General features: G+C 41.1%; 2 protein-coding genes and 1 long non-coding RNA gene across 4 annotated transcripts; 2 read left to right on the plus strand and 1 right to left on the minus strand.

The window, feature by feature from the left end:
• On the minus strand, positions 11,354-22,642 carry LOC108637395. Its single transcript, XR_001919019.1, has 4 exons — positions 22,493-22,642; positions 20,567-20,638; positions 18,363-18,588; positions 11,354-11,378 (listed from the first exon to the last, which is right to left on the minus strand). It is a non-coding gene; the product is annotated as an uncharacterized LOC108637395 (long non-coding RNA).
• Positions 25,509-46,197, plus strand: PRNP (prion protein). Of its 2 annotated transcripts, XM_005688157.3 has the most exons (3): positions 25,509-25,624; positions 28,056-28,153; positions 42,142-46,197. In XM_005688157.3, the coding sequence occupies exon 3, from the start codon at positions 42,152-42,154 to the stop codon at positions 42,920-42,922; it is 771 nt and encodes a 256-aa protein (XP_005688214.2). In that variant the 5' UTR covers positions 25,509-25,624; positions 28,056-28,153; positions 42,142-42,151; the 3' UTR covers positions 42,923-46,197.
• PRND (prion protein 2 (dublet)) lies at positions 66,807-71,213 on the plus strand. Its single transcript, XM_005688158.3, has 2 exons — positions 66,807-66,881; positions 68,571-71,213. Exon 2 carries the CDS (start codon positions 68,582-68,584, stop codon positions 69,116-69,118), a length of 537 nt encoding a protein of 178 aa, XP_005688215.2. The 5' UTR covers positions 66,807-66,881; positions 68,571-68,581; the 3' UTR covers positions 69,119-71,213.

Here is a 72,089-nt window from a genome sequence, read left to right on the forward strand (position 1 = left end):
GGTGTACCCCTGATGCATCTCCACCCCACCCCAGTGGTAGAATGGGGAGGGACAGTAGTGGAATACCTGTGGTAAGAGACAGGTTAACTCTGGCCAGGGAAGGAAGGTTAGGTGGAAAACCTGTCTCCACCCCCATCTAGAGCAGGGAGGGATGCCTCCAGTAGAAAGACGGTGTGGTCGCTATTTTTCTCTCTTACAGATGGGAGCTAACCATTTCAGCCTCACTCCTTTGAAAAACTGGGATAGGTTTGATCCCCAGAGCCTAATGAAGACATGCTTGATCTTCCTATGTCATACTACATGGCCACGGTATCCACTGGAGGATAGCGAATGGTGGTTGGTTGGAGGGTCTCTTAATTATAATATTGTTTTACAATTAAACTGGTTCTGTAGAGAACAAGGAAATGGGTAGAAGTAGCATATGTGTTGCCATTTTTCTCTCTGTGAGACATGTCAGATTTATGTCCTAAGGGTATATGTTAGGGTATGAAATTTTCAGCTCCCTATTCTGCCTTATGACCTTATTTGGAAGGATGTGATGTATATCCTGGGACAGGCGCTAACTCCTGAATCAACAACTTGAGTTTTATGGAAAGCTGTTGCCCATGGAGATGAATGGCTTGGCAAGGAATCATTAGGGAAGAGGGAGGATGAGACAGCTGACCTCTCCACTGGGGATCAGGCAGTCCCAACTATAGAACCAGATTGGGACTAAAACATGGCTAAAGGATAATGGGATAAGAGTCATTTTGTCAGATGCGTTCTTGAAGGACTCAGGCAATGATGCTAAATTGGCAAACATAGAACAGGAAGAGAAGGAAGCTTCTGGTAAATTCCTAGATAGACTGAGAGAAGCCCTTTGCAGATTCACTGAGATTGATCCTGAAAGTGAAGAGGGAAGGGTAATCTTAAAAGATAGATTTCTTATTCAGTCAGCTCCAGATATCCGCTGTAAGCTACTAAAACATGTGTATGGACCAAATCAGTCTTTAGATAATCTGTTGTAACTGGCTCAGTCAGTCTATTATGGCAGGGAATATGAGGGAAGAAAGAAAGGCAGAGAAAGACCAAGATACTGGCAGAAGCCCTTGTAATGGCTGTCAGGACTGTTCTTAAACAGCCTGAGAAAAATTCCAGGAGAGACCCAGGTGAATGGGGATGGGCTTGCTATTACTGTGGAAAGGAGGAGTGCCTCAAGCAGGATTGCCCTCAGGCATCTAAGGGGTCCCCAGCTCCATGTCTTGTCTTGCAAGGGACCACAATGGAGGAGAGACTGCCCCCAGAGGCATAGGTCCCAGTGGTGGGACTCTCAAGACAACCAGGACTGAATGTACCCGGGGGTCCCCACGCAAACTCCCGCCCTAATTACAGCTGAGGAACACCAGGTATTAGTAACTGTGGGTGGCCAATCTGTCAATTTCCTTGTGGACACCAGGGCAAGTTACTCTGTGCTTACTGAAGCCCCTGGTCCACTTTCTCCCCAATCCGCTTCCATAATGGGACTGTCTGGACGAGCCAAACATTAATATTTCAGTCATCCTCTAAGCTGCAAGTGGGACTCTGTGCTATTTTTACAGAGTGCCAGATTGTGCCAGAGTCTCCCTCACCCCTTTTGGGGAGGGATATACTGAGCAAGGTCCATGCCTCTGTTTGATGAATATGGAGCCCTTCCTTTCTCTCCCTTTAATTAAACAAAATGTAAATCCTAAAGTGTGAGCTGATGGAAAATCTGTGGGTCGAGCACAAAATGCTATTCCTGTAGTTGTGAAGCTGAAAAACCCACTCATATTTCCACATCAAAAGCAGTATCCACTGAAACCCGAGGTTAAAGAAAGGTTAAAGCCCATCATCAAGATTTTAAAGGAGCAGGGGCTATTAATTCCCTGTAACACTCCATGCAACACTCCTATTTTTGGTATAAAGAAGTCAAATTATAAGTGGTGACTAGTTCAAGATTTACAAATAATAAATGAAGCTGTATACCCTGTACACCCCATGGTGCCTATTGTATAAAATTACTGAACAAGCGAAATATTTTTCAGCATGCTTTCTAGAGTTAAACCTATACTATGTCATCCCCTACCTATGACCTTCTGACAATTGAGAGGATTTGGGGGAATCATAGGCTACTGCCTTATTTGGCTTCTGGGTTATGGGGAACTTGCCTGGCCTATATATGAACTTACAACTGAAACTCAACAAGCCCAAACTGACAAACTGGTTCAGACTCCAGATACTCAAAAGGCTTTTAAAGCTCTTCAGATTGCTCTCCTGCCAGCTCCTGCTTTGAGCTTGCCCACAGGGTCAGAATTCAATTTGTTTGTCACTGAAAGAAAAGGTATGGTCTTCGGAGTTTTGACACAACCCCGAGGGCCTTACTAGCTATATATAGGATACCTGAAAAACTTAAATCCTGCCACTTTCCTTCCTGACAAGGAAAATGAAACACCTGATAACAATTGTTCCCAATTTCTAACTTTAAACTATACAGCTTGGGAAGACCTGATGGATACCCCATTAGATAATCCTGATATGGAAATATTTGCAGTTCTTTGTTTGGGATGGGAAACTTAAAGTAAGTTACACTATGATGTAGCTGGATAGATCTTAAAAGCAAAGTCTCTCCCCCAGGGAATGAGTGCTCAGGTAGTGGAGCTTATGTCTCTGACCCGAGCTCTAGAGTTAATCAAAAGGCAGCAAGTCAATATCTATACTGATTCTAAGTATGCTTATTTGACTTTACATGTTCATGCTGCAATACGGAAAGAAAGAAAGTTTAAAATGGCAACAGGAGAACCTATTAAGCATTTCAAAAGATTGAGAGACTTTTAACTGCTATAAATTGTCCTACAGAAGTAGCTGTTGTGCACTGCAAAGGGCACAGCAGGGACAGGAATAAGTAGCCGAGGGTAATCAGCTGGCTGACTGTCAAGCCAGAAAACCAGCACTTTAAGAAACCCCTTCACTGCAGACACCTTTGATCTAGACAGGTCCTGTGGAATAGGAAAAACATTACAATGAGGAAGAATTAGAGAGATATGAGAAAATAGGAGCAAAGATTATTGATAAAGGATGCTTATAGTCCAAGGATGGATGATGAATAATTACTGAAAATTCTCAATGGGAAATTCTTAAGAGTCTACACCAGAGTTTTCATTCAGGTGTTGAGAGCACTTACCAGATGGCTTCTCATTTCTTTGAAGGAAAAATGGAATGAAAACTTTAGAGAACATTATCAAAAGATGTGAGATATATCAGAAAAATAACCCAAAGGCTGAAAAGTTAGCAAAATCTGGGTTACAACGAAGTGGAAAATATCCTGGAGAGGACTGGGAAATTGATTTTACTCATATGCCAAAGGCAAATGGATATTCTTGGTTACAAGTTTGGGTGGATACATTTACTGGACAGATTGAGGTTTTTTCCTGTCATAGTGAACAGCCTAAGCAGGTTATAAGGATTTTAATCCATGAAATTACTCCCAGGTTTGGGCTGCCATGGAGCCTTCAGATCGACAATGGCTTTGCCTTTAAAGCTACTGTAACTCAGGGGGTGTCAATAGCTCTAGGAATAGACTGTCACTTACACTGTTCCTGGAGACCCCAATCCTCAGGGAAGGTTGAAAAAGCTAATGACATTATTAAGAGACATCTGTGCAAATTAACTCAAGAGAGGCATGACAATTGGTGTAAAGTTCTACCCATAGCTTTAATGAGGGCTCAAATTGTCCCCCAAAATGAGGGACTGTCCCTCTTTGAGTGCATTTATAGAAGACCCTTCTTACCCACAGACATTGTTATAGACCCTGAAGCCTTGGAATTAATTAACTATGTAACTCAGCACTCAGCTTTTCAACAGGCATTAAAGGAACTCTGTGATGTGACCCATGACCCAGCCTCTAAGTCAAGAAAGACACTGTCTGAGCCAGGAACTGAGGTCCTGATGAAAATATTGGGATCTCGGGGGCAATCCCTCGAGCCCCTCTGGGAAGGCCCTTACCAGGTTATTCTTTCTTTTCCCATAGCTGTCAAAGTGCCAGATATTGATCGTTTTACACCACACTTGATTTGAGAGTTGGCATCCTGACCAGAACTAAATGATGTCACTTTATGTCTTTATTCTCTACACTCTTACTTTGTACTTTTCAGATTGGCCTGATAATCTATGTGAGCTTGCTTCTGCTAACTCCAAATATCCAGCATCTGCCATTTAACCCTCAAGACAATGCCTTCCTGTCCTGGGATCACTTCTATGCTGCATTTCACAGTCTAATTACTGGGTCTCTGGAGCACTCCCTTCTTATTCAGTGGAAGGCTTCCATGGTGGGCATCTCCACTTGAAGGAAAGGACTTTCTCCAAGTCTGCAAATCTTTCTACAAGGACAATCATATGTGATGCCTCTTCTTAATATGATGATATCTAACAATCCTAAGATGGACTGGTGCAACACTTTGTACCTTAACTATGGGCACTGTGAGACTTTTAACTTTGCTGATTGTTCTGTTTTTGCTGTTTGCTCCCTGCATCTGTAAGTGTGTGGCTGGATTTGTTTCTAGCTGCATGAAGGATTTTAAGTGACAAATGGTTGCTCAAACTCCTGCCACTGTGGCAGCTTCCTCCAACTGCTACTTGGGGCCCCTGGATCAGAGACCCTCAATATGAGGGTTAGGAGAATATGTTGCCTCACCAATTTAGGGACGATGCCCCTTATCAGCTTGGAAGCAGTTACAGAATGAGAACAGTGCTCCTTTCCCTAGGAAACATAATTCTCCTAAAAGAAAAGGGAGGAAAAAGAGGGTAACAGGCAGAAAGGCTCAGTTCAGTTCAGTTCAGTTCAGTCACTCAATTGTGTCTGACTCTGCAACCCCATGAATTGCAGCACACCAGGCCTCCCTGTCCACCATCAACTCCCGGAGTTCACTCAAACTCATGTTCTTCGAGTTGGTGACACCATCCAGCCACCTCATCCTCTGTTGTCCCCTTCTCCTCCTGCCCCCAATCCCTCCCAGCATCAGAGGCTTTTCCAATGAGTCACCTCTTCGCATGAGGTGGCCAAAGTATTGGAGTTTCAGCTTCACCATCAGTCCTTCCAATGAACACCCAGGACCGATCTCCTTTAGAACGGACTGCTTGGATCTCCTTGCAGTCCAAGGGACTCTCAAGAGTCATAGTCTGCAAATGTCAGACATTTTTTATCTCTCTCTCAAGTGGCAGGAGGAAACAAACTACAAGCATCAGATTTCTTTTCCCTTCTCTATACAAAATTAAAAATGCTTTCTCTTAAAATTCTATGTTGCCATGATGACACCTGGTTCCACCTGAACTTAACTTTTCTCAAATCTCAAAGCCAGCCAATGCATTTTTCTTACAGAAATGTTTTTCTTAAGCTATGTTAATGAACTATGTATTTAACCCCTAGACTCCCTGTTTCTTCAAGTCGGTTTCACCTAAGACGCAGAACCGATAATGACTCAACAAACCAGTATGTTTTACTCATACAACTGTTCTCTTAATCTATGTTAATGAGACTATGTATTTGACTGGAAACCTGCCTTTCTTCATGCCAATCGTTTTATGGCCCAGGAAGATTCACCTTGTGCCAATGTTATCTCAAAATGCATATTGTGGCTGAGTGGCCTGTAGCCACTCTCTAAATTTTGATACATTTCCTTTCTCTAATTAGTAGCCTGCTGATATGTATATAACTTACTCCTGAAGACTAGCAGGGGGGCACTCTTCCTGCCCCCTTCTCTTTTCCTCTGGAGGCCAAGAACTCTGGTGTCTTTCATCGCTCAGCAACAACCTTTCAATAGGAGGATATTGATATTTCTCCAAGGAAAACTATAGCTTTTGACTATACGGACCTTTGTTGGCAAAGTGATGTCTCTGCTTTTTAATATGCTGTCTAGGTTTGTCATAGCTTTTGTCCCAAGGAACATCTTTTTTTTAATTTAATGATGGCATTTTTAATGTTGTTATGCTTTGGCCTAGCTGTTGCATTCTTTCTGGAGCTATTAGTAATTGCCCTCTGCTCTTCGTCAGTAGCTTATTGGACACTTTCTGACCTGACGGGCTCATCTTCCAGTGTCATATATTTTTGCCTTTTCATAACATTTATGGGGTTTTGGCAGCAAGAATACTAGAGGAAATTCCCATTTCCTCCTTCAGTGGACCATGTTTTGCCAGAATACTTCAAATGACCTGTCCATTTTGGGTGGCCCTGCATGGCATGGCTAATAGCTTAATTGACTTATGCAAGACCCATTGCCACGACAGCGCTGTGATCCATGAAGGGACAGGAAGCTCTTAGAATTACCTTCTTTTTAATGCATTCTATTTATTCCCCTCAGCTAGATTCTAAGTGTAATTTGTCTTTTTATTCATTGATATATTTCACAGATGTAGAAGAGTTCCTTTTGTTTCTAAAAGATTCAAAATATTTCTTTATATATAAAGGATATTCATGATTTTGTAATAATTTTCACAAACTGACATAATAATTTTACTGTAGACTACTTTTAATTCAAAGAAATGTCCATCAATTATTTTCTTATGATCACCTCAACTTTGTATCTATGGTAACCCCAGAAAAGTTCAAAACTTTACCTCAGCATTTCCTATTATATTTCTTCCTTGTGTATAAGGCAATAATATGTGAACCCAGCCAACTACACAAACTGTTCAGTCATCCAAGTACTTATCAGGTGCCTGATACCACAGTAGGCATGAAGGGATACGACATATGTGCATCACACAGGGACAAACTAAATATTTTTGATATACATTGAAGGAATAGTTAGGGAAATATTGATATAAAGGAAATGGTAAATGTGATGAAGTTTATAGAAGACTATGCATTGAGGAACCAGAGATCAAATTGCCAACATCCGCTGGATCATGGAAAAAGCAAGAGAGTTCCAGAGAAACATGTATTTCTGCTTTACTGACTATGCCAAAGCCTTTGACTGTGTGGATCACAATAAACTCTGGGAAATTCTGACAGAGATGGGAATACCAGACCTGCCTCTTGAGAAATCTGTATGCAGGTCAGGAAGCAACAGGTAGAACTGGACATGGAACAACAGACTGGTTTCAAGTAGGAAAAGGAGTACGTCAAGGCTGTATATTGTCACCCTGTTTATTTAACTTCTATGCAGAGTACATCATGAGAAACTCTGGACTGGAAGAAACACAAGCTGGAATCAAGATTGCCAGGAGAAATATCAATAATCTCAGCTATGCAGATGACACCACCCTTATGGTAGAAAGTGAAGAGGAACTCAAAACCCTCTTGATGAAAGTGAAAGTGGAGAGTGAAAAAGTTGGCTTAAAGCTCAGCATTCAGAAAATGAAGATCATGGCATCCGGTCCCATCACTTCATGGGAAATAGATGGGGAAACAGTGGAAACAGTGTCAGATTTTATTTTTTTGGGCTCCAAAATCACTGCAGATGGTAACTGCAGCCATGAAATTAAAAGACACTTACTCCTTGGAAGGAAAGTTATGACCAACCTAGATAGCATATTCAAAAGCAGAGACATTACTTTGCCAACTAAGGTCCATCTAGTCAAGGCTATGGTTTTTCCTGTGGTCATGTATGGATGTGAGAGTTGGACTGTGAAGAAGGCTGAGTGCCTAACAATTGATGCTTTTGAACTGTGGTGTTGGAGAAGACTCCTGAGAGTCCCTTGGACTCCAAGGAGATCCAACCAGTCCATTCTGAAGGAGATCAGCCCTGGGATTTCTTTGGAAGGAATGATGCTAAAGCTGAAACTCCAGTACTTTGGCCACCTCATGCGAAGAGTTGACTCACTGGAAGACTCTGATGCTGGGAGGGATTGGGGGCAGGAGGAGAAGGGGACGATCGAGGATGAGATGGCTGGATGGCATCACTGACTCGATGGACGTGAGTCTGAGTGAATTCCGGAAGTTGTTGATGGACAGGGAGGCCTGGCATGCTGCAATTCATGGGGTTGCAAAGAGTCAGACAAGACTGAGCGACTGAACTGAACTGATGCATTGTCAAATATAGATGTCAATTTCTATAAGTTTAAGATATAAAAATGGAGAACAAAGGGCTACAGTGAGAAGAAAGATATAAACATTAAAATCATCTAGCAAATGTTAAATCACAATTAAAAAATACCTTCTGTGCACTAAAGCACTAAACTTATTTTTCTTAAAGCCCTTGAAATTAAAGGCTACAAGCCAGATCTTTCAAAGGGTAAACAAAATTGATAAACCTTAAGTCAGACTCATCAAGGAAAAAAAGAAAGATGGAAGAGAGCCCAGTGAATAAAATCAGAATTGAAAAAGGAGAAGGTACAACAGATATGACAGAAACACAGTGGACTGCAATTAACTATACCCCAATCACATGAAAACCCTAGAAGAAATGGACAAATTTTTAGAAATATACAATCTCCAAAGACTAAACCAGTCAGACATAGAAAATATGAACAGACCAATTACCAGTAATGAAATTAATCAGTAATTTTAACACTCCCCCCAAAATAAAAGTCTAGGACAAGATGGTTTCACAGGTGAATTCTATCAATTTAAAAAACAGTTAGCACCTATATTTCTGAAACTATTCCAAAAAATTACAGTGGAAGGAACACTTCCAAACACAATCTAAATGCCACCATCACTTTGATATTAAAATCAGAAACATGCCACAAAAACAAATAAATTACAGTCCAATAACACTGATGAACATAGACACAGAAACCACCACAAAATACTTGCAAACCAAGTCCAACAATACATTAAAAACACCAGACACCATGGTCAAGTGGGATTTATCTTAGGGATGCAAGGATTTTTCAATATCTACAAATCAATCATTGTGATACACTACATTAACAAATTTGAAAAATGAAAGCAACCTGATTATCTCAATAGGTAAGATAAAAAAATGTTTTTAAAAAATTCAATCCCCACATACGATTTAAAAAAACCCTAAAAAGTGGACATAAGGGGAACCTATCTAAATATGATAAGGATCATATACAACAAACTCACAGCAAAAATCATTCTCAATGGTGAAAATTTAAAGGCATTTCCTCTAAGATCAGAAAAAAGACATTGATGTTCATTCTCACCATTTTTATTTAGCATAGTTTGGAAAATTCTAGTCATGGCAATCAGAGAAAAATTAATAAAAAGAATGCAAATTTAAAAAGAGTAAGTAAAACAATCACTGTTTGTAGATGACACGATACTATACATGTGTGTGTACTAGGTCACTTTAGTTATGTCTGACTCTTTTTGATCCTATGGACTGTATCCCAGCAGTCTCCCCTGTTCATGGGATTCTCCAAGCAGGAACACTGGAGTGAGCTGCTGAAATCTTCTGCAAGGGATGGTCATGACCTAGGGACTGAACTCACCTCTCTTACATCTCCTGCACTGGCAGGTGTGTTCTTTACCACTAGCACCACCTGGGAAGACAAATACTATACACACAAAGTACTAAAGACAATTCCAGAAAACTAAAATAGCTAATCAGTGAATTCAGTAAAGTATCAGGATATGGAATTAATACACAGATTTCTCTTGTATTCTGATACATGAAAAGTAAAAGATCCATAAAAAATTAAGGTAACAATTCTATTTACCATCATATAAAGAATAAAATACCTAGGAATAAACTTACCTAATGAGGCAAAAGACTTATACTCAAAAAATGATAAGATACTGATAAAAGAAATCAAAGATGATACAAATGGAGAAATATAACAAGTTTTTGAGTTGGAAGAATCAATGCTGTTAAAATGACTGTACTACCCAAAGCAATCTACAGATTCAATGCAATCCCTGTCAAATCACCAGTAACATTTATCCCACAACTACAATAAAATATTTTTTATACTTTGTATTGAAACAAAAAGAACCCAAAGAGCCACATCAATCTTGAGAGAGAAAAAAGGAGCTGAAGGAATCAAGCTTCCTGACTTCAAATTATGCTACAAAAGAAGAGTCATCAAAACTATATGATTCTGGCACAAAAACAGACGTATAGATCAATGAAACAGGATGAGACCCCATAAATAAACTCACATTCTTATGGCCAATTAACCTATCACAAAGAAGGCAAGAATATACAATGGAGAAAAGACAGTATTTTCAATAAGTTGTGCTGGGAAAACTTGACAACTATATGCAAAAGAACAAAATTAGAATATTCTCTAATATCATGAGCAAAAATAAAGTCAAAATGGATCAAATACTTAAGTATAAGGCTAGACAGTTGAAAAATCTTAGAGTAAAACACAGGTAGAACATAAATTGCAGCAATATCTATATTTAGATATGTATCCTGGGGAAATGAAAATAAAAAGAAAAATAGGCAAATGAGACTGAATGAAACTTAAAATCATTTGCAAAGCAAAGGAAGCCATAAACAAAGTGAAAAGACAAACCAGAGAATGCTAGAAAATATTTTCAAATCAAATGATTGATAAGAGATTAATTTCCAACATATAAAAAAGGGCACATGTAGCTCAATAGAAAACAAAACAACACAATCAAAAACAGAGTCTTCAGTTCAGTTCAGTTCAGTCATTCAGTAGTGTCCAACTCTGCAACCCCATGAACTGCAGCACTCCAGACTTCCCTGTACATCACCAACTCCCGGAGTTCATTCAAACTCATGTCCATCGAGTCAGTGATGCCATCCAGCCATCTCATCCTCGGTCGTCCCCTTCTCCTCCTGCCCTCAATCCCTCCCAGCATCAAAGTCTTTTCCAATGAGTCAACTCTTCGCATGAGGTGGCCAAAGTACTGGAGTTTCAGCTTCAACATCAGTCCTACCAATGAACACCCAGGACTGATCTCCTTTAGGATGGACTGGGTGGATCTCCTTGCAGTCCAAGGGACTCTCAAGAGTCTTCTCCAACACCACAGTTCAAAAGCATCAATTGTTAGGCACTCAGCTTTCTTTATAGTCCAACTCTCACATCCATACATGACTACTGGAAAACCATAGCCTTGACTAGATGGACCTTAGTTGGCAAAGTAATGTCTCTGCTTTTTAATATGCTGTCTAGGTTGGTCATAACTTTTCTTCCAAGGAGTAAGCGTCTTTTAATTTCATGGCTGCAATCACCATCTGCAGTGATTTTGGAGCCCAAAGAAATAAAGTCTCTCACTGTTTCCATTGTTTCTCCATCCATTTGCCATGAAGTGATAGGCCCAGCTGCCATGATCTTAGTTTTCTAAATGTTAGGCTTTAAGCCAACCTTTTCACTTTCCTCGTTCACTTTCATCAAGAGGCTCTTTAGTTCTTCTTCACTTTCTACCATAAGGGTGGTGTCATCTGCATATATGAGGTTACTGATTTTTCTCCCGGCAATCTTGATTCCAGCTTGTGCTTCTTCCAGCCCAGTGAAGAATAGCAAGGATAAGAAAGTCTTCCTCAGTAATCAATGCAAAGAAATAGAGGAAAACAACAGAATGGGAAAGACTAGAGATCTCTTTAAGAAAATTAGAGATACCAAGGGAATATTTCATGCAAAGATGAGATTGATAAAGGACAGATATGGTATGGACCTAACAGAAGCAGAAGATATTAAGAAGAGGTGGCAAGAATATACAGAAGAACTGTACGAAAAAGATCTTCATGACCCAGATAATCACAATGGTGTGATCACTCACCTAGAGCCAGACATCCTGGAATGTGAAGTCAAGTGGGCCTTAGGAAGCATCCCTACCAACAAAGCTAGTGTGCCGGGAGCCAGCACAAGGAGTCTCGCCCATGGCAAAGGGCATGAGGTTAAGGGGTCCAACAGGCAAAGGTGAGTCTGGCCTTAAGGGAGCCTCGCTTGATTTTTTTCGAGCATCTACTCCCAAAACCAGACTGCCTGTTTTATTGTACTGTGCTTTTCACTCTTCTGACATAACAGGGGGCTATCCTCGACCACCTTTCTCTGGAAAGAGTTAACTTAGAGCTCCAGTTAACAGTCTCTTGCATATAAAAGGAGTGTCTCAGCTCAAACCCCTCTGATGTCTCTCTAACTTGTCTGACAGTTAGAGACTTTTACAACTTGTGATTGTTTACGGCCCCCCAACCGTGATAGGCACAAAGCTTAAAGCATCTTAAAGATATACAGCCTTTTCTAAAAAGCTAAGAATTATACTCGTGATGGGTTTCACTGTTGAATCAATGACTGCTGTCAGGCCTCCATATTCTTTATCTTTTAGGCACCTGGAGGATATTAATCAATGTAATTGGGATATAGAAAAAGGAATATAGTAGTTTTGATGTTAGCAATGCTAGACTTTTGAGTTAGTGAACTTTCTCTTTGTTATAAATCACTGTACTCCTCTTTCCTTGTTATAAATTGTTGTGTCCTTGCTATATAAGAATGTAACCTTAATTAGTGCTCTCTGAGAGTGGCACTAGACTTTGGAAAGAAAAACACTTTTAAGGAAAATAAGTTTTCTAGTTGACAGACCCTTATCAGAAAAGGACCATAAAATGCTAATAGGCCTCCTGGCCAGAAGATGATGTAAATCACCTAAGACTTGGGTATACAGCTAGGTATGCAGAGAGAAAGCCTGGTCTCGATGAGAGTCAGGGCTGCTGACACTGCATAATTTTGTATTATCCATTGATCTCTATGTACAACCAAAAGTATAAAAAGCTTTTCTGGACGATAAAGGATGGGCCAGTTCCTGGAAAGACTGGTTCCCCCATGTCTTCTTTTCTTTCTTACTCTATTTTCTGGCTGATTCCCATCTGGGACATAGAGGCTAGCCATGTCTACTTATTTGCCTGGGCTTCTAAGACCCACGCAAGAGGTAGCCCAAGGCAGGGCACCCTCCACTATTCAAGTGGGCGCCTGTGGCCCTATGTAGATGGTTCAAGTCCCTTGTCTCGGGGCTTTACTGGCTTTCTATGTAAACCAAGGAATACAGCCTCTTTCCTCCCCTAAATTTCCTACTGCACTATTCTTTCCTAACCTCTTTATATTTCTAATTAAATAGTCCTTCCCCAGATGCCGACTCTATCCCTGCTTCGAATTCTCTGGATCCACCGGGGCTGGACCCTGGCACTAGTGGAGGTGATGGAATTCCAGTTGAGCTATTTCAAATCCTAAAAGATGATGCTGTGAAAGTGCTGGACTCAATATGTCAGCAAATTTGGAAAACTCAGCAGTGGCCACAGGACTGGAAAAGGTCAGTTTTCATTCCAGTCCGAATGAAAGGCAATGCCAAAAACAGACTGATGATCTAAATAAACATTCCTCAAAAGAAGACATACAGATGGCCACTAAAGATATGTAAAGATACGGAATATCACTAATTATTCAGTTCAGTTCAGTTGCTCAGTCATGGTCAACTCTTTGCAACCCCGTGGACGGCATCAAGCCAGGCTTCCCTGTCCATAACCAACTCTTGGAGCTTGCACAACCTCATGTCTGTCGAGTCAGTGATGCCATCCAACCATCTCATCCTCTGTCGTCCCCTTCTCCTCCAGCCTTCAATCTTTCCCAGCATCAGGGTCTCTTCCAATAAGTCAGTTCTTTGCATCAGGTTGCCGAAGTACTGGAGCTAGATCTTCAGCATCAGACTTTCTAATGAATATTCAGAGTTGATTTCCTTTAGGATTGACTAGTTTGATCTTGCAGTCCAAGGAACTCTCAAGAGTCTTCTCCAATACCACAGTTCAAAAGCATCCATTCTTTGACACTCAGCTTTCTTTACAGCGCAACTCTCACATCCATACTTGACTACTGGAAAAACCATAACTTTGACTATATGTAGCTTTATCAGCAAAGTGTGTCTCTGCTTTTTAATATGCTGCCTAGTTTGGTCATATATTTTCTTTCAAGGAGCAGGCGTCTTTTAATTTCATGGCTGCAGTTACATAGTGCAGTGATTTCAGAGCCCAAGAAACTGAAGTCTGTCACTATTTCCATTGTTTCTTGATATAGTTGCCATGAAATGATGGGGCCAACTGCCATGATCTTTGTTTTTTGAATATTAAGTTTCTAGCCAGCCTTTTCTCTCTCCTCTTTTACCTTCATCAAGAGGCTCCTTAGTTCCTCTTTGCTTTTTGCCATAAGGGGGTGTCACCTGCATATATGAGGTTATTGATTTTTCTCCCAGCCAAAGTATAGCTTTGGCTATACAGACCTTTGATGGCAAAGTGATATCTCTGCTTTTCAATATGCTGTCTAGGTTCATCATAGTTTTCCTTCCATGGAATAACACTTTTTTTAAATTTAGTGGTTGCATTTTAATGTTGTTATCCTTTGGCACAGTTGTTTCATTCTTTCTGGAGCTATTAGTAATTGCCCTCTGCTCTTCTCCAGTAGCATAATGGACACTTTCTGACCTGAGGGGCCCATCTTCCAGTCTCACATGTTTTTGCCTTTTCATAATGTTTACGGGGTTTTAGCAGCAAGAATCGGAGAAGGCAATGGCAATCCACCCCAGTATTCTTGCCTGGAAAATCCCATGGATGGGGGAGCCTGGTGGGCTACAGTCCATGGGGTCACTAAGAGTCAGACACGACTGAGCAACTTCACTTTCACTTTTCACTTTCATGCATTAGAGAAGGAAATGGCAATCCACTCCAGTGTTCTTGCCTTGAGAATCCTAGAGACAGAGGAGCCTGGTGGGCTGCCATCGATGGGGTTGTACAGAGTCGGACATGACTAAAGCAACTTAGCAGCAGCAGCAGCAAGCAGCAACAATACTGGAGTGGTTTACAGTTTCCTCTATCAGTGGGTCACATTTTGCCAAAACACTTCAAATAATCAGAGCCATTCTGGGTGGCTCTGCATGGTATGGCTAATAGCTTCATTGATTTATATAAGACCCATTGCCACAACAAGTCTGTGATCCATAAAGGGGCAGGAAGCTCTTAGAATTACCTTCTTTTTAATGCATTCTATTTATTCCCCATTCCCCTCAGCTAGATTCTAAGTGTCATTTGTCTTTTTTGCTCATTGATATATTTCACATATGTAGAGGAGTGCCTTTTATTTCTAAAATATTCATCTATGTTTCTTTATATTTAAAGGATATTGATGATTTTTAAAAAATTTTTCACAATTCAGAAGGGGATATAATTATTTCACTGTAGAATAATTTTGTTAAAAGAAATGCCTGCCAACTTTTCTCTTTATGATCTCCTCTGCTTTCTGTGTATGGTAACACTGGAAAAGTTCAAAAATTTACCTTAGCATTTCCTATTATATTTCTTCCTTGTGTATAAGTCAATAATATGTGAACCCAGCCAACGTCATCCAAGTACTTATAGGGTGCCTGATACCACAGTAGGCATGATGGGGTACAACACATGAGCATCACACAGGGGCATGCTACGTATTTCTGATACACATTAAAGGAATATATATGAAAAATATTTATATAAAGGAAATGGTAAATCTGATGAAGTTTATAGAAGGTTATGTACTGTCAATTATTGATGTCAGTTTCTATGAGTCAAACATATAAAAATGTAGAACAGAGGGCTACAGTGAGAAGAAATATATAAACATTAAACCATCTAGTAAATGTTATGTGGCAAATAAAAAAAATACTTTCTGTGCACTAAAGCACTAAATTTATTTTGCTTAAACCCCTAGAAATTAAAGGCTACAAGCCAGTTCTTTCATAGGGTAAACAAAATTGACAAACTATAAGCCAGACTCATCAAGAAAAAAAGTTGGAGGAGGGTCCAATGAAATGAATGAAATGGAATGAGGGTCCAATCAGAAGTGAAAAAGGAGAAGGTGCAACAAATAAGACAGAAACACAGTGTAATGTAAGAGACTAGTGCAATTAACTATACACCAATAAAATGGAAAGCCAAGAAGAAATGGACAAATTCTTAGAAATGTACAATCTCCCAACACTAAACCAGCAAGAAATAGAAAGTATGGAGAGACCAGTGACCAGTAATGAAATAGAATCAGCAATTTTACAACTCCCCCCAAAATAAAAATCCAGGACAAGATGGATTCACAGGTGAATTCAACCAATTTAGAGAAGAGTTAACACATATATTTCTGAAACTATTCCAAAAAGTTGCAGTGGAAGGAACACTTCAAAACTCAATCTGAAGACCACCATCACCTTGATATCAAAATCAGAAAAGATACCACAATATCAAAAGTAATTACAGTCCAGTAACATTGATGAACATAGACACAGTAACCTCCATAAAATACTAGCAAACCAAATCCAACAATAAAAAAATTTTAAAAGCACCAGACACCATGGTCAAGTGGGATTTATCTTAGGGATACAAGAATTTTTCAATATCTACAAATCAGTCATTGTGATACACCACAGTAACAGATTTGAAAAATGAATGCAACGTGATTATCTCAATAGGTGAGAAAAAACAGCTTTTTGTCAAAAGTCAACCCCCACTTATCATAAAAAAATATGCTCCAATACGTGGACATAGCAGAAACCTACCTTAACATGATAAGGATCATATACAACAAACACACAGCAAGCATCATTCTCAATGGTGAAAATTTAAAGGCATTTCCTCTAAGATCAGGAATAAGACAATGACGTCCATTCTAACCATTTTTATTCAGCATAGTTTGGGAAGTTCTATTCATGGCAATCAGAGAAGAAAAATAAAAAGAATCCACATTGAAAGAGAGTAAGTAGAACTATCACTGTTTGTAGATGACATGATACCATACATGTATGTGTACTAGGTCACTTCAGTCATGTCTGACTCCTGATGACCCTATGGCCTGTATCCCAGCAGTCTTCCCTGTTCATGGGATTCTCAGAGCAAGAATACTGGAGTGGGTTGCAGAACCTTCTCCAAGGAATGTTTTTGTTTTTATTTTCATTATTCAAGGAGATATATCTAAATAGAGATATTGCTGCAGTTTATGTTCTACCTATATTTTACTATAAGAGTTTTATAATATAAAGGTTTATACTTAGGTCTTTGATCTATTTTGACTTTCTTTTTATATATGTTATTAGAGAATATTCTAATTTTATTCCTTTACATATAGTTGTCCAGTTTTCCCAGCACCACATATTGAAGATACTGTCTTTCTCCATTATATATTCTTGCCTTTGTCATAGATTAATTGGCCACAAGTATGTGGGTATATTCCTGGGTTCCTACCCTGTGTCACTGAACTATATGTCTGGGTTTTTTTGCCAGTATCATATTATGACTCAAGCTTTGTAGCATAGTTTCAAGTCAGGAAGCATGATTCCTTCAGCTCCTTTTTTTTCTATCAAGATTTATTTGGCTATTTGGGGTCTTTTGTGTTTCAATACAAATTGTAAATAATTTTGTTCTAGTTTTGAGAAAAATGTTATTAGTCATTTGATAGGGATTTCACTGAATCTGTAGACTGCTTTGGGTAGGACAGTCATTTTGATGGCATTGATTCTTCCAATTCAAAAACATGCTGTATTTCTCTGCCTGTATCATTTTTGATTTCTTTTGTCAGTATCTTACAGTTTTCTGAGTATGTGTCTTTTGCCTCATTAGGTAATTTTATTGCTAGGTTTTTTTTTTTTTTAATGTGATGGTAAATAGAATTGTTACCTTAATTTTTTCAGATGTTTCATTTTTAGTGTATAGGAATACAAGAGAAATCTGTGTATTAATTCTATATCCTGAAACTTTTTACTAAATTCACTGATTAGCTCTTGTAGTTTTCTGGAAGTGTCTTTAGTATTTTCTGTGTATAGTATTTTCCATGAACAGTATGAAAAGGCAAAAAGATATGACACTGAAAGATGAACTCCCCAGGTCGGTGGTTGCCCAATATGCTACCGGAGAAGGGTGGAGAAGTAACTCTCTCCACGCTTTGTGGGTGCTCCTGTCGGAGACAGGGCAAGTTGAGACATAGCCAGAGAAAGACCTGAGGCAGAGACAAGACATGCAGGCCTTTAGGTGGGAAGGTGTCAGTGTTCTGGAAGCCTGCAAGAGGTGAACTCAAGTGGGCCAAGGAAATGTAAGATGAGGTGTCAACAGCATCTGTTCTAAGTCTATTGAGAGGTACACAAAACAATCTAAGTAAGCTGATTCATGTTATTTTCCTGGATATGCAAACAATGTCTTAGTCAGCTCAACCTGCTATGACAAGCTGAGTGGCTTAAAGAACAGAAACTTAGTTCTCAGTATTTATCATGCTTCGCATTCTATCTGTCAATGTTTGAGGGGAATGCAGTGCTTATCTTTTAAATAGGTACATTAACTGTGTCTTCGTTTGGACGTACCAAAAGATGAGACAATGGGAGATGTGAGTTGGTGGATCGATGCCTCAGTTCCCCCTTCTTGCAGCTGGATGACCTGAGGTGTATTCCCGTTATTTCACAGATGGTCCCTGTGGGATCAAGCCCCACTTACCTAGCATGGTAATTGGCCCACTTTTCCTGACTTTGCTCCCTTCCTTGTCTCATGTTTCCTACTTCCCACTTTGCTTTTCTGGAGGCTAGGAAGAATCAGACCAAGGCACTGGTCAATCCAGTTCCTGGTGAGGACTCTCTTCTTGGTTTGCAGACAGCTGCCTTCTTGCTGTGTTCTCATTTGGCTGAGACAGCAATCATCTCTCATGTCTCTTCTCATAATGACACTGAAACAGGAGATAGATGGGCTCCAGTTTAGACATTTATAACTGGCCTCCTGTTTGCATTTTATGGGGCAGAAAAAACTGGGCTTCAGGCTGGACACTTACAACTAGCCTTCTCTTTGGATTTCCTGGACAAGGATAGGTGGGCTCCAGGTAAGGCACTTAAAATCAGCCTTCTGTTTGCTCTCCAAAATGGAAGTAACAATAGAAACAGAGTAAATAGCCAGATTTTGTCTTTTGTAAATACCTTAAGACAATAGTCGTGGCAAGAACAAAGAGGGGCAAAATCCTATCTGAGTAAAGGATTAAAGGCTCTCTGGCTCCCCTCCTTCTTGGGACAAGGGAGACACTACACATGCACAGAAGGGCTACTTGGGAGACAAAAGTCAGAGGAAATGCCGGGCCATAATGAGAGTTTCTCCTCCCAAATGCTTTCAAGTCAGTTCATTTTGGCTGAGGGGTGCATGCACACCTAAGGGGAGGGTCCTGAGACAAATTAGCCAGGGGGACAAAACAAGATGATTAGCCTGAAGGAAGAAAAAGACCAGGAAAACTGCCCCCTTATAAAGGATTTAAACTTCCCAAAGGCATGACTCTTCCTCTGAGCTTCCCTGTGCATCTTTTCACATGTATTTTTCCAATAAAATTTTTACTTTTCTCTTTACCTTCTGCCTCCTCACCTGAATTCTTTCTTGACAAGACAGGCATGGACTATGGATCCAGGCTCTAGCCAACTGGCCTCTGTGGTCTAATGGTTAGGACTCCTGATCTGGGAACTAAGATCTTGCTCCCTGCTACTGCTCTCTGCTGCTTGCTGCAAGGGGTTGCTTACTGCTGCTTGCAACTGAAATCAACACTAAGCCCATCCATGAGGGTTCTACCCTCATGATCTGATCATTCCCAAATATCCCATCTTCATATTGGGGATAAGGGTTCAATGTGTAAATTTGGGAGGGACACAAACATTCAGTCCATAGTACATAAAGATGTCAATCTTGCACATATCTATTTCTAGATACAATGCCATTCCAATAAAAATTCCAACTACAGGTTTCTTGGAATTCAACAGAAATGTGTTTTTGTGAGTTCTATAGACAGCATATTAAAAAGCAGAGACATTACTTTGTCAACAAAGGTCCGTCTAGTCAAGGCTATGGTTTTTCCAGTGGTCATGTATGGATGTGAGAGTTGGACTATAAAGAAAGCTGAGTACCGAAGAATAGATGCTTTTGAACTGTGGTGTTGGAGAAGACTCTTGAGAGTCCCTTGGACTGCAAGGAGATCCACCCAGTTCATCCTAAAGAGATCAGTCCTGGGTGTTCATTGGAAGGACTGATGTTGAAGCTGAAACTCCAATACTTTGGCCACCTGATGTGAAAAGCTGACTCATTGGAAAAGACCCTGATGCTGGGAAAGATTGAGGGCAGGAGGAGAAGGGGATGACAGAGGATGAGATGGTTGGATGGCATCACCGACTCAATGGACATGGGTTTGGGTGGACTCTGGGAGTTGGTGATGGACAGGAAGGCCTGGCATGCTGCAGTTCATGGGGTCACAAAGAGTTGGACATGACTGAGCGACTGAACTGAACTGAACTGATGAGCCACTCTAGCAAGTTAATCACAGGAAAGGAAGGAGTCATTGGAACCTCCAGTCTATAGCAGATCAGTCAGAAGCACAGATGACAGCCTGGACTTACAACTGGCATCTGAGTCAGGAAGAGGGGCTATCTTATGAGACTAAACCCTTAACCTGTAGGATCTGATACTATCTCTGGGTAGATAGTGTCAGAATTGAGTTGAATTGTAGGACGTGCAGTAATGTTGGAAAATTGCTAGTGTCAGAATTGAGTTGAATTGTAGGACGTGCAGTAATGTTGGAAAATTGCTGGTGGCAGGGAAACCACCACCACTCCTACAAACACACACACACATTGGGTTTGAGTGTTAGAATGATTTTAACCAGTGATAAGAAAGATTACCAACAGTGCAGGAACTGCCAGTGGAAACACAAAGTCTCCGTAGTCCAGAACAGAGCAAATCAGAAGCCAAACCTGGGTTGAGAAACAAAGAAATGATGACAAAAATCAGACCGTTAGTTTCAAAAATCTGGGACCAGGAAGAAATTAAGTGAAGAGCCCAAGTGTCGCAAAGGTTCGGGGTGACACTAAACATTCTTTGCATAGCTGGGAACTTCACATATGGCTAGACAGAAAGAGAACAGGAAAAATTCTGTGGGAACCAAGGGGAATACAAGCACAAGAACAAGATGAGAACATGGGATAGGTAACCACACTCAGGACATTGTTTAACTGATTCTTCTAGTAGACTCTCATTTGCAAGGTCTGAGGCTCTGCTGCTGCTGCTAAGTCGCTTCAGTTGTGTCTGACTCTGTGCGACCCCATAGACAGCAGCCCACCAGGCTCCCCCATCCCTGGGATTCTCCAGGCGAGAGTACTGGAGTGGGTTGCCATTTCCTTTGAGGCTCTACTCCCAAGTAATTTATAATCTAGTTAAATATGGGCAGAGCAGCTTAAAATGGCGCTGGATGATATAAGCTAGTTGCTGCTGGAGCAGGAGGAAGACGGTTGAGTTTTGTTGGGGAAATATGGACAACTTCACAGAAGAGAGGAGTGTGAAGGAATTCGGGGCTGAGGAAACTGCTGGAGCAGAGCCTCAGCCAAGGCAATTAAAGAAGGGGCAACTGGCCTAGCAGGACTGAAGCCCAGGGGGTACTCAGGGAGAGAGGTTGTCAGAAACACGGTCTGGGCTTTTTCACACAGTCTGAATCCCAGACCCTAGAGTCTAGCCACTAAGGAATCATTTTATGTGTTTAAAGAGTGGAGAGATATAGCCGCCTGTAATACGTCTGCAGCATGATGGTTTCTCTTTGAATTCACAATCATTCATCCTTAGAAAAAATGTAATTTCTGATGCAATACCTTAAATTGCTGAACTGAGAAAGTCAGAGGGGAGAAAGGGAAGGAAGGAGGTCTTTGAGGACATGAATACCCCCAATGAAAGGGCCCATCCTAAAGAGGACCCTCACTACTAGAGAAAGTTTAAAATACTTTCCATTACACCCATACTCTCCTCCAGCTAATGCCTATTTCTCTGCTCCTCCCAGGACAAACCTTCTCAGAAGAATTGTCTCTACTCCCTCACCTTCCATTTCTTCATCAATTTACTCTGTCTGTTCTTATCACTCTCTTGAAACTAATCCCATCAAGGCCCCAGTAACGACCTCCATCACCAAATCCAGTGAGTTCTTTCCCACCTCTACTCTATTTGGTCTCTCTAAAGCTGACCCCTGCCTTCTTGAAAGGCACCTCCTCTCTCGCGCTCTTGATATCCTCCTCCTTCACTGGCTGTCAATTTTCAGTCTCTCTTGCTATCTTCTCTTTCTTTAATGCAAAGTGTGGCTCAGCAGATCAGCACCATCTAGGAACCCAGGAGAAATGCAGGTTCTTGGACTTCATCTCAGAATTACTAAATCAGAATCTCTAAGGTGGGCCCAACCAGTCCATCCTAAAGGAGATCAGTCCTGGGTGTTCACTGGAAGGACTGATGTTGAAGCTGAAACTCCAATACTTTGGCCACCTGATGCAAAGAGCTGACTCATTGGAAAAGACCCTGATGCTGGGAAAGATTGAGGGCAGGAGGAGAAGGGGACGACTGAGGATGAGATGGTTGGATGGCATCACCAAGTCAATGGGTAAACTCTGGGAGTTGGTGATGGACAGGGAGGCCTGCCGTGCTGCAGTCCATGGGGTCGCAGAGTCAAGACACGACTGAGCGACTGAACTGAATTGAACTGAAGGTGGGCCCAGGAATCTGTGTTTTATCCAGACCCCAGGTGATGCACACTGAAAGCTAGGAACCATGATCTAAAACTGTCTGTTTCTTACCATTCAGTCCTGATTCCTCTTCTTTCCTCTGGCTACACTTTCTCCCTTGATGTTATCATCCAAGCCCACAACTTTGAAAATCATCTAAATACTGGTGGTGGTTTAGTCACCTCAGTCATGTCCAACTCTTTGCAAGCCCAGGCTCCTCTGTCCATGGGATTTCCCAGGCAAGAATACTGGTTGCCATTTCCTTTTCCAGGGGATCTTGCTGACCAAGGGATCAAACCCGGGTCTCCTGTAATGCAGGCAGATTCTTAATGACAATTTCTAAATGCACATCCTCAGTACCAACCCTCCCAATCTGGAGGTTACATTAAAATTCAACATACCCCAAATGGAAGAAACTTCTCTAAAACTTGTTGCCTCTAAAACTTGGTCTTTCTCCGTTTCTCACCATTTCAGAATACCTCCTCTACCACCAAGCCCCACCATTGCCCCTCAGGCCCCACACAACAATCAGAGTGGTCTTTGAAATCAGGTCATGTCACCACCCTGCTGAAATCTTCAAGGGCTTCCTATCACATTTAATTAAAATCTAAAGACCTGGTCATTGGCTATTAGGCCCTGCATGGCCTGGTCACTTTCTATGTGGCTTCCTGTATTCCCTTTGTTGTCTAATGTCAGAAACTATATCTAATTCACACTAGCGTCTCTATAAATTATTTGACGAATGAAATATTTCTTCTTTTGAAAATAAGAGAAACATAGAGTTTGACTTCTTTGGCTTCTCCACGTTTGCTGAGGAGGATCTATGTGATGTTGACAGGTAACTTCAGTTAAGCCAGGATGTGGGAGATGAGAAGGGAGACTTTCAAAGAATGTCTTCATGATGCCATAACCTCAGCACAGCCAGGCCCCAGAGGACAAACCCTCAAACATGCTTGTCATTCAGTTCAGAAAGTGGCCTTCCTTATATATAATAGGATATAGTAGTTGTGGTGATGGTAGAGACTGAGATGAGGAATGATGTAGGGCCATTTGCAAAAGCTTTCTCCTGTGGGCTGACCAACGTGATCCTGTTCATGAGGCCAATGAAAGCCCCTAAGAATCTACAACCCCATAATGGCAGTTTTCAAAAATTGCCACAAATTCTTTGATACTCTTCCCATTGAGAGATGGGGTCCATGATCCCTGCCCTTGAATCTGAATGGGCATATGGCTGGCTACTTTGGTCAATAGCATATAGTGAAAGTGATGTTATGTGACTTTTGAGACTATGTGAGAAGTGGCAATGTAGCTTCCATGTTGTTTACTGACAGTCTCCCACTTGGGTCCTCTTGGGACTTCTTAAGCCAGGTAAGAAGCTCATCAAACTTGAGACTACTATGCTGGGAGGAAGCCAGGCCACATGGGGAAGTCATGTGAAGGCACTTCAATCAGTACACCTGATTTTCAAGTCCTCCCAGCCCAGGTGCCAGCCATGCAAGTGACTGAACTGATTCCAATTCCTAGCTATCACGTCAACCTCAGACACTGAGTCTCCCCAACAGCAGCCTCAGATGTCATGGGGCAGAGTCAAGTCCCCATTGTGCCTGTCCAACTCTTTGGCCTACACAATTCATGGGCATAATAAAATGGTGGTTTCTTTAAACCATTAAGTTTTGGAGTAGTTGCTACATGGCAACAATATCCAGAATAGGACCAAAGGCAATGTCATTTGGTTCCCTCAAACCCTCACAAACTATATTACCTTTTGAGCATTTTCTTGGTTGGGGGAGGGAAGGAAAGCATTCAGCCAGTTGACATTGGATTCTTTTGAGGAAAAAAGGCTGATTTTCGGCATCTTCTGAATGAGCTGTACATTGCCCCTTCTGGCAGGGGAAAGTCAATCCCTTGCCCAGCCTGATCTGGTCACTCACTCCCAGCTCCACCCAGCTCAAGACTCAAAGAGATGCTTAACTGCCCCCAATGCACCTCACAATAAACAATCTCTGAGGAAAGAAGGTAAGGATCTAAAAGTAGTGTCAACTTAATCATTATGAAAGACTGACTGGATAGAAAAAAGCCCTGGCATTGCTGCCTAATACTCATTTCTAACTGGCCACAATCCATTTCTGCTACTGAATCATCTTCATCCCATCGTCATGTTTTATAGACCTCTCATTTCTCCTTCCCAGCAGAACTTTCAGGCCCCCATCCACATTTATATATACACCACCTCATTCTACACAATTCTTCTGGCCTCTCCCCTCCCTCACTTGTCCCCATCCTATTTGAGAGATCCACCCTGAGATGTTTAACCTAATGGGTGTCTCAATATTTTTAAACCTCTTTCCTTGCAGGCTTAGTGGAGCCTCTTGCCCATAACAAGGGGACTAGACATCTCATTTTCCCCAGGTTTATACCCATTGCCCCGGCATAATTAATATTGGTACTCTCAAAAGTGCCCAAATTTGGATAATGATGTATATGATCCCTCTAACCCTAACATATGTCTTCTATCACTTGCCATCCTTCACATGAGACAAACCCCTACATAAAATTTTGGCAGTAATAATGATCAAGAACACACCATATTTTATACAAGAAATCTCAGGTAATGTGCAGAATGGACTTGTTAAATGGAGTGCATTTCCCTCACTTAAGAATATCATAATCTAAATCATTTACTTTGTAAATAATGAGCAGGAACTGAGTAAATGACGGCAGGTGATGGCTAATATCCTTTCTAGGCCTCAAATTTTAATCTGAAAATTCACAAACATTGGGCTTAATCCAGGGTAGTAGAATTTTTGTCCTTTTCAGAAATTTCTGGTTACCAGAGTTCCAGAAATTGCTTTCTCATTCCCTAATCTTTCATTTTCTCCATTACGTAACGAGAAGCTGGGGCTTTGGCCGATTTTCCCTCTAAAGATGATTTTTATCGTCAACAAGCAATTTCAGGGAGTGATGAGCCAGGGAGGCGGTATTAGTTGATGCTAGCGTTTATGCTAGTCTCAACTCGTTTTTCCCAGGGACTTAGATTCCTGGGTCTGCCGGTAAACCCCGGGCGCCGGCAGCGGCTGCGCCTGAGCCTGCGCGCGCCGTCGCCGCCCCGCCCCCGCACCTCCTCCTCCGCCCGGCGACTCACCAGCCCTAGTTGCCAGTTGCTGACAGCCGCAGAGCTGAGAGCGTCTTCTCTCGCAGAGGCAGGTAAATAGCCACGTAGTCCTTTAAACCCCCAGCGGAGGCCGCCCCCGGCCTTGCGGCCGAGGCCCTAGGGCACTCAGCCGGATCGGACTGGTTGGGAGGCAGACCTTGACCGTGAGGAGGACTGCGGGCTTCCGGCGGGCGCGGGGAACGTCGGGCCTGTTTAGCGTGCTCGTTGGTTTTTGCCAGCCACCGCTCGGTTTTGCCCTCCTGGTTAGGAGAGCTCCATTTACTCGGAATGTGGGCGGGGGCCGCGGCTGGCTGGTCCCCCTCCTGAAGTATGTGGGTGGTGTGTAGGAATCTAGCCCCCTCCCACGCTCGTCCACTGCGGGAGTGGGATGGGCGGATCGCACCGGTAGAGGGGCCGCAGGTCCGAGGAACCGCTGGGGAGATCAGAACAAGGGAGAGGCCCCGGGCTCTGGGCCCTCCCGAAGCCCAGCGGAGACGCGGAATTCGGGGTGGGGGGTGGGGAAGAAGCGGGCGCCCAACGGGGCCCGACCTCGGCTGTGAGGAGTGCCGGAGCGTCCGTGGGCCCCCAGCCGCTGCTGCCGAACTCCTCCCGAGAGGCGGCCCTGCTTGCCATCACGCGGCTGGGAGGTACCTGGGTAGCCGCAGCGGGTGGGTCTCTGGCAGCCCCCTGGGGATCGGCTCGGGCGGGCGTGCGTGGCCTGGGCTTCAGCCTCGGCGCGGGGCGTCATGGGCGACCCGGCCCTCTCTCCAGAGAAATCCAGGTACCGGGAGCATTGTTTCCTGGGAGCTCTGATGTGGTGGACCCAAAAGCAAAGCGATATTTTCGCTGTCTCGACTGATGCTCCGGAAGGAGGGAACTCGGCCCTCAGGAGACTGAGGAGAGGGGATCAGGCGCCTCTTGGAGAACCACCCTCATCTGCCAGTAAGGGTGGCACCTTCACGTTTTTTTGTTGTTGTTTTTTTCTCACACGTTTGATTATTAAACAACGAGGAGAAGTCCGTTTTTTGCTGTTCTTTTTCGTTTTTCCCCCCCCTCTTTTCTTTTGGTACCATATGTAGCAAATAGATTTTTTAAAATCATAAGACCACGATCCTCACCATCTTGTTTTTCAGTTTCCTCGTCTCCAGATTCTTAACAACAAAGCAGTTTCACCTCCCTGATCATGGTTATCCTTATCTCATGGCCGGGTTATTTTCTTGTACTTAAGAGCAATCACGGTTTATTAAGCAGTTTCCCGAATGCTGAACCTTTGAAGTGTTACCTTTCCTTGCAAAAGATTCCGCATAGAATAGGATTAAAAATTTTCACAAGTTGTCAGAGAAAAATAAGAACAGAAAATTGAATAAAATGTCAGGCCTCTGGAAAATGAACAGCTCTCTCAGATTTGAAAATTAACCTATAAAAAGGAACAGTTTTCCTACGGAGACACTGAGGCGCTCTAACGATGAAAAAGAACCAGAAAAGGAAAGAAAACGGAGTTGTGTATATGATTTGTATCTGATGCAAATTTTTCATACTTGTGAAAGAAAAATATCAAGATTATAAAAAGATAAATGGTGAAATGAAGAATCATTTATGGAATAAAATACAAATCAAAGCAAGTCTGGATTATCGTTTTACAACTACAAGTAAAAACAACAGTAACAGCAACCACTACTGGAAGATTACCTAGAAATTTGCATGTTCGTTTATGTGAGGTGGCAAGGCTTTGGAGTTAGAACTATGGCTCTGCAGCTAATTTTACAATTTGGGACCTAATTTCGTCATCGTCCTTTTGTCCATTCATAAAATAGAGGAAATTATACCTACTTCAGGAGTTTGCCAAGATTAACTGTGTAAAACTGACCTTTAGCATGTATACATTTATTCTTTCCCTAGTCACACTGCACTGGGGGACATTTGTGAATCTGTATGAAATTTGTGAAAAATGGTCTGGTGATCCTTTAAGCCATGACCCTGAAACCCCACTCCTGGGAACTTACCTGCAATGGAAGAAATAAGGAAAGAAGAAAAGCTGCATTCACCCACAGAGCTCAGAATGATCTAAAATTAGATCCAGTCCAGAGACAACCTAAAGGTATTAAGAAAATAGCAGGGCAGCAGCTAAGAAAATCATAGCACTTTAACTGAAAGGAACATTGTGTAACCATCATGTGGCATAATTTTAGAGCCTCTCTGTGATATATAGGAAAAAACTGACAGGTCAAAGTAAGATTACTCAGACATGGATGCATATGTGGAAAATCTGAATAAAAAATGGACCCACAGTTTTCTGTGTATGGGAGGAGAGTTCAGTGTCATGTTTGCTGCTTTTTTTTAGTCAGCGTCATCTCTTTTTTAAAAATACTATCATATTTTTTTCCTTGAGTAGATTCATTAGTGGTTTAATAATTTGTATACTGTTATTCTGTTAAATAATCCATTCTTAGATTTATCAATTATAGTTTTGTTTTTTTTTTTAAGGACTTCTGAATATATTTGAAAACTGAACAGTTTCAACCAAGCCGAAGCATCTGTCTTCCCAGAGACACAGATCCAACTTGAGCTGAATCACAGCAGATGTAGGTACCCTGCGGAATCTCTCTGGTCTTGTGATGGTTGAAAGTGCCCAACTGTTTCAAGAAGATAAGGGACTGAAAGTCTGGGATCACAAATCCTTGCTTTGGAGGCCACTGGGATCTATATATGTAACCCACACCTATTATATCACTCTTTCTTGTAAAATCATCTTGATTTTGCAGGGAAAGGGACATAGCTTTCTCTAGAATCATTCTGAGTTATGTAAGAAGCAGCCATTTAAAAAATAGTATAATAAAAGCAATAACCTAACATTCCTGCACCGAATCAACACTGAAGGTAACTGTCAACAGACAAAAGGTTTTATGAGGTAACAGTTTTTCTAAGCTGTAGTTTTAACTTACCTATTGCATTCTCCCTTTTTAGATCTTATTTCCTTTTCCAAGGCAACCAGTTTATCAACTGTGAACTGCTACATATGAAACATTCAAAACCTGACTGTGTCTAAAGCTGTGATGGCTACAGCAAAATGATCTTTGAGTGAATAGCATGTTTAGCAGTTCTTACAGTTGGGAGAATTTTTTCTCAGTTTGTTCATCCTTTCTCTCCTAACCATGTTCTGCTTATTGCTGTTCTACTATTGTGTGATCACGTCAAGGGAGGTGTTCCCTTTTATGCAAAACATTATGTTAATTGTTTTCTTCCTGAGAACAAGCTCAGAAGATTGGCTAGGAGTGCAGTTTCCTGGAAGCCTTATTATAGATTACTAAATCCCATCACTAGATACTCCCAGGCTGTTGGCCTGATGTAGACACTAGCTGTGTTGCTTTTCTTAAAGCTCTTCACATCACTCTGAGGATGGACCAGACTGGGGACCGTTTGCCCTATTCAGTCCAGGGTTAGGCCTCAGTGTCACTGGAAAAACCTCCACCTCAAAATGGTTTGTAAATTTTTGTATAGCTTGCATTAGACTCTTTATAAGGGCAGTGACCTCAAAAGATGAAAATATGACAAATGAGTTCCACTTAGCTTATGAAAAATTGGAAATTTCCCCAGGGCAAGGATGGGTAGAGGGACTGTTTGGTGCCAGTTTCCAATTTAAATAAGTCTCAAGGGTATAACATATTTTGAGTATCAAAAATTTGGCCCCTGGCACATGACCACTGGACATAGGTTCCTACCAGCTCTGATTCTCAATCCCCATGTATAAAAGGGAATAAGATGAATGGGACAATATATGGATTTTGTTGTTGTTGTTCCTTCTCTCGTTCCATCGCTCTGCCATTGTGCTTATTCACTAATGCCACTTGGTCATATTTATTATAGTTTTCCAATCCATTCTGATACTTGGCAGGCCAAGTGTACCCTAGATTTTCTTCCTGTTCAGTAATTTCTTCAGTCTTCTTAATTTTGAGTATCACTATATTCTTTAAAATCCTCTTTGAATTAGGACTGAAATTGTATTGACTTAATGATTAATTGGAGTTGAATTGGTATCTTTCAAAATCTTCAATCTTGATTTTCCCAACCATACACCTTGCCTGTCTTTCTTTTTTTTCCAGTCTTCCAGCTTTTTTGGTCTAAGTTCTACTATTTATCATTAGATTAAGTCTTAGTTTGAATTTTTTGTTGCCATTAATGAGTGGAATTTTTTTTTCACACTAAATCTTCTAAGTAATTACAACTAGTTTGAGTATTCACTCTTTTCTATATGTTGAGTTCAAAAACTGCCACCCTAATAAATAAGCTCATTCATTTATTTGAAGGCATTTTTGGATGATTGTCCTGTATTTTCCAGATAGAAAATCATATCTGGCTTTCTCCATAGCCGTCTAAAATAGCAGCAATCACTTACATTCTTGTCTTGTTAATCTCATTCATGAGAATGCTTTTCCTCTTTATGTTAAGATAGGGTGTGGGCTGTGTATTACTTCTAGTTCTATAGAAATTTTTTCAACATCTTAAACTTAAAAAGTCAGGAAAGCACTGATTCCTGAATTTAAGTGAAAACTTTGATTTTAATTGAAAACTTTGCAACATCAGAGAATCTTTTTTTTCTCCTTACTAACCTACTAATAGGTTAATTGATTTCATGATTTTGAGCCATTCTTGTATTCCTAAAATAATCCTTATTGGTCACAGTGTATTCTTTCACTAAAATATCAAAATCAACTTGGTGGTATTTTCTTTTGGATTTTGGCACCCATATTGCTGAAGGTTGGGTAGCTAAGAGTGTGAGCCCTTCACTCCCTGTGGCTCTTAATGCTACGTCTCAGGTGAACTGCCCAAATGTTTATCTCTACTGAGTAAGAGTTTCAGATTCTTATAACAATTACATAAAACTGATGCTCTCACTTGAATGGCTCATAGATGTAGCAAAGTTAATATATCCAAACTATAACTTTATTTTTTTCTCACAAGCCTGGCCCTCCATCAGTTTTCTCGTTTTCATTAGGTAGCGTCAGCACCATCTACCTAGTTCCAAAAGCCACAAACCTGGTCAACTCTCACTCTCTCATCCACTCTATCAGCTTAATTGTTTTTTTCTACAAAATACATCCCATTTTTCACAGCTCCTTGCTGTTTTGTCACAGTCCCAGATTACACCACCATCTTCCTTTAATCATTTTCTAAATGGTCTCACCATTTCCATTCTTATCCCTCAAAATTTTCTCTTTACACAACAGTAAGGGTGCACTTTTAAAAAAAAGAAAAAAAAAATCTGTGATGTGATTCTCCTAAGCCACTTGAATGGCTTCGCACTGTTTCAGGCTCCAGACGCTTATCTCCCTGTAGTCCTCAAACCCACAAACTAAATATCTTACCACTGTGTCCTCAGCCACAGAACAGTAATATTAGAAGACATGTAATAAATATTTGTTCAAGTAATCAATAGTTATTGTACAGTAACTTTTTTCTCCATTTCTTTTATGATATAAGGTCAAGTTTTCCATTTAAAAACTGGTGCATACTAGCTGTCCCATAAAAATTTATTTAATGATTGATTCAATGTCAGTTTTTATAATTGGATAGAAAGGTAATCCCTCCCACACATTTTTTTTTTTTTTAAATGAGGCAAGGAATATGACTACTTGGAAAGCTGGCTGCCTGAGAAAATGATAGATTAATGTCTCAAAACAAATATCAGTGTCTAGATGCCAGGTTCTTTTATAGAACAGAGATGGTAGGAAGATGAGGAAATAAAGGCAGAATAAAGAGGGAGAAGCGGTGTGGAAGTCAAGTAAAAAAGACCCATGTCTTGCAAGACATCTCCAGAAATGGCCAGCCTGTGGAAGGGATATGTTAATCTCTTCTTTCCTGCAACCATTCACAGGTGGGAAGTGTCAGATTATCTCCCTGTGAGCTGAACAAAGGCACTTCAGTCCAACAGTTAGGCAGAGGGACTGGGTTTTCTGAGGCAGGCCATTATATATGATTATAATAACAGCAGCAACAAAAAGCAAGTCAAAGAAACAGTTCCAACATGGAGTCAGAATTGGTTCTTCTCTGCAACAGTTCCCCACTGTCAAGGTCCATTTGACAATCTTGTAGGAAAAGGGGACAGTGATCTTTATGTTTGTCAGTTGAATCTTTCTGGGAGTGTCTGCCTTTGGTACCAGTGTTCCAAATATTGAGATTTGTTTTCTTTTTGTTCCTCCTTGGAAAGTGTCTACTTTATACTTGTCAGCTTAGAAATATTGGACTTCAGACCCAGGAGGATTTCTCAAGTTAAGAAATTTTGCACTTTTCTGTGTATGGGAAGATGCAGGAGTCAAGACTCATTATTATTTCCTTGATATGTAATTCAGCTGTCTGGGGCCTGTGATCCTGTATTCTCAAGTTTCCTCAAGGTTCACCATAGGGAGTGGTGTAATCTGATGACTGCTAGATGGCAGGTATTCTCCTTCCTGAGTTTTCTTTCCTGAGTTTTCTCCTTCCTGAGTTGACTTGGGGTTCACCAACTCACATTAGAGGGCTTCAGTTGTTGATTCCATTTCTCAGGTCTTCCCTTCTTGGTCAGGAATTTGACTAATATTTGGGAGACATTTCATGGTCAAACTTTGCTTCACGGTGCTGTGAGGTTCATCCCAGATCAGGCAAAACTTCTTGATGTACTACTCCAGGTGCTAAATTTTGGATTAGACCCCCATGAATAATTAAAGATTCTCTGGATTCTAATTGTCATCCAGGAGACATTTTCCATTGTTGCTTCTTCCCATACCTAGAATCACACTATTATAATTATTTTATGTTATAAATGTGATCTATTTTCTCAAGATGTTTAGCCGTAGAAGTTTTGTTGGAGGGCTGGTTATACATTGGTTACTGCAAGAGACAACTATCGTATAAATTAGTCAGGATATAAGTAATGCAGCTAGTAACACTGATAATGACATAGTGCAACAGGGAGATACAAAACACAATTTAAAAACGAAGAATAAAGTAAAGCAATGATTAGTATAACTAGTTGTAGTCCAGTTGCAATAATCTAGTGACCAAAGGAGCCATAACTGATTTAATGAGCTATCTTCAGTTTCATTGTACTGGCCATGGCATAGCTTAATCTTTGAGACAAGCATATGCTACTGGGAGGATCAACCAGATAGAAAAAGATTTAAGTTTTACCTTTGCTTACAAAGGATATAATTTACCAAATTACTGTAACTCAGAGGTTAAGGAAGTTTTCCTTACACCTGGAAAACACAGATTTAAGCCAGTTATTTTTAGATAGAAACCATAAAAATTATAACAGTTTATCAGTTCACTCAGTCCTATGTAACTAATCCTTTTTGTTAACAGCTTTATGAAGCCATCAAGTTTCCCATTAGAATTTTTCAATGTATTACTAGTTCAGCATTACGGTCTAAAATTCAGAAACTTGGATTTATCCGAAAGTCCTTTTTATAAATCTTAAAGAGGAGGCATTTTTAAGAGGCAACAAAGTGAAACCATAACTGTATAATGACAAAAGACTTAAGAAGGCACTTTAAATCTGATTATGATGCAGTTGACAAAGTAACCTGGTTACTGCTGTGACATACAACAGTTTCAGGCAATAGAACTAGAATTATGACTGATAATATTCTACCAGGACATATCACATTTTTAAGAACCCCATATAATCTCTAGCATATTGGTATCATTTATCATATAATTTAAGATTTATTATTCATTGGATAACACTTGCCATGTAGTTTAACATACCAAGTGAATCTAATTAGTTTAATATCTCCCTTTGGTGTGTCTCAGGGGCCCTTTGAGGCACCCCAAAGTTAGCTAAAGATCAAAGGAACTTTATTGTAATTTGATTTGGGAAGTCTTGTCAAAAGAGCATTAAGAAAAAACGTTTTAAAACACAACAGGATCATAGGTCACTGTGAAACAATATTTACTTAGCCAAAATGACAATGAATGATTTCAAAGGCAAATATAGAACAGATTATTTAAAAGGTAGAAATACTTATAATCTATTATCAAAAGAGAAGAAAGCCAAATTTATTTTGTACCAAGTTACTTTCAAGATTCATTTATTCAATTAAATTTGTTTCAAACTTAGTCCTGATCATGTACAAAACTACTTTTTCAGGGTCCATGTTTCATGAACTTTCCATCAATTAATTTATTTTAGCACAATTTTAACTTTCAAGTTGTTGAATATCTGGAGATATCCTAAAATATAATTATTTCTGAAAGTTCACTCAAAGCTCTTATCTTCATTTGCATTTTCTTTCCTTAAAAGTTTCTTCACATCAAGTCCCTTTCCTTGCTGACAAATTGTATCAACAAACAACCATAGATACAAATATAATTTAATATTAGATATTTCCCAGTTCACGTGAACCTGGAGCTCATTTAGCTTAATTGTATTTAGAATTGTTTGGTTTGTAAGCACTTACTTTTATTTAAACCAATTAAATAGAGCTCTTTTACAAATCAACTGCAGCAAATGTTATCCAAAGACAAAGATACATACAAACAGAGAGGCCTCAATTCTTATTTCAAGATTGCAGTCCTGAGTCAGGCAATGTAAAAAACCATCAGTTTACATATGAGGTTGAATTAAAATTGGATTTCTCATAGATGGAAAAAAGTCAAACTCACTTGGCTAGATAGCTAAATATTTGCAGAAAAAGCACTTAGGAATTCTAATTATCTTGGCCAACCCAACTTCTAAATTACTTTACCTCCTCTAAAATTTGCATTTTAAAAAGACAGCATAATGAGGGTTCCTGAGAAGACATTTGCATCTCAAAGATATTTGCATCTCAGAGATACAGGCAAGTTTTTCCTAAAATGACTTTGTTTCCCCTTTGTTTAATACTTACAGGCCTCTTAAGATAACCAGGGAAGGTCTGGGGAGTAGTAAAAGTTTTGATGGGATTTGGATTATTTTTGGAACCACACTTCTGGTACTGTAAAGACTACGTTTGTAAAACACAGTTTCGTGGGGGTTTTTTTTGAATGATACTGAAGGATTGACATGCCCATTTACCTATGTTGGAAAGTTTTATCTTTCCTCATTTAGCTTAGCTATTGGGAAGACACAGAGGCAACAATTTAGGCTCCTGTAAATCAGTCCAGACTGAGGGGGGAAAGAGGTGAAGATAAGAAAGACAGGCTGAGGAATCCGTCTCATAGTCCTACCAGGAAGATTGTAGCCAGGGGGAATGGGTCACTATTTTGCTTGAACCAGTGTGTGCTTCACAGTGCACAGAAGTTGTCTTGCTGGAATTGTTGTAGCCACAAGTTCTGGGAAACAAACTCACTCAGAAGGACAATGCAGATAGTGGAGTACAGTTTATTACACCGGCGGGCCCAAGGCAGAGTCTCCTCTTAGCCAAGGACTCTGACCAGTTTTTGTGAAAATCTTATATATCCTAAGTGTACGTGCTCAAACCCACCTCCCCAAATTCCTTGAAACTAGTCTGAACAACAAAGAAAAGAAAGATACAATCAAAGTTAACCTGTGATTCATATGCCTTAAGCCTAGATAGTTAACAGTGGACAATTATCAATAGGCCTGTGGTCATACCCCAATAAGCATAATAGAATTTATGATTCTATTCATAATAGAATATGCAGTTAATAGTTATGCAGATAATTAGGGTATTCTTTTAGGCTACTGAGAGTCCAGATATGAGCCCTGGGACTCTTCCATCTGGGTGGGGAGGGGTGGGTCTGGTTTTCCAGTTAGTATATCATTTCCATAGATACTGGGCATATAGCTCAAAGTCCGCAGTCCAGCCCAACATGGGTCCTGCTTTCAAGATGGAGCCTGTTCTGTTTATTTCCTCCTTCAGAGTCAGATGCTATAATAGTGTGGTCCATTCTGTTACCCACTTATCCTGTCACAAGAGACTTCAAGAGACAGGCACCTTAATGGCTTTTAAGTGCCTGACCCACGCCCTCACAATATTAATTGGCCTGGTACTCAGCCTAAGGGAGAAGGAGGAAAGGAGAGCCCTGACCTGCTTGGGAGGCAGCTACTGGGGCACAGTAGGCTATTAGGCCTTCAGAACACTCCAGAGAATAACCCTAGCTAGAGTTCCATAGCTATTAGTCTATTTGCAGAGGGTTTGAGGAGAAAGGAATGAGCGAGTGTGAGGAGGGTGAAGACCTTAAAGGAAGTACTTCTCCTTAATAGCTCAAGCAATTAGTATCAGATGTCTGTGTGTTACCAAAGTATCCAGAATAAAACAAAATCTAGCCAGCTAGAGAGTCACATTAACATGACTTCCCAGTTTCATTAGACCTGTGACCTTTGTCCAAAATGCTTTATAAATGGAGTTTTCCTTCACAGGGGGTGCTCCCCAAGCTGAAGCTGAAGCTCTCTACTGTCAAAGTTACCCAGGGCTCCTGTAGGGAAATTAGACTCAGATGCCTCAAGTCCAAGGGAGTCCCCAAGCCTCTTCATTTATTATCAGAGTGTTCCTCTCCTTTGCAAAACACTTCTAATTGCAAGAGCGTGTAATTGTGAGCCATTCAGGCCCATTGCTCTTCTGATCTTAGCATATCTAATATATGTCCCCCAAAGCTTTTCTTCAGGATAGATGAAATATTTCCCATTTTTATAAGTTTCATAGTGCCAAAACACACAAAAAAATAAGTGAATTCCAACATAAATGACACAAATTCCAGTACTAATACATAGATGAACCAGTTTCCAGCTCAGGTAAATAAATTTACCCTACAAAACAAATGAACTAATCCCAACTGTGTGCTTGTTTTGTGCCCTTCCTCTGGAGGCATGCATGCTAAGCCGCTTCAGTTGTGTCTGACTCTTTGCAGCTCTTTGGACTGTGTCCCACCAGGCTCCTCTGTCCATGGGATTCTCCAGGCAAGAATACTGCCATGCCCTTGATATACTCCAGTATTCTTATACTCCAGTATACTCTATTATTCTTGCCTGGAGAATCCCATGGTCAGAGGAGACTGACAGGCTGCAGTTCATGAGGTCACGAAGAGTAGGACATGACTGAAATGACATAGCCCAAAACAAGCACACAACTAGGGTAGGCTTACCCCCAAAAGAACTAGTTCCCCAATAAACTGGTTACAACTCAGGTAGAGCCCAACAACAATTCCCATCTCCAACAGAGTACCCCAACCAAATCGGCTTGTCCTGTGAAGAAAAAGCCCAAATTTAGAGGGGAATATGTTCTCAGTGTGCACACCAGAGCAACTTACCCTACAAAATCAAGTTTGTCAACTCGTAATAGAAAAGGGCACACAAAACCACAAACAAATGAGCCAGCTATCGAATGAAGAAAACTAATGCTATGAAATTGGGTCTGTTGACTTGTAGACATTTGTTGATTCCTTGCTTCAACTGCCAGGCCCTGGGGCCACTGATGGCACTTCAGGGAATCTTGAAGGAGAGATCCTCAGCACAAATGGTCCCAGCAGCTTCTAGAGCCTTGCCCTAACATTCCCTAATGGAGCTGGCTAAACACAAGCAGCAAGTAAAATTTGTTACCAAATCCAGACTTGCTCTACTGAGTGAACAACAGGCCAGTGAATCAGAGATGAGATGTTGAAGGAAAGAATGTGACTTTATTCAGTAAGCTGGCTGACCGAGAAGATGGCAGACTAACATCTTAAAATAACCATCTTCTTGGGTTCTGGATGCCAGGTTCTTTACAGAACAGAAATGAGGGGAAGTGAGGAAATAAAGTAAAAAGGCAGAATAGAGAGGGAGAGGCAATGAGTCTTGGGCCATAAGTCTTGCAAAACATCTCTAGGAATCCCCACACAGTTTTTTAATTCATAAAACTTTTAACTTTCACAGTTAGGTCTCTAATCCATTTAGAGCCTGCTTTTGCATGTGACATTAAGGTCCAGTTATTATTTTCCTTCAGTTTCCCAGAAGTCTCTGCTAAATAAACTTCCCTTTCTCATTGGTTTGTTTTGTCAATTTATCATTTATCCAGTTTGTACTAAAGTCAATGTATGTGGCTTTATCTCTGAACTTGTTATTCTGCTTCCTTTGATCTATATGTTCATTTCTAGGTTGTTACCATATTTATTACTATGACTTTATACTAGGATTTAATGTTTGATAACAGTAGGTTTTGAACTGTGGTATTGGAGAAGACTCCTGAGAGTCCCTTGGACTGCAAGGAGATCCAACCAGTCCATTCTGAAGGAGATCAGCCCTGGAATTTCTTTGGAAGAAATGATGCTAAAGCTGAAACTCCAGTACTTTGGCCACCTCATGGGAAGAGTTGACTCATTGGAAAAGACTCTGATGCTGGGAGGGATTGGGGGCAGGAGGAGAAGGGGACGACAGAGGATGAGATGGCTGGATGGCATCACTGACTCAGTGGACGTGAGTCTGAGTGAACTCCAGGAGTTGTTGATGGGCAGGGAGGCCTGGCGTGCTGCAATTCATGAGGTCACAAAGAGTCGGACACGACTGAGCGACTGAACTGAACTGAACAGTAGGTTCTCACCTCATTTCCTTTTTAAGGTTGAGTTTGTTATTTGTGGACATTTCTTCATCCTTCTTTGAATTCCTAAAAAAAAATCCAGCTAGAATTTTTATTGTCATTATTATTCATATTATAAGTTCATTTGTAGGAAATTGACATCTTTATAATACTAGGTGGTTCCAACCAAGACCTTTCCATGTTTACAGATCATCTTCTGTGTTCTTTAGTAGTGTTCAATTTCTTTTTCCCCGAGTCTTACTTTCTTTTGAGATAAGTCAATCCTAGATACTTTACAGTATGATAGTGAAAGTTGTATCTGACTCTTTGTGACACCATGGACCGTACAGCCCATGGAATTCTCTAGGCCAGAATACTGGAGTGGGTAGCCTTTCCTTCCGCCAGGGCATCTTCCCAACCCAGGGATCAAACCCAGGTCTCCCACATTGCAGGCAAATTCTTTACCAGGTGAGCCACAAGGGAAGCCCAAGAATACTGGAGTGGGTAGCTTATCCCTTCTTCAGTCAATCTTCCTGACCCAGGAATCAAACTGGGGTTTCCTGCGTTGTAGGTGGTTTCTTTACCAACTGAGCTATCAGGAAAGCCCACTTTACAGTATGGGTTGAAATTATTACTATCTTATCTATTAATTTTTTTCTAGTCAGTTATTGCTGGTATAGAGAAATGCTGTTGATTTTTATAAACCAATCCATAGCCTTGCTGAACTCTAGTTGAGTCTCCAGTTACCTCTGCCAAGTGTGTGGAATTTTCTATGTATATGATCACATTAATTCCAAATAATGAAAGCTGGAGCTCTTTCCTTACAGTTATTGTACCAGTCTTTGTCCTTGCATATGGCATTGGAAAAGGGCTTCCCAAGTGGCTCAGTGTTAAAGAATCCACCTATCAATGAGGAGATCCAGGTTTGATTCCTAGGTCAGGAAGATCCCTTGGAGAAGGAAATGGCCACCCACTCCAGTGTTCTTGCCTGGGAAATCTAATGGACAGAGGAGCCTGGAGAGCTACAGTCCATGGGGTCACAAAAGAGTCGGACACAACTTAGCAACTAAAATAACAATAATGGCACTGGAAGGATCTCCAGTCCTGTGACAGGGGACGTCCTTGTTTTGTTTCTGATCATAAAGGGACTGCATTCAAAAATTATCTATTAATTATGTTTACCATTTCTGTTATATAATCTTTATTAAGTTAAGCAGGTTTCCTCCTGTTCCTAGTCTGCTAAGAGTATTTTTCTTAGTGATAGGTATTTAGTTCAGTTCAGTCGCTCTGTTGTGTCCCACTCTTTGCAACCCCCATGGACTGCAGCATGCCAGGCTTCCCTGTCCATCACCAACTCCCAGAGTTTACTCAAACTCATCATGTCCATTGAGTCGGTGATGCCATCTAGTCATCTCATCCTCTGTCATCCCCTTCTCCTGCCCTCAATCTTTCCCAGCATCAGGGTCTTTTCCCATGATTTCTTTGCATCAGGTGGCCAAAGCATTGGAGTTTCAGCTTCAGCATCAGTCCTTCCAATGAACACCCAGGACTTGATCTCCTTTCGGATGGACTGGTTGGATCTCCCTGCAGTCCAAGGGACTCTCAAGAGTCTTCTCCAACATAATAACAGTTCAAAATCTAGGTTCCAAGGAGTAAGCATCTTTTAATTTCATGGCTGCAGTCACCATCTGCAGTGATTTTGGAGCCCCCAAAATAAAGATAGGTATTGACTGTTATCAAATACTTAATATCTTGATGTGCAGCAACCTGACTATTCTCTGATAACATCTTATATGAAGTATCATAACACAGCCAGGCATTCAGAAACCTAATGTGCATTCCTAGCAATTTTACTATAATCACAGATATGTTTCTTAAATTTGCTAATCTTTGTAGCATAATTTGTACAGTGAGAGATTTTGGATTAAATAATATAAGATCTTCCTTATTTTATCACAAACAGAAAGAAAATTCCCCAAGGTCTCATTAAGTTTTGAGTTCTTCTTATTCTTAGAAATGATTCTCTACTTCAAAAAATTTTTTATGATTTTCATAATTAAATGTTGTTGCTTTTGTATTCTCAACTGATTTTAAAATGACTTTGTCTTAATATAGTTTATGATTATCCAGCTTTATTCTAATATTCAGTTTTAAAGTAGTGATCAGCAACATATGCCCATGGCCTTATGTCCTGTTGCCTGTATCTCCAGTCCATGGTCGTTCCTCAGCTCCAGACTCACCAAGCTTACCAGACTCACTGGTATCTCTTATCCCATGTGTAGCTTGATAATGGCATTGTCAAAGCGACACTCTTCATTTGTCTTCCTGTGGTCTTGCTCCACTTTCTGTCTTTCTGTCCAGAAATCTGGGTGCCACCTCAATTCTTCTAGTCTTTCATCTTCCATATCAAACACCAAGCCTTCCAGAAAGTTCTCATGTTCAGTTCCCTGAGGTGTTTGAGCAGAATTGTGAGCAGCATGGAAGCCAAGAGCTGAACCCCATACGCAAATGGAGAGTAGATCAGGGAAGCAGGCCTGCAAAAGACCAGGTGCAAGAATGAGGCCATTTGGCATATCCCAGGACCCTGTCCCTCTGGCCCTTACCCAAAACAGACTCCAAAAATTCTAGTAGACATATTCTGAGCAGTTTAACCGGCCTTATAACTTTCAAATGTATTTTTATTTATACCCAGGCATTTCAATAATGTTAGTAAAAACATAAAGGGGATGTTAATTCATTGTTTAGTCATCCTTCCTCTGAATATTATCCAAGTTAGTCTTTAGTTCTGAAGGTCATGAAAAATAATTTTATAATATTTGGTGCCACTTTTATTTGAAGATGTCCCAGTGCTGAGGATGACTAATGTCAGCGTTATAACATATGCCATTTTTGGTTTTGTGGCAAATGGTATTTTGGAACATGTGGTTTGATGTGGGGTACAGTAGAAAGTGCTTAATGATCATTCTACTGTGCGTCTTTAATCTCTGCCCCTGGAACCACCCAAGGTAAGTGAGATATTCATTCTGAAAGATCTGAATCTTCAATTCATTCATCTATAATCTGATGAATGTACATTCACAACGGTTCATAGGTTATCATGCAGGGTACTTTGTTCCCAAACTGTGCTTGCATTATATGTAAGATATGTGTTTTTTGCACGAAAAATTAAGAGAAAATAAGTCACTCATGAACTATTAAATGCTGAACTAAGACTCATTCAGTGAGTGAGTGACTGCAGATATTATGAACACAGCCTTTCTTACCCCATTTTGAATAGCCCCATTGTCTGTCTATAGAAAGAGAAATTACTTTATAGGTACGTTTGCAAAATCTTGCCCGTTTCCTGTTTCCAAAAATTATTGTATTGAGAATTCCTTTGAGAAAATTCTTGTTGGCATTTATATGTTCAGAAGATGTTAATTCCTTCATTTAACAGATATCTATTGTGTACCTTCCCTGTGCCAGGCTCTGCCCTGGCCCGCTAAGAAGATAGCAGCAAACAAAGAGACTCATTCCCTGCTCACATTCCCACATGAGGAAAGAGGACATGAACCAGCTATTCAGAAAATTATTTAATGATCTCAGCACCTACCTTGGGGTCTTCCAACTGGACATTAGAATCACTTCCATAGGGTCCATGCCAGGGTTCAGAAGGTTCCAGGAACTAATATCCCTTATAACAACCCAATAGGCAGAGCTTCTAGGGTCCTCACAAGAACAAGCCCAGTTGCAAGAATCACTACTTTAAAGAAGTTCAAAGTTTGGTAAACCTACCAGATATTTATAGTTTCTTCCAATTTATGATATAGTGTACCAATCAGAGGTTATTTTTATCATAAGCAATGTTGCTGGCATTCTATATTTATCAAGTTACTAGGAAATGAGCCAGGAATTATTTTAAGGTCAACTTTGTCCTTAGAGGAGAAAGAGTTGTGTTACTGCTTTACCTATAATTACTTTCATGAGATGTATGGAATGTGAAGAACATTTATGACCTAGAATGTTTATAGCTGATGCCACTGCTATGCAGTCATTCATTATGCTGCAGACTTTAAGTGATTTTTACGTGGGCATATGATGCTGACACCCTCTTTATTTTGCAGAGAAGTCATCATGGTGAAAAGCCACATAGGCAGTTGGATCCTGGTTCTCTTTGTGGCCATGTGGAGTGACGTGGGCCTCTGCAAGAAGCGACCAAAACCTGGCGGAGGATGGAACACTGGGGGGAGCCGATACCCGGGACAGGGCAGTCCTGGAGGCAACCGCTATCCACCTCAGGGAGGGGGTGGCTGGGGTCAGCCCCATGGAGGTGGCTGGGGCCAACCTCATGGAGGTGGCTGGGGTCAGCCCCATGGTGGTGGCTGGGGACAGCCACATGGTGGTGGAGGCTGGGGTCAAGGTGGTAGCCACAGTCAGTGGAACAAGCCCAGTAAGCCAAAAACCAACATGAAGCATGTGGCAGGAGCTGCTGCAGCTGGAGCAGTGGTAGGGGGCCTTGGTGGCTACATGCTGGGAAGTGCCATGAGTAGGCCTCTTATACATTTTGGCAATGACTATGAGGACCGTTACTATCGTGAAAACATGTACCGTTACCCCAACCAAGTGTACTACAGACCAGTGGATCAGTATAGTAACCAGAACAACTTTGTGCATGACTGTGTCAACATCACAGTCAAGCAACACACAGTCACCACCACCACCAAGGGGGAGAACTTCACCGAAACTGACATCAAGATAATGGAGCGAGTGGTGGAGCAAATGTGCATCACCCAGTACCAGAGAGAATCCCAGGCTTATTACCAAAGGGGGGCAAGTGTGATCCTCTTTTCTCCCCCTCCTGTGATCCTCCTCATCTCTTTCCTCATTTTTCTCATAGTAGGATAGGGGCAACCTTCCTGTTTTCATTATCTTCTTAATCTTTGCCAGGTTGGGGGAGGGAGTGTCTACCTGCACCCCTGTAGTGGTGGTGTCTCATTTCTTGCTTCTCTCTTGTTACCTGTATGCTAATACCCTTGGCGCTTACAGCACTGGGAAATGACAAGCAGACATGAGATGCTGTTTATTCAAGTCCCATTAGCTCAGTATTCTAATGTCCCATCTTAGCAGTGATTTTGTAGCAATTTTCTCATTTGTTTCAAGAACGCCTGACTACATTTCCCTTTGGGAATAGCATTTCTGCCAAGTCTGGAAGGAGGCCACATAATATTCATTCAAAAAAACAAAACCGGAAATCCTTAGTTCATAGACCCAGGGTCCACCCTGTTGAGAGCATGTGTCCTGTGTCTGCAGAGAACTATAAAGGATATTCTGCATTTTGCAGGTTACATTTGCAGGTAACACAGCCATCTATTGCATCAAGAATGGATATTCATGCAACCTTTGACTTATGGGCAGAGGACATTTTCACAAGTAATGAACATAATACGAAAGGCTTCTGAGACTAAAAAATTCCAACATATGGAAGAGGTGCCCTTGGTGGCAGCCTTCCATTTTGTATGTTTAAAGCACCTTCAAGTGATATTCCTTTCTTTAGTAACATAAAGTATAGATAATTAAGGTACCTTAATTAAACTACCTTCTAGACACTGAGAGCAAATCTGTTGTTTATCTGGAACCCAGGATGATTTTGACATTGCTTAGGGATGTGAGAGTTGGACTGTAAAGAAAGCTGAGTGCTGAAGAGTTGATGCTTTTGAACTATAGTGTTGGAGAAAACTCTTGAGAGTCCCTTGGACTGCAAGGAGATCAGTCCTGAATATTCATTGGAAGGACTGATGCTGAAGCTGAAACTCCAATACTTTGGCCATCTGATGGGAAGAACTGAAGGCAGGAGGGATGCTAGGAAAGACTGAAGGCAGGAGGAGAAGGGGGCGACAGAGGATGAGATGGCTAGATGGCATCATGGACTCAATGGACACGAGCTTAAGTAAACTCCAGGAGTTGGTGATGGACAGGGAGACCTGGCGTCCTGCAGTCCATGGTGTCACAGAGTCGGACACGATTGAGTGACTGAATTGAGGTGAACCCAGATTTTAACATAGAGAATGCAGATATAAAAACTCCATATTCATTTGATTGAATCTTTTCCTGAACCAGTGCTAGTGTTGGACTGGTAAGAGTATAACAGCATATATAGGTTATGTGATGAAGAGAATAGTGTACATGAAATATGTGCATTTCTTTATTGCTGTCTTATAATTGTCAAAAAACAAAATTAGGTCCTTGGTTTCTGTAAAATTGACTTTTGAATCAAAAGGGAGGCATTTAAAGAAATATCTTAAATTAGAGATGATAGAAATCTGATCCATTCAGAGTGGAAAAAGAAATTCCATTACTATTATTTAAGAAGGTAAAATTATTTCCTGAATTGTTCAATACTGTCACCTAGCAGATAGACACTATTCTGTACTGTTTTTACTGGCTTGCACTTTGTGGTATCCTATGTAAAAACATATATTGCATATGACAAACTTAAAAATTTCTGTTAGAGCAATTAACATCTGAACTAGGTACCTAATGCATTACCTGTTTTTGTAAGGTACTTTTTGTAAGGTACTAAGGAGATGTGGGTTTAATCCCTAGGTCAGGTAAATCCCCTAGAGGAAGAAATGGCAACCCACTCCAGTATTCTTGCCAGGAAAATCCAATGGACAGAGGAGCCTGGCAGGGTACAGTCTAAGCATGGGGTTGCAAAGAGTGAGACAAGACTTGAGCTACTGAACAATAAGGACAATAAATGCTGGGTCGGCTAAAAGGTTCATTAGGTTTTTTTTCTGTAAGATGGCTCTAGTAGCACTTGTCTTTATCTTCATTCGAAACAATTTTGTTAGATTGTATGTGACAGCTCTCGTATCAGCATGCATTTAAAAAAAAAACATCAAAATTGGTAAATTTTTGTATAGCCATCTTACTATTGAAGATGGAAGAAAAGAAGCAAAATTTTCAGCATATCATGCTGTATTATTTCAAGAAAGATAACCAAAATGCGAAAATGTATTTGTGCAGTGTATGGAGAAGGGGCTGCAACTGATCAAGCTTGTCAAAGTAGTTTGTGAAGTTTGTGCTGGAGATTTCTTATTGGACGATGCTCCACAGTTGGATATACCAGTTGAAGTTGATAGTGATCAAATTGAGATATTGAGAATAATCAATGTTATACCACGCGGGAGATAGCTGACATACTCAAAATATCCAAATAGAACCTTGAAAACCATTTGCACCATCTCAGTTATGTTAATCACTTTGATGTTTGAGTTCCACATAAGTTAAGCAAAAAAAAAACAAAACAAAACACAACCTTGACCATATTTGCGCATGCAGTTCTCTACTGAAATGAATGAAAACACTTTGTTTTTAAAAACAGATTTTGATTAACAGTGGGTATGATACAATAACGTAGAATGGAAGAAATTGTAGGGTGAGCAAAATGAACCACCACCACCAAAGGCCAGTCTTCCTCTAAAGAAGATATGTGTATGGTGGGATTGGAAAGTAATCCTCTATTATGGATTCTTCTGGAAAACACTGCTCCTAATTAGACCAACTGAAAGCAGCACTCAATGAAAAGCATCCAGAATTAGTCAATAGAAAACAATCTTCAATCAGGATAACACAAGACTACATATTTCTTTGATAACCCAGCATGGCTGGGAGGTTCTGATTCATCTGTTGTATTCAGACATTGCATCTTTGGATTTTTTTCCATTTATTTCAGTCTACAAAATTATAATGGAAAAAATTTCCATTCCCTGGAAGATTGTAAAGTGCATCTGGAAAATTTCTTTGCTCAAAAAGATAAAAAGTTTTGTGAACACAGAATTATGACGTTGCCTGAAAAATGGCAGAAGGTAGTGTAACAAAAGAGTGACTATGTTGTTTGGTAAAGTTCTTAGTGAAAATGAAAAATGTGTCTTTTATTTTTATTTAAACACCAAAGGCACATTTTGGCCAACCCAATACTGAATACTTAAAGGAAACTCTTCTGTGTTGTCCTTAGCCTTACAGTGTGCACTGAATAGTTTTGTATAAGAATCCAGAGTGATATTTGAAATACGCATGTGCTTATATTTTTTATATTTGTAACTTTGCATGTACTTGTTTTGTGTTAAAAGTTTATAAATATTTAATATCTGACTAAAATTAAACAGGAGTTAAAAGGAGTATCTTTCACGGAGTGTCTGGCTGTGTTCACCAGTGTGCACACCATGTTGGCAGCTTCATTTTGGGGGTTAATATGAGAAAAGTGACACATTCAGTCCTCACACTGCCAGTTGGCAGCAGGAGGGCTACTCCTGATCCTGCTTCAGCCTTATTCCCAGTCACATGCCAGCTGTTTTCTGCTACCTTTTCACATTTTTCCATGAATACCTGTCAAAGTCACTACTATAGCAGAGGAAAACAGTCCTTGCATTCTGGAAGATTTTTTTCTGTCCAGGATTTTGAAATAGAGGATTTTCTTGATTAAGATGAGACTTAACAAAGTATCTACCTTATGCCTGTACCCACCCTTGAAACACTGTATGGTCAATATGGCTACTTTCCTTTGTTATAGGCTTTCAAATAGTTCTTCATATGTTTCCTCCTTCCCAAGTATGAGGTGCCAGCTCCCAGTTTTCCTTCTCAGAGGTTTTCTTCTGCAACTGTAGTTCACTAACAGGTGGAAATAATAAAAAAATGATAGTGGTTGAAATCATAATATTTATTAATACTTTAGCAAATGCCAGTGTCCTTCAGTATCTGAACAGAGGATCAACTTTGCAGTAAAAATGTAAAGATTAAAAATCAACATCTTGATATCCCATAATTCACAAAACTAATTTTAAAATGACATAAAATCCTCAAAAGTATTACTCAAATCTTTAACATAAGAAGTGCTAGGACTATTTTCATGCTGTCCTTTTGGCCATATGCAAGATTATTTAAAAATAAACTTCATTATCTGCCAGTCATAATCTCCCAAGAATACCCCACTGAAAAGATGTCAGTTATACAAAGTAAGGTATTTACAGAGCCAAAGTGAATGATACACATCTGTATCTTTCTCAGGCTACCATGTTTTCTTCCTGTTACTTCCAGTTCCTTTGAGTTGTGCTAAAGAAAATTTTTAATATTTTATGTATTTTTTAAAATAGAGGATAATTACTTTGCAATATTGTGATGGTTTCTGCCATACATCAACATGAATCGGCATAGGGCTTTCCAAGTGGCACTAGTGGTAAAGAACTCACCTGCCAATGCAGGAGACATAAGAGATGTGGGTTCAATCCCTGAGTCAGGAAGATGCCCTGGAGGAGGGAGGGCATGGCAACCCACTCCAGTATTCTTGCCTGGAGAATCTCCATGGACAGAGGAGCCTGGCGGGCCACAGTCCATAGGGTTGCAAAGAGTCGGACACAACTGAAGTGACTTTGCATGCATGCATACATATGGCCCCTTCCCTCTTGAACCCCCCCACTACCACCTCCCTCCCCAAGGTTGTCACAGAGCACTAGCTTTGGTTTCCCTGCATCATACATTGAACTCCCACTGGCTCTCTGTTTTACATATGGTATATGTTTCAGTGCTATTCTCTCATATCATCTCACACTCTCCTTCCCTTACTGTGTCCAAAATGTCTGTGTTTCCTTTGCTGCCCTGCAAGTAGGACCATCATTACTATCTTTCTAGATTCCATATATATGTGTTAATGTATGATATTTGTCTTTCTCTTTCTAACTTATTTCACTCTGTATAATAGGCTCTAGGTTCATCCACCTCACTAGAACAGACTCAAATGTGTTCCTTTTTATAGCTGAGTAATATTCCATTGTGTGTATGTACCACAACTTCATTATCCATTCATCTATGGTTGGACATCTAGGTTGTTTCCATGTCCTAGGTATTGTAAATTGTGCTGCAATAAACATTGAGGTATATACGTCTTTTTCAGTTCTGGTTTCCTCAGGGTATAAGCCCAGTAGTGAGATTGCTGGGTCATATGGTAACTTTGGGCTTCCCTTGTGGCTCTGCTGGTAAAGAATCCACCTGCAATATGGGAGACCTGGGTTTGATCCCTGGGCTGGGAAGACCCCCTGGAGAAGGGAACGGCTATCCACTCCAGTATTCTGGCCTGGAGAATTCCATGGGGTGTATAGTCCATGGGGTTACAAAGAGTTGCACACGACTGAGCAACTTTCACTCACTCATGGTAACTTTATTTCTAGTTTTTTAAGGAAGCTCCATACTGTTCTCTATGGTGGCTGTATCAGTTTGCATTTTGACCAACAGTGTCAGAGGGTTCCCTTTTCTCCACATCCTCTCCAGCATTTATTTTTTGTAAACTTCCTGATGATGGCCATTCTGACCAGTATGAGATGATATCTCATTGTCGTTTTGTTTGCATTTCTCTAATAATGAGTGATGTTAAGTATCTCTTCATGTGATTATTAGTCATCTGTCATCTTTGGAGAAATGTCTGTTTGGGTCCTCTGCCCATTTTTAAAATTTGGTTGTTTTTTGTTATTGAGCTGCATGAACTGCTTATATATTTTTGAGATTAATTCCTTTCAGTTGTTTCGTTTGCTATTAATTTCTCCCACTCTGAGAGTTGTCTTTTCACCTCGCTTATGGTTTCCTTCATTGTGACAAAGCTTTTAAGTTTAGTTAGGTCCCACTTATTTATTTTTGTTTTTATTTCTATTATTCTAGGAAGTGGGTCAAAGAGGATCTTGATGTGGCTTATGTCAGATACTGTTCTGCCTATGTTCTCCTCTAAGAGTCTTATAGTTTCTGATCTTACATTTAGGTCTTTCATTCGAGTTTATCTTTGTGTATGGTGTTAGGAAGTGTTCTAATTTCATTCTTTTACTAGTAGCTGACCAGTTTTCCCAGTATGAATTATTGAAGAGGCTATCTTTTCTCCATTGTATATTTTTGCTTCTTTTGTCAAAGATAAGGTCCTCATAGGTGCATGGATTTATCTCCAGGATTTATTGTTCCATTGGTCTATACTTCCATTTCTGTGACAGTATCGTACTGTCTTGATGACGGTAGCTTTGCAGTATAGTCTGAAGTCAGGAAGGTTGATTCCTCCAGTTCTATTCTTCTTTCTCAAGATTGCTTTGGCTATTTAGGGTCTTTTGTGTTTTCATACAAATTGTGAGAGTATTTGTTCTAATTCTGTGAAAAAGACCGTTATTAGTTTGATAGGGATTGCATTGAATCTATAGATTGCTTTGGGTAATATAGTCATTTTCACTATATTGATTCTTCCAATCCAAGAACATGGTATATCTCTGCATCTGTTTGTGTTGTCTTTGATTTATTTCTCAAGTGTCTTATAGTTTTCTGCATACAGGTTTTTTTGTCTCTTTTGGTAAATTTATTCCTAGGTATTTTTGTTGTTGCAATGGTGAATGGGATTGTTTCTGTAATTTCTCTTTCTGATTTTTCATTGTTAGTGTATAGGAATGCAAGGGATTTCTATGTATTAATTTTATATCCTATGAGTTTACTATATTCATTGATTAGCTCTAGTAATTTTCGGGTGGCCTCTTTAGAGCTTCCTATGTAGAGGAGCACATCATCTGCAAACAGTGAGAGTTTTACTACTTCTTTTCCAATCTGGATTCCTTGTGCTAAAGGATTTTCTCTAAAAAATTAAAATACCAATTTTAAATAACTGAGTCTAACTCTCACAGAAGGTTTTTCTGGAGAAGTGTCAAGTGTCAGGTGTCAAACTTTCTTTCCCTTCCTCTCTCTCTGGAAGAAGTGTCCTCTACCTTTGGAAGGAATTTTGGGTCTGTATTGCTTCTCACTCTAGTGGGAGCCTTAATATGGCCAGAACCTGAGCTTCCCTAGGCTCAGGCCCTGACCTTCCATTGGTCTAAGAAACTGACCTACATAGTTCATTTCCACTTGAGAATGGTCAGTTCCTCTCTGGCTCTTTGAAACTCATGGAGGATTTAGCGTCTCCTGCATTAATTGGAGGAGCTAAACCCATCCTTTGCCCCATTCCTGTGAGGCCTACCCCTGTTCTCCAAGAAGCCACACCTCTGCTACACACACCCAGCCTATGAGCTTCAACTCTGCCTTGCTACAATTTTCCTTTCCTGGAGAGCTGGTGTTCTGTTCTTTCCCTGGAGCAGTGCTCCTCAAACTTGAACGTGTGCCTGACTGGGGCCCAAGATTCTGCATTTCTCACAGGTTCCCAGATGGTGCCATGCTGGTTCTGTGAAACTTCACTGGAACAACTCCCTCAGGATTTCACACTGGAACCTCTATCATCACCACCTGAAGGCTTGTTCAACACAAGTTGCTGCATCCCACCCCAGAGTTTCTGATTCCAGAGTGCAGGGTAGGACCAGAGAATTTATATTTCTAACACACTCCCTGGCAGTGATGCTGTTGATGTGGAGATTGCAAATGGAGCTCCACTGCTCTGCAGGAAGATGTACATGAAATAGAAGGCAACCTGGCCCTGAAAAATAGAGCAGTTAGGAGACTAAAAACCTGACTCGAATGCTCCCTGGGGAGGAGAGAGCTGAGAGCTCTAGGGATGAAAAGCAAAGGAGATGTAAGGAAGTAGTTAATACCTGCTGCCTGAAAAACTGGAAGGACTGGTGAGTCCTGAGGCCCACCACTAGTGAGAGATTCAGCTAAACTTGGAATAGTACCCAGGCCACAAATGGAGCACGTCTCAAATTCAGATATGCACACAAATCACCTGAGAACCCTGTCAAAATGCAGTTCTGAGGCCATATGTTTGATGTAAGCTTGGAGATTTGTAATTTCTATAATCTCCCAGGTGATGTGTGGTCCCAGTGGTCCCAGGACCACACCAAGAAACAAGGACCTAGAAGCCTAAGTCATCTCTTCTAACCCTGGCCAAGACTTTGAAGAAGGATTGAAGTCTCAGGAGCTGGGGGGAGTTGGGGAGTAGCCAATAGAGAGTGTTTACCTTCTCTTGATTTAGCCCTAAGTCTTGCCTCTCCTGCTTTGAGAGCACATTCTTCTTACCTGGCCTGAGTTAAAAGAATCAACCTCCTGCCGGCAGCAGTGAAGTCAGCTTGTGTATTATCTCAGAAACAAGCCGAATTAGTTAGCTGCCCATGGGAAATATCAAATCCAGAGACATTCTGTCAGCTTTTCAAGGTCATAAAAATAGTGAGTGAAAATGTTAGTTGCTCAGTCATGTCTGACCCTTTGCAAACTTATGGACTATAGCTGCCAGCCTCCTCTGTCCATGGAATTCTCCAGGCAAGAATACTGGAGTGGGTTGCCATACCCTCCTCCAGGGGATCTTCTGGACCCGGGGATCTTCTGGACCCAGGGATCAAACCCTCTCTCATGTTGCAGGCAGATTCTTTACTGCCTGAGCCACCAGGGAAGCCCACACAAATAGTATGTTCACCGAAGCACATTGTGGAAACTCTTTGCCTTGGTTTGTTGTTTATATTTAAGGGTTTGGCTCAAAGGTCCCACACCTCAGGCACTGTGCACAACTCATGGCCTCTGTCAAGGGCACCCCCTGGTCTTCTGCAGGGCTCCAGCTTGAGGGGACTCAGTTGAATCCAAGGGGAACCTGAAGGAAGGGTCAGAAATCCTAAAAGCAAATTCAGCCTAAAATGCCTCCTACCCTTTTTGATTCCTCCATCACTCACTGTCCCCTACACACTTCTTTCATATTATTTCAGAAGTGACCTATAGCCAGGGCCAATAGATTAGTGGCCCTCTCTAATAAAACCATAGTTCCCTAACCCCTACAACACATACATGTCACCTCGTGCCAGAGCCCCTAGGCTGGAGGCTACCAGGATGATTGGGACTGGGGGCTTCTTTCTCCCTAACTGTCCTGGCAAATCTGCCCATTTCCTCCTTCCTTCTCTAAAAACAAACAATAAACAAACAAAAGCAAGATCATTATCTTAATCTTTATATCGAGTAAAGATAAAAGTTTTCAGTAACTCTATTCTTTAGCACCCTTACTCAACCTAATCATTTAAGAAAACCTTATAGGACCTTGTTTCATTGCCTTTCTTGTTGAATATACCATCTTGATTAGTTTGCTGGGGTTGCCATAAAAAAAAAAAAAAAGTGCCACAGATTGAGTGGCTTAAACAACAGATATTTACTTTCTCACTCTTCTGGGATTAAGGTATCATCAGGGTTGGTTTCTTCTCTGGCTTGTAGACGGCCTCCCTAGGTCTTCCCACAGTCTTTCTTCTTTGTAAGGACCTAATCTCTTTTTATAAGGACCAGTTGATGCTCTATCACGTACGACTCTTTGAGACCCTATGGACTATAGCCCTCCAGGCTCCCCTGTCCCTGGGATTCTCCGGGCAAGAACACTGGAGTGGGTTGCCATTTTCTTCTCCAGTGCATGGAAGTGAAAAGTGAAAGTGAAGTCATCACTCCTCAAATTGGATTAGGGCTCACCCTAATGGCTTCATTTTAACCTAACTTTAACTCTTTAAAGGCCCTAACTCCAAATACAGTCATTTTTTGAGGTATTAAGGGCTATGACTTCAACACCTATCAAGAAATGTCATAGCAGTATGTTAGTGTAATTCTCAAGAGAGCTCAAAGGCAGTCCCAAGACTAAGACAACCTTAATGGCAGCCTCACAGTCACATCCTATTCCTTTATCAGGATCACACTATTCCTTCAATAGACTGAGCCACTGCCCACCAATCCACTTAGGATTGCCAAGGGTACCTATCTCATAGTGCCCATTGCAGAGCAAACAAAAATGCATCCATTCTGGATACAGACCCTGAAACCCAGCCACCATGCCCCCATGGCTCACACAAAAAGCTTCATAACCAAACAAATTTGTTTAGTTCGGCTCATATTTATGAAGAGCTAAAACTCTAAGCCAGATAACGTTCATCCCACACACAGTTCAGTTCAGTTCAGTCACTCAGTTGTGTCCGACTCTTTGCGACCCCATGAATCGCAGCACGCCAGGCCTCCCTGTCCATCACCATCTCCCAGAGTTCACTCAGACTCATGTCCATCGAGTCAGTGATGCCATCCAGCCATCTCATCCTCTGTCATCCCTTTCTCCTACTGCCCCAAATCCATCCCAGCATCAGAGTCTTTTCCAATGAATCAGCTGTTCGCATGAGGTGGCCAAAGTACTGGAGTTTCAGCTTTAGTATTATTGCTTCCAAAGAAATCCCAGGGCTGATCTCCTTCAGAATGGACTGGTTGGATCTCCTTGCAGTCCAAGGGACTCTCAAGAGTCTTCTCCAACACCACAGTTCAAAAGTACCAATTCTTCAGCGCTCAGCCTTCTTCACAGTCCAACTCTCACATCCATACATGACCACTGGAAAAACCATAGCCTTGACTAGATGGACCTTAGTCGGCAAAGTAACGTCTCTGCTTTTGAATATGCTATCTAGGTTGGTCATAACTTTTCTTCCAAGGAGCAAGCATCTTTTAATTTCATGGCTGCAGTCACCATCTGCAGTGATTTTGGAGCCCCCAAAAATAAAGTCTGACACTGTTTCCACTGTTTCCCCATCTATTTCCCATGAAGTGATGGGACTGGATGCCATGATCTTCATTTTCTGAATGTTGAGCTTTAAGCCAACATCTTTACTCTCCTCTTTCACTTTCATCAAGAGGGTTTTGAGTTCCTCTTCACTTTCTGCCATAAGGGTGGTGTCATCTGCATATCTGAGGCTATTGATATTTCTCCTGGCAATCTTGATTCCAGCTTGTGTTTCTTCCAGTCCAGCATTTCTCATGATGTACTCTGCATAGAAGTTAAATAAGCAGGGTGACAATATACAGCCTTGACGTACTCCTTTTCCTATTTGGAACCAGTCTGTTGTTCCATGTCCAGTTCTAACTGTTGCTTCCTGACCTGCATACAGATTTCTCAAGAGGCAGGTCAGGTGGTCTGGTATTCCCATCTCTTTCAGAATTTTCCACAGTTTATTGTGATCCACACAGTCAAATACACAGCAAACACACCTGGCTTAGAGTTACACTGATTATGAATTAATTGACATAAAATGGAGTGTTAGCTATAATTTAAGGGGTACTATAGAAAGTTAGCAAGATTCTATCCCCTTATGCTGCCAAATTCTGAATGCTAGTCTCACCCATCACCCTGCTCATGGTATCTGCCCACATATGGAATGCTCCCACTCAGGTTTCATTTAGGCCCAGCTCATCTTCCCAAGGCCCCAGCTTCAATGTGCAGGGAGAACCCCACAGATTCCAGGCCTACCCAGGTGGTCTTCCCATTGTCTAGACCAGGAACTCAGTAAAAAAGGAGACACTCTCTTCTTTGTCCAGCCATGTTTCTCCCATCCCCCTGCATGTCTCTGAATCTCCTTTTATTCCAGCCCTCCAAGGAGGCCTTTTCTCTCCAACCATGTCTTTTCTCTCCAACCAATCTGAAGAATCTTTTCTCTATACTGCCTTCCTGCTACTGCTGCTAAGTCACTTCAGTCGTGTCTGCCTCTGTGTGACCCCGTAGACAGCAGACCACCAGGCTCCCCAGTCCCTGGGATTCTCCAGGCAAGAACACTGGAGTGGGCTGCCATTTCCTTCTCCAGTGCATGAAAGTGAAAAGTGAAAGTGAAGTCGCTCAGTCGTGTCTGACTCTTAATGACCGCATGGACTGCAGCCCACCAGATTCCTCCATCCATGGGATTCTCCAGGCAAGAGTACTGGAGTGGGGTGCCATTGCCTTCTCCATACTGCCTTCCAGGAGGTGACAAAACATTGCGCGTTTGCTGTTTCCATGGTATCAGGCAAACACTGAGCCTATTGTTGTGGATCAGACTAACCCAAGAGGGTTATTGCTATTATCATTTAGTTGCTAAGCTGTGTCTCTTTGCAGCCCCACGGACTATAGCCCGCCAGGATACTCTGTCCATGGGATTTTCCAGGCAAGAATACTGGAGTGGCTGCCATTTCCTTCTCCAGGGGATCTTCCCAATCTATGGAGCAAAACTGTGTCTCCAGCATTGGCAGGCAGATTCTTTATTGCTGAGCCATCAGGAAAGTCCAAAGGAAAGGTTTCCCACCTTCAATTAAAGGCATCAAGCAGGGCTAATGTTTCTTCAAGAAACATCTCTGGACCTTTGATCAATGAGGATATACTCAGTCAAGCCCAGATTCCCCTGGTTAATGTATCAGAATTCTCAGCTTTGAGAATTTTAGGAGAATGATTTTTCACTGCCACCAATGGAGGAGGCCCACTCTGGCTCTGCTGCACATCTGACTCCCACAGCTAGGGCAGCCACATTCCTCAGAACCTGCCAGAAGAAGAACTTAATAAATAAACCAGGTTGGGTTGTTTGGCTCTGTCCAGCCAAGTTATGGAAAATGCCCTGCGAAAGCTATAACCTTTCTTTTGACAAAATCACCTGAAGGGTACTTGAACAACAGAGACATTATCTTATTCAGTGTCTCCTAGTTTGCAATTATCAAACCATAACATCATATTGAGGAGCATTTATGCCCTCCAGAGTGACAAGTGTAAACCACAAAAACCTGAATGAAGTTCTGATCTATGCTATAATATGAACAGACTTTGAAAACATGATGCTGAAGTGAAAAAAAGTCAGACACGAAAGGGTAAATATTGCATGATTCCATTTATATGAAATATCCAGAGTAGTCAAATCCATAGAGACAGAAAGCAGATTATTCATTGCCAGCACTTGGAAAGAAGGGGTAATGAGAAGTGACTTTGAATGAATGTGAGCTTTTCTTCTGGTATGACACAAATATTCTGGAATAAGAGATAGTGACAATGAACAACTTTGTGAGTAGACTACATATCACTGAATTGTACAGTGTCAAATGGTGAGTTTCATGGTATTTGAATTATATTTAAATGAAAAAAATTTTAAACATAGAATTACCTACCTAAGAATAGAAGTGATGAATGGGTAGAGGGAGATTTGAGCATTTGTTTGAAATTTAATCTGTTATAAGAATATTTCAGCCCACTTGTTTTTCTCCTAAAAGCCTTGAGTCCAAAGCCTTTTCTAGCCATAGAATCAAAGCCTATTCAATGAAAGCTGAAACATGTTATACAAAATTCTCTGCCTCTATAAAGGTGAGCACCACAATATTTAACCACAAAGTGGTTGAATTTAAAACCTGCTTGCCCCTCCTGCAATATGTTATATTAGAGGACATACTGGTGTGAAGAGGTGACAGAATTGTTACCCAGTAAAATAAAACTGTTACCAGGTAAATAATGTGGCAAAAGCTCAACCCCCTTTACTCAACATTAAATCCTGAAATTTCCTCAAGAAAAACTATGATCTTTGATAAACAGTTGGAGGACCTGGAAGTTGTTTCCTGCACCAGTTTTTGTGATGACTGCCTTTTCTATTACATTACAAGTCACTCCTCCAGCAAACTATTGCAACAACTTTCATCTACCTGGTGGAAACTTTACCCTTTTCCCCAAGGATGGCATTTCTCTGGACTTCTCAATCTGCCCAGCAGAGGTAGCTCAGTTGTTTCTTTTCCACCTAGTAGAGAAGTTACACAGATGATTAAGGACCCACCCTTCCGTACCTCCATGTTTTTTTACTTTGACCTGCTTTCCTTGTTCAGGGGCCTTGCTATATCATTTAAGAACCCATCTGAATAAAGCATCTGATGTTTTGGCTTTTCCTCTATTGGTGCTCATTTCATTTGGTTTTTCCTCCCAAGTTTTTATCTGATTCTCCTTCCCTGTTGGTCATTTCATACCTATATGTCACTTCCACTTGAGGTCAGGTCAGTTCAGTTCTGTAAGTTGCTCAATCATGTCCAACTCTTTGTGACCCCATGGACTACAGCTCGCCAGGCTTCCCTGTCCATCATCAACTCCTGGAGCTTATTCAAACTCATGTCCATCGAGTTGGTGATGCCATCCAACCATCTCATCCTCTGTTGTCCCCTTCTCCTTCTGTCTTAAATCTTTCCCAGCACCAGGGTCTTTTCAAAGGAGTTGGTTCTTTGCATCACGTGGACAAGGTATTGGAGTTTCAGCTTCAGCATCAGTCCTTCCAATGAATATTCAGGACTGATTTCCTTTAGGATTGACTGGTTGGATCTCCTTGTGGTTCAAGGGACTTTCAAGAGTCTTCTCCAACACCACAGTTCAAAAGCATCAGTTCTTTGGTTCTTCAATTCTCCTGACCACTTGAAGTCAGGAGATCAGAAAAGATGGGAGAGGGGCATTAGTTCATGTAGTTGAAAAATTTTTAATGTTTTCATATGGCAGCTAAAGTGAATGGCTGAGAAGATCTTTTCCATCCCTTGAAAAACCCTTGAAATCAAGGACATCTATGGTAGAGGTGGATGTGGTCTGTGAGCTGCTAGTAGAGACATATCTGCAGGATGAATTGTTCCCCTTACAATGACCACCATTCAGGGCTAGAAAGGAGAATGCATTGTTCAGTATTAGCCTTTCCTACAGACCACAAAACTTAGTCATATGGAAAAATTTGCAGCACAGAAACAATTGTGAAAGAAATCCAGCAGAACACTAAAGATGTCAGTTATCCCTCTCTGTGCCTTCCTCCCTACAGCCCTCTCAGTGGCAATCTGGTCCTCCATTCAGTTCAGTTCAGTTGCCCAGTCATGTCCGACTCTTTGCGACCCCGTGAATCACAGCACGCCAGGCCTCCCTGTCCATCACCAACTCCCGGAGTTCACTCAGACTCATGTCCATCGAGTCAGTGATGCCATCCAGCCATCTCATCCTCTGTCATCTCCTTCTCCTCCTGCCCCCAATCCCTCCCAGCATCAGAGTCTTTTCCAATGAGTCAGCTCTTTGCATCAGGTGGCCAGAATACTGGAGTTTCAGCTTTAGCATCAGTCCTTCCAACGAACACCCAGGACTGATCTCCTTTAGGATGCACTGGTTGGATCTCCTTGCAGTCCAAGGGACTCTCAAGAGTCTTCTCCAACACCACAGTTCAAAAGCATCAATTCTTCTGTGCTCAGCTTTCTTTCACAGTCCAACTCTCACATCCATACATGACCACTGGAAAAACCATGGCCTTGACTAGACGGACCATTGTTGGCAAAGTAATGTCTCTGCTTTTGAATATGCTATCTAAGTTGGTCATAACTTTCCTTCCAAGGAGTAAGCGTCTTTTAATTTCATGGCTGCAGTCACCATCTGCAGTGATTTTGGAGCCCAAAGAAATAAAGTCTCTCACTGTTTCTATTATTTCTCCATCCATTTGCCATGAAGTGATAGGACCGGATGCCATGATCTTCGTTTTCTCAATATTGAAATTTAAGCCAACTTTTTCACTCTCCTCTTTCACTTTCATCAAGAGGCTTTTTAATTCCTCTTCACTTTCTTCCATAAGGGTGGTGTCATAAGCACACCTAAAATTAGACACTATCTTGCCCATCCTCACTTCCTTCCCAAAAACTAGTCTCATTTTTTCCCTTCTAAGCAGTTATCTCTGCAGACCTCCACCAAAATGATCACCACTTCCTCTACACTCTGATAACCCTTGCCTGGTACCTAGCATCATATAAACTGAGCCAAGGGGCTGTTTTGTGGCTTACAAATATTATCAATCACAACCAACTACCGTCAGTTCCTCAAGCCTAATTTTAAAAACTGTATTCAAACACATCATGAATTCTTACCTTATTGTACCTTAGAGGCACTCCTAAGATGCTTCCCTTCCTTTTCCTTTAAAAATTTTTTTATTTTAATTTATTTGTGACTGTGCAGGCTTTTCTCTATAATTGTGAAGAGCAGGAGGACACTCTCCAGTTGCAGTGCATGGGCTTCTCCTTGCAGTGGCTTCTCTTGTTGCAGAGCACAAGTTCTAGGGCTCAGCAGGGCTCCATAGTTGAGGCACATGGTCTCAGTAGTTGCAGCTCCCGGGCTTTAGAGCACAGGCTCAGTAGTTGTGGCACATGGACTTAAGTGCTCCATGTAGCATGTAGGATCCTCAAGATTGGGGATTGACCCCGTGTCTCCTATACTGGCTGGTGGACTCTTTGCCACTGAGCCACCAGGGAAGCCTTCTGTTTCTTTTCCTATGTTGTTCCCTCCACCTGGAATGTCTTCCTTGCCCCCTCTCCATCTGACAAACTCCTGTTTATACATCAAGACCCAGCTGAAATGTCTTTCCCTATCAGACTTCTTTGTGAGTCTGATGAAGCCTATGGACCTTACTCAGAATAATGTTTTTAAATTCATAAAATATAGAGGTTATACAGGAAACCAATTATGCTGAAATAGAGTTATCAAAACATTTTTACACTGATTAAATGTAAATATCTATAAAGTCACTAAATAAGATCTACTAGCAGGCCTAATGACCTCACGTGATAAGTGTAAGTATAGACGATATTTAGAGATTTGCTAAATCTGGAATCAGGGTGATCAAATTGTTCTGGTTTGCCTCATACTTCTCATTTTAGCACTGAAAAATCCCATGTCCTAGGAGCCTCCTCACTCCCTAGCAAACTGGGACAGTTGGTCGCCCTTCCTGTAATGTGACCTGAAAACATCTGTGATTCTAGTCGGTTATGGTCACAGGTATAGCTAATGATACTGTGTCTGCTATCTGCACTTTTCATGGAGGAAAGTCTGCATTTCAGGTAGAGGTTAGTGGAAATAAAGATGTAATAGTTTTCCCAAGTTCATGTATCTTCCAAATTCTATCCATGGGCTGCCCCTTGCCAATTTAAGAACCCCTGCAACTAGCAGGACAAAGTTAGGCCTAATCTCCTAACCTTTATACTTTGTTCTTAACTCTGCTATTATTTACCAAGCTGTTGTTACTGTTTATTTAAACAATGCAGCAAAACTTCTCCATTGAGCACCATTCCCACAATGGTGGGAAGAATTAAAAGAAGTCTCCTTCACAGTGGGGCCAGCATGCAGCAGACAGAAACGTGAGGAACCTTGGAGACCTCTCATGCAGATGTATATAAATTTGTTGAACAACTTTGGAAAACTGCTTAGCTGCAGTTTTAGTAAAAACTAAAGCTGAAAAGACATGTATCTGATGACCAAGCCTCTCTGCCCCTGAGGGTGTTGCCTCAGGAATGAGAGCTATGTTCACCAAGAGATGTACATAAGAATTTTCAAAGCACCTGCATTTATAAATAGGTCCAAGCAAGAATCAACCCAAATATCCATCAAGAGGTGAAGAGATAAACTGTGATCTACTCATATAACCATATATCATGCAGGAATGAGAACTGAAAAATAACACTTCTAGGCAACAACACTGCTGAATCTCACAAACATAATGATGAGCAAAAAAACCAGCAATAAAAGAGCACTTATTGCATGTTTCCATTTGTGCAAAATACAAAAGCAGGTGAAACTAGCTTGAACATTAGAAGTCAGGACAGCATACCGTTGGACGGGTGGGTGGGTATGGTTGTAAGGGTTTAGAATATTCTGCAGGCTACATAAGGTTGTTTACTTTGTGAAAATTTATTGAACCCTGCACTTATGAAATGTACATTTTTCCATATGCATGTTGTGCTTCAATAAAAGCATTTGTTCACAATGTTGGAAAAGCATTCCCACCTGCTGGTGAATCTCATCCCGATAAAGCCACTAGCATCAAGTGACCTCTCCCTGCATGGTTAATTTGTTTGGCTCTGCAGCTTGACCACCAATTTTCCCACCGAATATGAATTGTCCTGATGGTGCTTCAATTTTCTCCTGCCTGAAAGCCATCATAGACCCAGCCTCTGGAACCAACCTCTTCAGCCTTTGTTCAGTTCAGCTCAGTTCAGTTCAGTCACTCAGTCACGTCTGACTCTTTGCAACCCCATGAATCACAGCACGCCAGGCCTCCCTGTCCATCACCAACTCCCGGAGTTCACTCAAACTCATGTCCATCGAATTGGTGATGCCATCCAGCCATCTCATTTCCGTTGTCCCCTTCTCCTCCTGCCCCCAATCTCTCCCAGCATCAGGGTCTTTTCCAATAAGTCAACTCTTCGCATGAGGTGGCCAAAGTATTGGAATTTCAGCTTTAGCATCAGTCCTTCCAACGAACACCCAGGACTGATCTCCTTCAGGATGGACTGGGTGGATCTCCTTGCAGTCCAAGGGACTCTCAAGAGTCTTCTCCAGCACCACAATTCAAAAGCATCAATTCTTCAGTACTCAACCTTCTTTATAGTCAAACTCTCACATCTATACATAACTACTGAAAAAACCATAGCTTTGACTATACAGACCTTTGTCGGTAAAGTGATGTCTCTGTTTTTTACTATGCTGTCTAGGTTTGTCACAGCTTTTCTTCCAAGGAGCAAGAGCGTTTTAATTTCATGTCTGCAATCACTATCTGCAGTGATTTTTGGAAGCCAAGGAAATAAAATGTGTCACTTCTTCCACATTTTCCCCTTCTATTTGCCGTGAAGTGATGGACTGGATGCCATGATTTTAGTTTTTTGAATGCTGAGTTTCAAGCCAGCTTTTTCACTCTCCTCTGCCTAATCAAGAGGCTCTTCACTTTCTTCCATTAGAGTGGTATCATCAGCATATCTGGGGTTGTTGATATTTCTCCTGGCAATCTTGATTCTAGCTTGTGCTTCATCCAGCCTGGCATTTCACATGATGTACTCTGTGTAGAAGTTAAATAAGCAGGGTGACAATATATATCCTTTTCGTACTCCTTTCCCAATTTGGAACCAGTCAGTTGTTCCATGTCTTGTTCTAACTGTTGCTTCTTGACCTGTATACAGGCTTATCAGAAGACAGGTAAGGTAATCTAGTACTCCTATCTCTTTAAGAATTGTCAACAGTTTGTTGTGACCCACACAGTCAAAGGCTTTAGTGTGGTCAATGAAGCAGAAGTAGATGTTTTTCTGGAATTTCCTTGCTTTCTCTATGATCCAATGAGTGCCCACAATTTGATCTCTGGTTCCTCTGCCTTTTACAAGCACAGCTTGTACTTCTTGAAGTTCTCGGTTCACGTACTGCTGAAGCCTAGCTTGAAGGTTTTTTAGCATAACCTTCCTAGCATGTGAAATGAGTGCAGCTGTAAGGTAGTTTGAACATTCTTTAGCATTGCCCTTCTTTGGCTTTGAAATGAAAACTGACCTTTTCCAGTCCTGTGGCCTGTTGAGCTTTCCAAATTTGCTGACATATTGAGTGCAGCACTTTGACAGCATTGTCTTTTACGATTTGAAATAGCTCAGCTGGAATTCCATCACCTGCACTAGCTTTGTAGCAATGCTTCCTAAAGCCCATCTGCCTTCACACTCCAGTCCTTTCTGGATCAACTTAAAACACAGAGTTCATGCCGTTACCCCTTCAGTAGTTCCCTATTTTCTGTACTTCAGCAGTTCCCTTTTTTCCTACTTATGAGCATGTTTTTCACGCTTGTGTGTGCTGTCACGTCCAACTCTTTGCAATAATTCTATTTATATGAAGTACAAAAGCAGGCAAAACTAATCTGCGGTATGAGTCAGCACAGTGGTCAGTATAGGGAAGGGGCAGTGACCGGATGGGAAGATAAAAGGCTTTGGACTTTGTCATGTTCATCTCATTAATCTTGGTGCTCATTACATGGGTGGATTCAGTTTGTAAGAATACACAATGCTGTATACTTAGGATATGTTTGGCTTTCTGTGTGTATCAAACTGAAAGTGAAAGTTGCTCAGATGTGTCTGACTCTTTGTGACCCCATGGGCTATATAATCCATGGAATTCTCCAGGCCAGAATACTGCAGCAGGTAGCCGTTCCCTTCTCCAGGAGATCATCCCAACCCAGGGATCAAACCCAGGTCTCCCATATTGCAGGTGGATTCTTTACCAGCTGAGTCACCAAGGAAGCCCAAGAATACTGGAGTGGGTAGTGTATCCCTTCAGTAGATCTTTCTGACCCAGGAATCGAACCAGGGTCTTCTGCACTGCAGGTGGATTCTTTACCAGCTAAGCTACCAGGGAAGCCCCTGTGTGTATAGTAGACTTCAATAAAAAGAAAAATTGAGTATGGCTGTTTAGACAACTACACTGCTATCTAATAAGTATTTTTTTCCAAAACACATTTCTTTATCATTAGGTCATGAGCTACTTTAGCTGCCTTATTCATCTCTATGCTCTCCCACATAACAGACACTTGATAAATTTCAAGAAGCCAAGATATGGTGGGTAATCTTCCCACACACTAACCTTTCTGTATACAGTGATTTTGCCATGGCATCTTCTATCTTAATGATCACTTTATTTATTTCTAAATGTTTTCAAAAAGGCCCAAGATCTAACAAACATAGAATTGATATAATAATAATCCCTTCATGCATTTTAAAACTCAGTCTTTCCCTGTTTTGCTTTTTTTTTAATGCACATAATTTTTGATTATTCGTATTGTTTCAGTGAAAAGGAAAAAGAGGAAAGAGTTTTTTCTTTCCCTTTCCTGAGAACAAAAAAGGTAAACAGAACATTGAGCAGACCTGAACATTCCTAGTTTCTTTTTAATTTTAACTGCTCCTAACTCTGCATGTCTGCAACTAAGTTTGCTTTTCGGCCCCCTAATTCTGCAGGAATTACATTTCGCACCTATTATCCTTTGCTTACCCTTATAACACTCCTTTACCCATGTAGTTACATATGAGAAGGAAGGCCACAGAGCCGCAGAGATGCCGGACTCAATTACTGGGTTACTGCTGCCAGCCTATGACTATTTTTGGCAAGATCCTAACACCTTTATTCCTCATCGTTGACTCCTGACTGCGATCCCTCATCTTGTATAAGCCCCTAGACTCCTCATGGAGTGGGGAGCAAAGTCTTGAGGCATGAGCCTACTGTGTTTCCCTTGCCACTGGCTGAGAATTAAAGTCAACTTTCTATTACCTTCAGACTCTGTCTCCACATATTTTATTCAGCTTTGGTGGGCAGAGAAAGGCCAGATTTTGGCTGACAACAATGTTGGAGAGAAATACATCACAGTCTTTGTGTCATGGAGCGCCCAACTCGGTGGAATCAGTCTCATTCTCCCAGTTTTCTCAAATATGATCAAAATTCTATTATTGTCTTACTATAATTTTCAAGCGTGGAAGACACAATTCACCCAGCCCTGGCCTTTCAGCTCATTTGAAGAAACTAATGTTCTCTCACTAATTCCTTGGCTGTTTGTTCATCAGCTGGGTGTGGGGCAGGATCAGAGCCGTTCTGCACTCTGTATCTGGTTAACAGTTTTCTCGCTTCATTTGTAGCTTCCAGGGCTCCTCCAATCGTCTCAAACGTTTCACAGCCCTCTACACTCCTCTGTGCCTCCAAGAACAGCCTTTTGTTCACTGACAAGAGGAATCTGCAGCCTCATCAGCTCTAAACCAACCTCCCACAACCCTCTGGGCAAAGTCCTCCTCTGAAAGGGAAAAGAAAGAAGGGGAAGGCCTGGAGGGGAGGGGCCCTGGAGGTGGTTGCGACAGATGGGGACAGGCAGGGTGGACAGAACACGGAGTTCAGAACAGGGCAATGGGCCTGCAGGGGCAACACAGCCTCCTGGGTGGGTGACCTTGGGACTATCTGGGCCCCATGACATTATAGTGTGAAGGAGCTGGACTAGAGGATTCTGAGTCCTTTCCAGCTCTAAACATCCCAAACCTAATTACTACCCTAAGCATCTATTATGTTGAACAAACATGTACTGGCATTTGTCTCTGGATAGTGAAATATTAAGTCTTTTTCTTCCTCTCTTCTGCATTTCACAAATAGTTTGTGCTAATTTTCCACTACTGATAATGTGTGTGTGTGCATATGTCCACAAAACCAAAATATCTATGATTCTAGAAAGAAAATGAAAAAGTTTCTTTTTTAAGAGAGGAAAAATGAATAAAATTTAAAGGGAGAGGCAGAGAAGAAAGGTCGGTCCATGTGGAGGCCAAAAATCCACCTAGCGCAGAAGCCCTGCAGGGACAGCATTTGATTTGGGGTTTCCCACCTCCAAGGTGAAATGTCTTTGTAAACTCTTCTGGCATCATCTGCTGGTCATTCCAGAAGAAACCACTTAATATGGTTCAAAAAAGGGCTTTGAAGTGAATTTGGGGGACCATTGATAGGGTCATATTCAGGGTGAAAATGGTATTCTGTTTACAGGTAAATCTCATTCCGGTTTCACCTCCAGAAGTCACTTTTGATTTGGTGTTGCAGTAATGATTTTAACAGGAACACTTAAGTAAGTCCCTTCTGTGTGTTCACCTGATAACCATGCACAGCCCGTTGTACCACATGAGGCAGATCTTCCAGGTCTCTCCCCACTAGGCTTGGGCACCACTGGAGAGAGGCACTCAGGAAACCCACTCTCAATCCACACCATCTCTGAACAGTGTGGGTTTCATCTTCCTTTGTCTCTGTCCCTTGGTTTTCTATAAATATTCACCTCATTGGCCTTTGGAATAATTCATTGGTTTAACCATTCCTAGCAACCCAAAGCGGAGAAGGCAATGGCACCCCACTCCAGTACTCTTGCCTGGAAAATCCCATGGGTGGAGGAGCCTGGTGGGCTGCAGTCCATGGGGTCACACAGAGTCAGACACGATTGAAGTGACTTAGCAGCAGCAGCAGCAACCCAAAGTTCTGGCAAGTGCTCTCATTTGTCTTCCACCCAACATTAGCCCTACTTTCCAAGGAAGCTACTCTGAAGAAGCTTCCTCATTCCCTGTAGGTCCAGGCTGTGGGTCATGAGGTTCAATGGATTTCTCACCCACTTCCCAACCTGATCCTTCCCACAGAGACTGCCTAACAAAGGACTCTTAGCTTCTGAAACTGGTCTTTAGGTGAAGGACAGTATGCATAACCAACAAGGCTTGTTTAAAGTGCCCTGTTATAGACTCACAGACTTAGAAACTTATGGTTGCTGGGGGGAAGGGATAGTTAGGGACTTTGGGAAGGTCATGTACACACTGCTATATTTAAAATAGATAAACAACAAAGGGCTATTGTATAGCACATGGAACTCTGCTCAAAGTTACAGAACATTGTTAATAACATAACTAATCATTACAGAACATATGGTAATAACATAATTAATACCCCAATACAAAATGTTTTTGGTGTTAAAAAATAAAATAAATAAAATTAAAAATTAAATAAATAAAACACCTTTGTATAAATATTGAAGGAAAAGCATTTTCCTTCTAACATTTTTTCTTTTCAATCTAAAAGTCACCTCTCCAAATATCAGTCTTAAAATAGCCCTAACCAGACTCCTTGAACAGATACAGCCACTTATCTGTTCAGCTGTGACATTTTGATATAGTAAGAAATATATATTTGATCTTCATTCCCAGTTCCTGGCACAGAGCTTCCAAAACCCTGTAACTTCCTGAGTGACAGGGGTGAGAGGAACATCTTTCATTACAATATTTGATTTGTCACCCGATTCTGGCATGAGTTTCAAAGAGCTTCCAGGTCAGTGAATTCACATTCAGGAAGAGTGATGTACCCCACACTCCACGGGAATGTGCTTCCACACTCTTGTGCTTGGAAACCTTCTAGACATGCCCTGTGTACCTCTTCATCTAGCTGTTCATTTATATCCTCCTTAATCAAACAGAAATAGTAAGTTTAAAATATTTTTAATAAATAAGATAAAAAAAGTCACCTCTCAAGTCTTTCTGGACTTTACCAAGTTCTTCACATGGTGTTTATTGGTGTTTATTAGTAAAGAGTAATGAAAGGGTCCATCTGTCTCAAGGCAAAGAAGTACTTGGGAACCCCTGATTGGTCCTGCCAGGAGGGAAAGGCTCCCATATTTGGAAAGCAGCAGGAATGCACCTCCCCCTGCAGCTCCTACATAGCTAGGCAGGTCCAGGAGTATGTGCAGAAGGTGCACAAGAGGACAGTGTGCCCGTGGCTCCAGAGGTGCATCAGAGAGATCCTAAGGTATGTGGGGAGCAGAGTTTATGTGTGATAACCATTTCTGTGGCCAGGGCTCTTCATTTTTAATACCACTACAAACCATGCAGTGATTTCTTGAATCTCACCTCCTGGGATGGGTCCCAAGTCTGGGGACACTTGAGAGAAGATTCAAACATCACTGGGGTTCCTGTCTATGTTTTGGTGCTATAATAAAATGCTAGCTTAAGGGTTGGCTGGTTAGGATTTTCTTTTGTTTTTAAGCCTTTGCCTCTGAAGACTAATTTATTTCTCAAGGTCTCTATGCTTTTATTTTTTAATTTGATGCATGCATAATTTATGCTATTATTCTTATTTAAAGCTTCTCCTACCAAGGGGTATGGATCTCTTGGATCTCTTTGGAGAAAGCTTGTCTGAGCTCACTGTGATTGGTGGGCAATGATGAATGGGATGCTGGAAGGCTAGGTGCTCAGGCTGCTGCCTGGCACACTCATGCCCACCCTGGGACAGTGACTAGTAGATGTCTGCATGTAAAGAGGTCAGCAGAGGCCTCTTTGCAGGAGTCCAGAGAAGCGTGGATGTGCATGCAGTTAGGTTGCATTTTGCCTATTTTTCTGCATAAGAAGCTGTGTCACACTAGAGTTGAACATTTTGAACAAAGAAGTACTAATCATTGTAAGGAATACTGCAGGGAGGGTATCTTAGGGCCTAAGCAAGACAAGCTTGTCAGCCTCCTTCAGCTCTGGCACTGGTGAACTCAGGAAATCTCCTAGAAGACTGTCTAAGCAGGCTCTGCTATTGTAACTCTCTGTGTATTCCTGATCCACATGGACAAAGGTCCAGGTGCTGAATGTCCTGAATATTTGACCTTAAGAGATGGAGTTCCACAATAGCTATTGTAGTTTCAGGAACCAGTTGTGACTAACTACCAGACTGGGGGCCTTAAGGAGGAGGGATATTTCCTGAGGTCATCAGCAGTCTTTCAGATGTCTTGGGGCCAGCTTGACTCTTGGTGCTTCCCCAAGCCCTCTTGTCCTTCCTCTTATTTCATTTCCTCTGTAATTCTTCACAGGCTCTGCTGTTCACTTAACTGAGGGGCCATCAGAGCTGCTATTCACTTAACCTCATGCCCAGTGACTCAAAAGCACCATCCCCTTCAGCAGCTCAAAAGGGTAATGGGACATGGCCCTTGGGTACCTGGGAAAAGCATCACAGAGCTGGATTCAAATCTGCCCCCATTCTCTGCTGTTGTGTGGCCTCAGGAAAATTACTTAACTTCTGAAACCCAATACAACTTTTATAAAGTGAGGATAATAACATATCTACCCCATGTGAGAATTAAGTTAGGCAATGTCAGCAGCTGGCATGGTATGTGCAATAAGAAGCTGGTTGAGGGAGGAGGGTGGGACCCCACTGTCCCCAGGATGTGATTAGAAAAGATATCCATGAATAATCAAATTGCCTGTTGCAACTTCTGATCTGTCTGAGAAAACCAAGATCACCATCCTGAACGGTGTAATTCCAGGCCAGAGCAAGAAACTTGGTTTTGACTTAACCCTATGCAGACCAAGCCTGGGAAAACAGTTATGTTTCAGGAAAAATGTAAAAGGTGCAAGAATGACATTCCTCTCAAAGAGTCTCCTACACACAGGAGGGGACATGGGAGACTCAGAACTCCACTGAGGAAGTTAACTGCTCCAGCCTTTTCTGTTGCAGATTCCGACACAATGAGGAAACATCTGGGTGGATGCTGGTTGGCCATTGTCTGTGTCCTGCTCTTTAGCCAACTCTCCTCAGTCAAGGCGAGAGGCATAAAGCACAGAATCAAGTGGAACCGGAAGGTCTTGCCAAGTACCTCCCAGGTCACGGAGGCCCACACTGCGGAAATCCGCCCAGGGGCCTTCATCAAGCAAGGCCGAAAGCTGGATATCAACTTTGGAGTGGAGGGCAATAGGTACTATGAGGCCAACTATTGGCAGTTTCCTGACGGCATCCATTACAACGGCTGCTCCGAGGCCAATGTCACCAAGGAAAAGTTTGTCACCAGCTGCATTAATGCCACCCAGGTGGCAAATCAAGAGGAACTGTCCCGTGAGAAACAAGACAACAAGGTTTACCAGCGGGTCCTGTGGCAGCTGATCAGGGAGCTCTGCTCCATCAAGCACTGTGACTTTTGGCTGGAAAGGGGAGCAGGACTTCAGGTCACTCTGGACCAGCCCATGATGCTCTGCCTGCTGGTTTTCATTTGGTTTATCGTGAAATAAGCTTGCAGGCAAGTTGGCAGCCACAGAGATCAATAGGCAAGCAAACCATAAGCAAGTTATTCCAGTTCTTCTCCTCTAACCCCAAACCCCACGTGTTCTGAAGGTACCAAAGAACAGTGTGATTGATTCTTTAGCGCTTTAAATAGCACTCCCAAGTATTCACTCAGGCGTTTGATTATATTTGATAAATGTGTGGGTATCAATCCTCTCCAGGTTCTACCTAAAGTTGGCTTGTTGATCATTGCATTCTCAACTCTGGTGTAGCATCTGGCCCACCATATTATGCAATAAATGTTTGGTAAGCAGGTAAAAGAATGTGCCAGGGACCATACCAAGCACTTCACAATGCTTCCTGACAACTCTCAGAGGTAGGTGTAATAAGTGTTATTCTCTTGGTATAGATGAGAAAATTGAGGCTCCAAGAAGTAAAATAGTAAAGTAGTTAGAAAGTATCAGCCATAATTCAACGCTGGCTTATCTAACCCAGATTTCTGCTCTGTACATTTCTACTTTTGGAAATACGAAATGATTGATGCCGATGGCCACATTTTTGATAACTTATTACATGGAAGTTAATTAGTTTAATTAAAGTAAGATATAATGAAGGAATTAAGCTAAAATATAAATAAAATCTAGACAAATGTCCATATTGCCTAGTAAGGAAGTATTACCAGCTTGATTCCTGGAGTAGTCTAGATCTATGGCATAAAGATGTTTTTTCACAAGAAGTATAAGTATTTGCTACTCGCATCTCTGAAGTAGTTAATGTATTTAGGAAACTATTTCTAAATGATAAATTTCCTTTCTAATGTTCCTGCAACCGAGTGTGCATGTTTTTAGGTATGCATGCACACAAGCATCTTTAAATATATTCCCTTCATACAGGTGCTCCATACAATCTCCAGTCATTCTTTTACTGCTGCTTTGGTGAGGGGCCATCATTTCCATGAACCACTTACAGCTTCAAAAACACAATTCCTCAGCAGAAAGGTTAAAAATGAAATATATATTTAAGAAGATCAATTAATGAATTCATACATGCCCTAATTAAGAATTATCATTAGTTAAACTACATTTATATTACAAAATATCAATACAGTTTAAATAAAAATAATGAATCTAATACTCTAAAAGATGCCCCCAGAGGCTCTCTGAGGATATGCTCAGAGTACCCAGCCCCCACCCTCAGGAGTTGTTGAACCATATTTGGTGATAAAAGTTGCTGAGTATTATCAATTGTCTGTATGGGTGAAAAAATGTGCATTGTCAGATGATTTTATCCAAAGTATTTTAAAATATGAGTGTTGATAATGGTACCTCTTGTTCTGAACCTCCACGGCTAATCAGTGTTCTTCTCAAGGATACAGTTGGAAGGTTTTTACATAGAAAGCCAGTGTCTTTCCTCATTTCATTAATAGTTCCAGAAACCAGATTTAAGTGGGTGTGTAGTGAATTGGTATATAGTGATTTAAATGTCAAATTTATTATTGGAACTTTAAATTGATTCCATATTTATTTGAACATCCTTGCTCATGTTTATGAATTATGAGATCCAGTCAAGGCTTTGTGAGTCTAGTTTTTCACTTTAACAAAGGTTGGTCAAATGCCTACTATGTATAAGACATTGTGAAGGATTTCTGAATTATTCTTGATGGAGTCATTTTAAAAGTGAATAATTTCACCAACCATTGATTTCTTGTCTCTTCTAAGCATTCATTTTAAAAATATGTTTATTTAAAAAAAAATGTTTATTGTAAAAATGGCACTAAAATTACAACAGAAATCCAAAACCAAACACTGCCCACAGCTCCAGCATCTGATTGTCAAGTGTTCTCATTTTGCCCTATAACCTCCTGGTCCTTACCATTTGCATATACAAATGTACATATTTGCAATGATAATTTAAGTGATCATATATATTCTAAATTTTTGCTCAACTTTGTTCTATGCTTTTTTCATTTTTCTATGATTTAGGGGTTTTTGCCTCCTGCTGCCTTCCCCAACCCACTCTCCTTCCTGCCTGAGATGTAGCCTCCATGCTTTCATTGTGCTCAGATAGTTTTTTGTTTGATCACTTTTTAAAAATACTGTAATCTGGAGGGGTGGTATGGGGAGGGGAGAGGGAGGGGGGTTCAGGATGGGAAACACGTGTATACCTGTGGCAGATTCATGTTGATGTATGGCAGAACCAATACAGAATTGTGAAGTAATTAACCTCCAATTAAAATAAATCAATTTATATTTAAAAAAATACTGTAATCATACAACTCACATTTATTCTTCTGCAGTTTGTCTCACTGTGTTATCACCTTCACCCTAGTGCAACAGCCACCTAGTTAGTTAACTTGTCCTTTAGGATGTGGCATGATATTCTATACCATGGACTAGACTCTGATTGATTTAATCATTTCCATGTTGATGGACCTTCAGATTGTCTTCGGTTTTCTACCACTGCAAATAATAAACATCAATGTACAGACAACTTTGCAATCTGTTACTTTTATTTCTGTGGAGTAGATTTATACATGCAACATTTCCAGAACAAAGCTATGTGCAATTTAAATTTTTCTAGACATGACTAGATTATGCTCCTAAATAGCTGAAGCAGTTCTCATTCTACCCCCTGCAGTATACTGTGCTAAATTTAAAAGTCTCTATGTCATTTAAGTTACAGCAACTGCCTTTTCTCCAAATGGTGCTTGAGCATCTTTACTACTTTGCATACAACACACCTAAAGCTTTCCAACTAATTTCTGAGTATAAAGACTATTTGAAAATTGTAAAACTGTTAGCAGTTTCCATCCTACACCTAGTCTGTGGCCCAAAACATCTGGAAAGCTGGAATGTGTGGGGGTTCTGCTCAGAGGGTGGTTTGTTTGCACAACTCCACACTCCCTAACTGGCAGAAGAAGCACAGTGTGATGTTTGGTCTTAGCCTTTTTATTGATCTTCAGTAAAATAAGAAATAAAA

Source organism: Capra hircus, chromosome 13 (genome assembly GCF_001704415.2).
Source record: "Capra hircus breed San Clemente chromosome 13, ASM170441v1, whole genome shotgun sequence".
Taxonomy (NCBI): domain Eukaryota; kingdom Metazoa; phylum Chordata; class Mammalia; order Artiodactyla; family Bovidae; genus Capra; species Capra hircus.

Excerpts from the sequence above, each read along its gene's own strand:
- PRNP (XM_005688157.3), top strand. The coding sequence starts at position 42,152 with ATGGTGAAAAGCCACATAGGCAGTTGGATCCTGGTTCTCTTTGTGGCC.
- PRND (XM_005688158.3), top strand. The coding sequence starts at position 68,582 with ATGAGGAAACATCTGGGTGGATGCTGGTTGGCCATTGTCTGTGTCCTG.